Source organism: Chiroxiphia lanceolata, chromosome 6, assembly GCF_009829145.1.
Source record: "Chiroxiphia lanceolata isolate bChiLan1 chromosome 6, bChiLan1.pri, whole genome shotgun sequence".
NCBI lineage: Eukaryota > Metazoa > Chordata > Aves > Passeriformes > Pipridae > Chiroxiphia > Chiroxiphia lanceolata.
This window is the reverse complement of record NC_045642.1, coordinates 60,435,470-60,507,558: the sequence shown is the minus strand read 5'-3', so window position 1 is coordinate 60,507,558 and position 72,089 is coordinate 60,435,470.

Here is a 72,089-nt window from a genome sequence, read left to right as displayed (position 1 = left end):
AGGGGTGCCACATTCTGTGTGTGAAGGGTTGGCTGTAGGAACAGGTATCTTCATGTTCATCATTGCAATGAGCTGGTCAGTGCTGCTGGACTGTGTTCTGCTTGGCAGACACCAGTCCAGGTTAATGCCACCTGGATGAGCGTTGTCTGCTTGGTGTTTTCATGTCCTGGATCACACAGCCTGGCTGCTCAAGCTGTGCTGTTCTGCACACCTTGGACTCTGCACTGTGGATCTTCTGAGACACCTCCAGCTTGGGTTTGTATGAACCTCTTGGGATTCAGGGTGGCTTGGAGTGGAAATGGCTGTGGAGTGTCTTGTTCTGCTACCTGGTTTTGGGGTGCTCCTTCTCCTGAGTGCATTGAGGCTGAGTGACTTTCAGGTGTGAGCTGCCTTGGCATGGTGGTCTGGTTGTCAACAGGAACTGTGGATACTGGGGAGGAAGGCAGTGCAGAGACATCATTGCTGCAAGAACTATTTTGAGGTCTGGGAGAAATTTTACTACTTTTATCCATGCTTTTCATATCTGAACAATCCAGCGTGATCATGAGGCGGTTCCTGGAGTCCAGACTTCGCTGATCAGGGGATGCTGCAGGTCCAGGCCCTGAGTTAGCAAAGATCTCACCTTTGCTCTTGGAGTCAGCCCTGAAGTCTGCTTCCAGCTGGAGAAGAGGCTGCTTTGCTTTGGGTGAGTGGTTGCATCCTTTTCCTCAGCCTCCTCCTCTGTCAAACACTGGCCTGCTGGGGAGCACCACTGCTCAGGAAGGGAGGAAGGCTTGGACCACTGCTTGGGAGTTTCCCCATCCCGCCCACCCACTGGGACTCTTCAGTTTAATCTTGTCAGGGAGTGATTGCCTCCCTCTGGGACCGATCATATCACACAATCATTCACCCAGGCATTAGGATTTATTAGCTCCTGGTCTCTCCAAGATGCTGTATTTTATAAGCCTGAGTCAGGGGAAGGGGAGGAGGCATTTCTCTTCTCCCTAGTTGCGAGCCCACCCACAGCAGCCCACAGCAGCACAGGTAGGGGACCTGGATCCCATGCTGAAGTCACCTCATCAGCTGGATGCCCAGCCCCAGGGCTGGCCTGGGAATCTGGGAAAAGGGAATTTGTACCTGAGGTGCCTGCACTGTCCTGAACTTCTACGTCACATCTGCACCCTCACCCATTGTCCACCCCTGCTCCTGAAGGGAACAAGTGTGCAGTCCTTGTGATCTGGGATTGAAGAATGTGAGATTTTGGCTTGGTTGTCAACTCTGGATAATGGCATAAAAAACAGGGAGCTCCCATTACCATTTGCCTCATGCTATGTCCCTCCTGCTCTGGGATGCAGCAGAAGAAGTAATGTGTGTCTGGATAACTCCGGGTATAAAATAGACCAATATGAGTGAATAACATGTGAAGAGATCAGTAAATAATCCCTATAAAAGATGTGTTTGGGTTTTTTCTCTCTTTACACTCCGATGTTTTTCCTTAGAAGCTAAATAATCACATCCATGCTTGGGATTTGCCATCCTGCTGGGAGACATCAGGTTTGATTAGCACATCAAGTGCCTGTTGAAATTAAAATTATCAGCAGTTAAAAGATGACCTGAATGGTGAGATAAGATACAAGCCCTCTAAGCAAAGGCATTCCTGTGAAAGAAATGCAATGGAGAAAGGTCCTATTTTTCTTCCAGGAGCACATTCAGGACCCTGCTCATATTTCTTGCTTCTTCTCTTTGCTGCTGCTTGTCTTCCCGTGGTGACCCTCATATCACTTGACTGTCACTGGACTCCTAATGGACATTTTCGCATCCATTAATTGCATTATTGACATGTGACAAATGCTTCACTGCGAAGCCAACCTGCCTTGACCCTCTACCTGCCTTAAAGGAGAGAAGAAGGTAAGTGAAGTGAGTGAAGGTAATCCTTCACTTGTGGGCTATCTGCTGGGCTCTGATGTCAGGGCCAGGTCCTCTGCCACTGACAGAGACGTGGGAGGTCCTTTTGTGGCTTCTCTGGAGGTAAGAAGTCAAGAAGGGGCAATTACATCCAATTGCTCCAGCCCGCGTTGGTTGGGTTGGGCCCGTGGGCCATGTTGCTGAGCTGGCAGTGAGTGATGGGTCACGTCACTGCTTGATCTTCGCTGGCCTCAGTTTTAACTTGTTCAATCCCTGTGGCCATGAGTAAGATGAGAGGTTTTTGCGGGCACAGCACGTGCCAGAGCTGCAGCACCTCTGCTCAGCCTCTGGCTGAGCCAAGCGTTTGAGCTTCCCGCGGATGTGCCACAACGCCGGTGAGACCATTCCACTTCTTCATGATTGCCCCAGTTCAGTTTCTGTAGCTCTGGATTTATGCTTTGAATTTCTTCAGCCCAAACTTGCATCATTCTGTTTCTGCTGGTTGGGAGAGGCTCTGATGGTGGAAACTGGCTCTTCTTGCAGTATTTATGGGCCTCAACATTGGCGTCTTTGAACTCTCTGTTGCATTAGCCAAGCAGATTGACTTTCTAACCTCTCACTCAAAACCAGCTTTCCCCCTTTATTAGAGCTTTTCTCTGAACCTTTTAGAGCTTTTCAACTTTCTTTTTGAAGTGAGAACCCCAGACATGGATATGTTTTTTCAGCAGCAAATGGTGGATATGCTGTTCTCACTCCTGGCAACCCCCACATATCCACATCCCAGGACCCTGTTCGCTCTCAGGACTTCAGCAAGAGCAGCTCAGGGGACACCATCAGTCACCACTCAGGCCCGCCTCTGGTAGTTCAGTGAAAATTAATCACTATTTTATTAGTTCTGGAGAAGATGGAGTTTAGTCCACCCACCGAAGCTATTTAATTTTTACGGGTCTGAGGCTTTGCTTCTTTGTGGTGATGATGTTCAAAGAAACAGTTGTCCAATCTGTAGATATTACCTTTATTCCTGACTCTGAATTGGGCCACACTGAAATAAAAACCCACTGACTCTCGTGGAAGAAGAGCCCAGCTGAGACATTTTTGTTCAACAATGCCGTGGTAGGTTCGGCGCTGCTGCGTTACATCACTGACCCCAAAGCGTCTCTCTTGGCTTATGGACAATGATATAGACTGAGACCAGCCTGAAAGTTGATTAATGGGAACATACACTACAGGAAAATGGCTTCGGCATTTGCAAGAAGACAGACAGCCTCAGGCATTTTGTGGCTTTTGACAGCTAGGAGCCATGAATGTCTGTTGTCTTTTTTTTTTTTTTTTTAGGAAGAAAAAGCCCTCTGTAGAATGAACACATTCAGCAAATGGAAAAAAAAAAAAAAAAAAAAGGAAAGAAAACATTACTCCCAGCTGGGGTGAGAAAAATCTAGTCTATCAGCGAGATTGTCTCATGGCTAAAAGGCAGCTTCCTGGGTTTTGATGTTGGTGGGTTCATTCTCTGCATTCCTCCTTTCTCTTCTTAGATAGCTGGTTAAATTCTTTTAAATTCTTTTTTCCTTTGGGTCTTCATTCAGGAAAGACATTTGAGCTATGCGGGGAACTTGCAGCCAAGTTCCCCTGGGGGCACAGTGCAAGGACTTGGGTGCTCACAGCAAGCAGGACACACTCTGTTGAGCCTGCAGAGGTTGGTAGGAGTGAGAATCCACTTTGAGATCCAGAGGAACCATGGGAGGACAAAGCAAGAATTGGGAGTTCTGACCCAGTTTCACTGTGTGAGATGGGAAGAACGACTTTTGACTTCCACCTGAAAGGAGGGGGTGCATGATATTTGCCCCTCAGAATCATTGCTGGTTGCTCACAGAGCCAGACAGGTCCTGCTGCCTCTGATTGCACCAGGTTGCTGGTCCTTGAAGCCAGGAACTCAAGACAAATAATTTATGGAATAAAAATACAGTTTTGGAGAATATGACATATGCCTCATGGTGAATGTGTTGTGCAGGTTGAATCTGGCCCACGGATTGTGTGCTTGGCATGTCTGCTTTAAAATTAATCATTTGTTTGAGTGATATCCCTATTTGGGATGCTTTCCTGAGTTTGGGACATAAAATGAAACTTTAGGGAAAACTTCCTTAATCCAACAAATACATCTGTTGCAGGCATATGAGTGTTTTCTGTTGTTTTTCATGGAGTTCTTTATAGCTTTCAGATGGGACACTCCCAGCTTCCTCCAGAAATTTCACTTGCAACAAGTTCAACTTTTGGTCAGCACTGAAAATCCTCGAAGAATATCAAGATGTTCGGAGTCCCAGATACAAAAGCCAAGAAGGACTAGCAACACTTATTAGTGATTACATTTGTTTCCTTTCCATAGGAAAGGATTGATTTCTGCGTTAAAAGGAGCACATTTCTTACAGAGCAGGCAGCATGATGGATGGCCATACTAATAATATAGGATTTCTTCTCCAAGATGTGGGAATAGTTTAGAGGGTCTCCTCCTCCTCCTCTTCCCTTACAGAAGGGGAAGTAGAGACTAATTTACAAAGATAGGCTGTGGTGTGTGACGCCTGGCAGAGCACATGACGGATTGCTCTATGCTTGAATATTATATTAAAGGTCTCAATAATGGGTCCCCAAGGCCCCCTTATGTCCCGGGGACAGGTCCCTCCGCTGCTGTGATTTGCTGTGCCTCCTGCAGCCTCTGGTTCTGCTGTCAGCAGGACACCCCTCCTGAAGGCCTTTTTAGTGCCTGTCATTGCCTTTCAAGTCTGGATACCAGTTTTCTCCAAGGCCTGTGGGATGTGCGTGTGGGTTTGAGGGGAGTGATCCCCTGACCAAGAGAGCACTTGGCAAAGCCTTTGCTCAGGTGTAGTCCAAGAAAAGTGGGGGCAGAACTTTACACAGTGAGAGAGAGAGGTAGAGCTGGCAGGGATGGGAGTGGGAGGCTGAAACTGTAATTTTCTCCCTCTGATCTGCCTTGCTGGAAATAGGCATTTCCAGCACTTGGAGAGTGGTCTGCACATGGGATATATCAGCTGTGTGCCGGTTCCCCCAGGAGTGGGTTCAAAGTAAAGGCAATGCTTCATCAGAGACCTAATTGAGGAACTGAGCCTGAAGTCTGGAAACCTGTTTCCTCTATCCTGTTTGATTTCAGTTCTGCTTGCCTGGAAAACTCAGATCTGTGCATTCATGTGCCAGCTCTGTTCGCTTCCCTATGGCACCACACATCTTTTCACAAATTATCGAGATGATGCTCATGGCTGCATTTCCTTGTTACCCTTTGGCTACCTGTATTTAATATTTATAATAACCTGTGTTGTGTTTCCTGCAGTTGTAGCTGTGCGTTTCCCTGGCAAAGGCCAATGTTGTTTAAAGGCCTTTTTTTTTTTTTTTTTTTTTTTTTGCATTCTGGGAGGGAGATTTTGCTGCTTATATATCAATATGATGGCTTGCAGTGTTCTGGCAAGCTGGAGAAAGGAGATAAGAATGAAAAAAATGCTGCATTTCGTGACCCAGGGGCTTATGCTCTGTGTGCTTCACTGTGGACATTTAACAATCACGAGAGAAGGTCTTCTATGCCCCTTAAAATATCCACATCTTTAATGTAAATGAATCAGAACCATTTTTTCATGGTTGGGTCATGCGACTCCAGAGTCAGAGGGGATAACACTGGGTATATTGTATATATGGATGAAAAGAGAGAGCCCTGACAGTGGAGCAGACACTTAGTCCAGAGAGATGGAATAAGGAGAGGGCGAACCAGCCTTATGTGTTTAATTTCTGTGTTACATTTGGTTTCTCTTCTGAATGCCCCTGAAGTGAGAGGTGACATGCAGATCAGTAAGGTGTTGAGCCGAGGGTTGGGAGCTGTTATCTGCTCTTGGCACTGCTGCTACCTTGCTGGGTGATTTTGAGTACATCTTCTCCCTCTTTGTTTCCATCATAGCTTTTCTGTCTCACCCAGCCATACCACAAGTGCTTTGGGGCAGAGATCATCTGTCCCTCTGTGGTTACTCAGTGTCTGAGACCATGAGGTTTTGCTCCTCTGTCTGTTATTTCTTTAGTAAAATTTTTATGAGAGTCCTGACTCATTTGAGCACGTGAATCAAGGGGGTGGAGGGGTTAAGACTGGTGCATCTGCTTGAGAGGAAGTAGGATGGGACTTGCAGTTGTCCTTCCTTACAGACCCAAGGCTGCCTCTCCACCCCAGGCCAGGTTCATTGCTTACTGGTTAAGACTGGGCAGGTTTTGATAGTTTCTCCACGTGGTCATGACCTACCCCTCTGACAGGATCTGGCAGACCTTATCTTGCTGTCTGCATCAGGGATGCTCTGTCAGTATGCAGTGCTATAGAGCAAATGCAGAAATGCTGTGGAGGGCAGGACCCCCAGAGCCCCACTGCTCCTGGGTGGAGGTGACACTTCCAGGTATTCTGCCCCATCCACAGTTCAGCCCTTTTGTCTGGCCAGGGAAATGCCATAAGGAATGGAAACACAGTAATAAATATACGAAATTCAGACAAATACCATTCTTGGAGGTGCAAGCGTTGGACCCCAGTGCCTCAGACCAGGTGGTTGCTGCCTTGATTTGTATCCCAGCCCACCTCCCAAAGGGTTGCTGATCCTGCAGTTCCCTGAGGGGCTCTCTGTGCTCTCAGGAGCTTGCTGGGTCCCTTAAGAGGAGCAAAGCATTTTTGCTCAAGGTCATGCTTTCAGTGTGACAGCAGGAGAAGCTGTGTAAAGGAAAGGTTTGCATAAAAAAAGGAAAAGGTAGAGCCAGACTGGAAAAGACTTTTTTTTTTTTTCCTGGGCATCTCACTTGCATTTCAGAAAGGAGACTTGTCTATGGGGCTATGAATGTGGCAGGGCCAAGTCCGTGGGACAGCTTTTAATGCCAGGGATGGGTAAGAGGCTCTGAAGTGTGCTGATGGTATTAAGGAGCTGCGTATGAATTTTCATTGTGCCCTCTATGGATTTCATGCTATCAGTGTGCATGGCTGAGATGCACATGCAGCCCTCCAGCATACTGATGAGCCCCTGGCATTAGTATTCAGCACCAAAAGCCAGAGCTGTTAGACGAGGAACGATGGTGTGAAGGGGAGAACTGATAATTGATTAGGCTGTATTATAATATTGACAGCCCTGACCCAGCTCCCTTGCAAAGGAAACTTAGCAAGTACCGGTTTAGAGCCTCAGCAACATAAATAAGTGACTATGGGGGGATATGTGTATTTTGGGTGCTGGGTTTTTCTCTGGGGAATTTGCAAAGAGGGAAACACATGATTGACAAGGGGCTGGAAAAGTCAAGTCACAGGATCCTCTGCACACACATGGTTTCTATTAGCAGGGCTCACAAGCACCTACCCCTAACTTGGCACAGTACTTGGCACAAAGTTAACTTAAAATTAGGCTCAGGCTAGAGGTGCTTTTGTTGAACTGGGCCCTAAGTACATGATCACATGCAGCACTTTGGGCTAAGAGTGCAAGGGGACTGCTGGCAGCTTGATGCATTCCAGATGTTTCAACCGAAGGTGAAATTACCCCTTTGCCCTCTGGGTTTGGGTTAAATCGCTGGGGTTGGGGTTGCCCAAGGTGTTTGATATAGGGGCAGGTGCAGTGTGCAGACTGAAGGTTACTGTGCAGGGGTGCCCTGCAGCTGTGGGAGCCACAGACAGATTTCATGGGTAAATTAATTTAAACAGGTGAATGACTTTGCTCTGGTTTGTTGTGTTTAACCTCCGCTGCAGTAGATGGTTTATCTAGACCTGTGGATAAACAACAGAAAAACCCAGAGGCTAAACCAATGTGATGGTTTTTTGTCAAGTTTTCAAACAGGGTTGATTTATAGTGGGCACAGAAATATGAGTGAGTGGTTATGCTTTTTAAAAATAAATTAAAGACAACATTTGCAATGAATGGAACACATGACCCAGCCAACCTTTTTTCTGAGCACTTTTTTTTACGAGAACAATGGTGAGGAACAGCCTCTGTTTTTATGATTAGCTGAGAATCGTTGCGAACATTTCCTTGACACCAAAGGCAAATGTGAGGCATTATGAATTAATATTTGCAAGGCAGCATTTTGAGGTCTCTGAGCTCAGCAGACCTGTAATAAAACAGGGAGCAGTGATCATTACTTCTGTTTGCAAAGCTCAGGGTAGGCAGTGGCTGGGGACCAATCTCTAAAATTATCTAGTTGCGCTAGATGTAATTGGGGAGCAGGCGGGGGGTTTCCAATAGAGTGGATTCACACCCTGTTGGTGAAGCAGGAGATGGAGAGAGACACACTGGTGATATCTATCATGAGCAGCAGACATCTTTGACAGTGATCTGCACTGCAGCAATTTTCTCCTGGCCGGGCAATTATTACCTGTCAGTCCCAGCTGTTACCTACAGGACCCCAGTTATCAATTACTCGAGGGTGTTATCCCCAGCATCGATTATTTTATTAGCTCCCTGATGAATCACTTGTGTCAACCATCTGAGCCTTGGAGACCAACCTCTGCTGCAAGTCACTGAGCCCTGGCCAACACCAAGTCATCCACTGCGGCTTCCCAAGAGGCAGGTGGTTCCCATGGGTCACCTTCCCGCCTGAAAGGGTTTTGAAAGGAGCCCTCATCCCCTTGCTTACCACAAGATGCTTGTGGCTGCCTCATCTGGCTCCATTTTCGGAGCCACTGTGTGAGTGCCAGGCGGGAGGAGGAGAGCGTGACTGTCCCACTGCCCCAAACAGATGGTAGAGCAGAGCTGCACCCCTGACAGCAAACACCAGGGCCCATTGTTTCCAGTACTCCGAGAAAATAGATGGGTGACACACAGGCAGCTGCAGAAAATGTTCCCCAGACTGTGCTTGTGCAATGGATTAAAAAAGAAAGAAAGGAAAAAAAAAGCCAAACAACCAAACCCAAGAAATAAAAGGGACTAGTTGTTCATTTCTGTTTAATGATGAGCAGTTCCTGTGGGGAGCGATGAGCCAGCAGAGGAGATGAGCTGGAAGCAGTAGGTGCACGTTGCAGCAAGAGCTCTTGATTTGCCCTATTTTTAACCCAGGATCTGCAGGAATGTTGTGCCTCCCTGTTCAGTTCTGCCCGCTCCTAATCAGTGTCCTCAGGCATTAAGGAAAAAAAAAAAAGGACAAATCCCACCAGATGAAACCATTCCTACCTGTTCCTAAAAGAACAAAGCTTGTTGATCTGCAAGTGGGGGGGCCTACAAGAGGTCTGAAGAGGGACTTTTGACAAGGGTGTGGAGTGATAGGGCAAGGGGGAATGGCTTCAAACTGACAGAAGGCAGGGTTAGACTGGATGTTAGGAAGAAATTCTTCCCTGTGAGGGTGTTGAGGCACTGGCACATGTTGCCCAGAGAAGCTGTGGCTGCCCTACCTCTGGGTGTGTAGAAGGCCAGGTTGGAAGGGGCTCTGACTAACCTGGTTTAGTGGAAAGTGTCCCTGCCTGTGGTGATGGGGGGGTTGGAAGGAGATGATCTTTGAAGTCTCCATGATTCTATGACAAGTGTGAAACAAGATGCCTTTTTGAGTAGTGTCACCACCCACAGCCCTTGTGCAGCATCAGCTGAAGCAGTTGGAGAAGACACGAGGCTCTTTCTGAGCACAGTCACTTGGTACCTGCCTCCTTTAGGGCCCACTGGGATGTCAAACACAAGATCTTTGTATGATTTAAACCACCTTGCCTTGTGGCTGCAGTGGGTTTGAGAATGATGGTATAAACTGCTCTGGCCCTCAATGGATGCAGAATAAGCCAGTGCCTAGCACAAAGTCTGAGGAGCAGACACCTGAAGGCAGCATCTAGATGGGAGAATTTCCAGTTTGATTCAGATCTTGCAGTCAGTTTGTTCATGTTTGGCTCCTTCTCAGTATAATACAGCTCTTCAGAGCCGAGAGAAAAGATCCAACTGAGTGAAAATCTTTGAAACAGGGTAAAAAGAGCAAAAACATAGCCTAGGGATCCTGTCTAAAGAAAACAAACAAAAGGCAGAGAGGAAATGGGAAGCAGTGGATGGTATGTTACACAGTGTACAAGCCAACAAGCAATATCTGCAGGTCATCCATTCCTCCGAACCTCGGAGAGGACATAGGTCCCTGGGTTAAATTACAGCCATCCCTCTCCCCCCAGCCTCTATTATTTTGTCTCCAAGTGCCCAGCAACAGCAGTGACAAAAATAGTTTGCAAAGCCTGACAAAAATCTTTTATTTCCCGAAGTTTTGCCAAGCCTTGTTTCATGTCTGAAGAGCTCTGGCTGTTTCTCCTCAACTCAAGGCTGACCTTCCGGCTGCTCCGTCCCTCCCCGATCCAATGGAGAGGTAGAAATGTTTGGCATTAACCAGCCCTTCAAAGCCCTCTCCCTCGCTGTGCCCCTCGGTTTTTATTTTTGTTTCTTTTTCTGTATGCGTTGCCTTTAAAGCGAGATTTTCTTTGGTTTGTAATACTTCACACTTCATATTTCCTTCGTGGCTGGAGGGCTGTGGAGAGGGAGCAGCGGGGGAGTGCTGAAAGCAGCCTCTGAAGGGACGTCGTCAGCCTCTTTCTGGGCAGCCCCACAGCAGGGAGGGCTCGCTCTTGGCATTCAGTGAGCGCCTCGGGCTCCCACCCTGGCACAGGGATGTGGCACAGAGCAGATCCAGCTCCTCTGGTCATTCTTCATATTGCAGACAACAGACTAAATTGTCTGCAGAGAAGAAATTATCTTAATAAAGATAATTTCAGCTTTGCTGGGGTAACTGAGGAGAGCCCACAGACAACAAGAATGTTTGGCAGTGACTAATTTTTGCAAGCTCGCTTCTGGGAGTATTTATTTACTTGCCCAGCACTGGGATGGGAGTTGCAAAGCAGAAAGCTCTGAGATGCAGTGGGTAAATCAGGGGAATAAGCAGATATCCTCCCTGCTTTCAATTGCAGATGATTATCCAGCTTGTTGCTCCGCTTGCTCCCCCTGCAGCTTTCTTTCTTATTTTCTTTTTCCTCTTTTTTTTTTAATTCCTCCTCGGGATTTTGCTGACAGAGGAAACTACTGTCAGGCCACCTTGGGTTTCATGTGGCTGCTCTGGCTCGCACAGCAGCAGCACAGATGGAGGGGACACTTCTGCTGCTGCACGGAGCAGGGTTTGTTAGAGATCTTGTTAGATCTCTGCCAGCACCGAGATCTAACAAGACACACTCAGCATAATCCCAGAGCTAAGGAAAGGCAGATGATCTGCCTCAGAGCCTGTGGTCTTTGATGCTAATGAGGCCAGGTATTAGGAGCTGTTGCACCACAATGGTGATTGCCTGGTTTGCTGCCTCCACTGCACTTCTGGCTCATTTGTGCCAAGGACCACTGCTCATCCCATGGTGGGCAAGGAACTTCATGAAAGCTTGTTGTCAAATTTCCCCATTATTTGCTTGGATTTGGCCCAGTTTCTTCTTCTTAGAACAACACTGAGTATCTCCTGCACTTCTGCTGGAGCAGATGTGAAGAAGAGGAGACAGATCTACAGACAGGGTCCATCCAAGCCTGAGGTTCCTCAGATGCATTCAGAGAAAAGATGTGATCTAAAAGAGAATCGGAGAATCATTAAGGTTGAAAAAGATGTCTAAGATTATTGAGTCCAACCACTAACCTAACACTGTCAGGTCCATTACTAAACCATGTCCCCTAAGAACCACATCTACGTATTTTTTAATACTTCCAGGGACAGTGATTCCACCAGTCCCTGGGCAGCCTGTTTCAGCACTTTATCACCCTTCCAGTGAAGAAATTTTTTCTAATATTCATTTGAGGTCTTCTTTGGCATCTGCTGGGTTTTTTCCTTCACTCCTACTCTTGGCATCATGGTAGTGTTCAAAATCCAGAACTGGGGGATGATGTGTCCTGAGTTGCCTAGAGAAGTTAGACCGACAGGTCTCCCTTGGAAAGAGGGGCTGTGTGCAGGCTGTGTGCAAGGACCTTTGGACATGGGGGAAGAAACTTCTTTGAAAGTAAGCAGGCAGCAATACGACTAATGAACCTGAAGTCTGCTGAACAGCCTGGCATCCCTTACTGTAGCAGTCTGGCATCCCTTACTGTAACAGCCTGCAAGTCATTATCAGTATTTTTAGGTGCCTGATGGCTCCAACAACCTGGCTAGGGCTGCCTAAGTCACTACTGAAAATGGGAATCAGGTTCTTTAGTCACATCAGCACGATTCATTCTACCTAATCTGCCCAACTAACAGCCAAACATTGAGCTGAAGCAACTGCACAGAGCTAACTGTGTGGCTGAGGGAGAAGGACACAAGGCTAGAAGGTGATTTTTCTCTTTCCAGGATGTGTGTCCAGGTTAGGACAGGCACATGACCTGCTGGAGAAGTTTGTCTTTGCACTTTGATTGCAAGGGAGCCCTGAAGACTCCAGTCATCTCTGAGCTGGGTGTCTAGTTTAAGGCATGCAGCTTGTAGGTGGATAAAATTAGATAAAGTGAAACTTCCACGTAGACACTGCCACAAGTTTTACCCTGTGTTTTTAAATAGTTTTGTATAAATAACACTGGGGAATGACACAACCCAGGTCTGCAAGGCATTAGCACTCTCTGGTACGCTGTACATTTCACATGGAATGCTGTTAGCAGCAGGGAAAAGGCCAAGCCAGACCTTCAGATCTAAGCATGCTCAAGTTTCAGAAAAATCTGGATCTGGAGGAGGATCCAAAATTTTCTTCTTACCTCTATCTTTACAAGGAGACAAACAACCTTGCCCAGCATTTCTGGGTCCATAGTTCCCTAACTATTTCAATCCAGCTGCTGCAGCCCTGGGTTCACCTCGGCTCCAGAGGAGTCAATCTGTTCTTTTGCTACTCTGTGAATATGCAACCCACAGAGGTTGTGCAGGGCTTTCCTAGACATTGGCTTATGTAGGCTCTGTAGAGCCACCTCAAATTAAACAGAGAACTATGTGGAAAGTGTGAAACAAATGTGGTGCAAAATGTCCATACAAAGGTATAAGATGGCAGAATGGCTCCAGTGACATCAGGATCTGCTGGGGAGATACTGCATAGAGGGAATAGCCACCTGATCAGATGCTGCTGCATTGCTGTGCCTTCCCCAGCCACCACCCTTCAGCTGAGAGATGGTAACTGCATCTTTCACCTGTCCTCTGCACAAGTAAAACATGTATATTTAAGCTGCTGTCATGAATTCATTTCAGTTTTCAGGCAGGGGACACTAAGAGTGTGTGATCACTACAAGTGCTTGGACATAGAGCAGTATCTCCTGAGGCTGCTGAGCCAGCAGCACTCACCCTAACTAAGCCTTTGGAGGATCCAAGTGCTGCCCACTTTTTTCCCAGCTGTTCTTATGCACCATGGATCCTGGAAACAGAGCATGAAAGTTCTTACCTGTAAACCCATACACTAGATGTGGTAAGCAGGGCCTCTCATACAGGTTGTTCTGAGGTGCCCCCACTCATTCCACAGGCTCAGTTTTGCATCACCCTGGAAATCTTTCTCTCCCCATTATACCTAGTGTTTCAAGGACTTTCAGCTTCTTGGCTTGCTTTGTGACAAGTCTGGCCTCACAAACCAGGAGAGGCTGCACGAGCCCTGAGCATTGCCTGTGGCTGAGCCATCCCAGGTGGCAAGGCACTGATGCAGAAGTGCACATGGTTTTGCATTTTGTGTGGGTATTAGTAAATCCTCACTGAGGAATCGCATATTTTTCCCAACTACTCTAGGCTGACAGGAGGTGGGAAAGGCCTGGAGGAGAGGAAAAAATATGTGTGCCTCCCTGTGAAAGGTCTTTAAGGATTGAGGGGGAATACCTGGGGGAGGTGAGTGGTTGTGATGCAGCTGGAGTCTGCCCAGGTGAGGAGGCAGGACAGGTTTGCTGATTTATTGGGGTCTGAGCACAAGGTTTGCAACACTGGTGCTGTGCCATAGGCAAGAAACCTCACAGCCCTGGGCTGCTGTGCTGGCAGGTGTGTCAGGTAACACCTACACACACCAATGCACACTCACACACACAAACATACACTACTTCAGCAAGGATGTGCTGCTCATTTGAGCTCTAATGTGGGACCACAGAAGTTTTTCCTTTTCAGAGTCATGGGGTAAAGGACTTTATGGCATAATACGACTGTCCTGAGATGCAGAGGAGATAACAGAAGAGTGAATTTGCCATTTGCCCCTGGAGTTATGAAACACAGCCATAACTGTGTCTGTAACTTTAGGGAGCACAAACAGACCAAGGAAATTACAGTGTGCTTCCACATCCTTTAAATCTAGGGCTGGTCCTGTGTTCCTCTGCGTATAACCAGGGTCGAATCCTTCTCCTTGCTGCTTTCCTTTAATTTAATATTCCTTGCAATACACTGTTCCCCTTAATATGACTAATGTAAAACATGCTCCTCTTCTGACTGTGGCAGGAGTCTCTGGCTCAGGCTGCCCTGCACGTCGCCGCCGTGGCGTCTGATGCTGGGGAGGGTAATGACTCTGGGAAGTTTGACACCAAAATGACATATTGGGAGTATTTACTGGGCAGAGCAAGGGAGATGAATTATTTTGTTGTGAATGATTAGATCTGGGCTGACTCAAAATGCAAAATAACTCTTGCTATTAGACTGGATGCTGGAGGATACTAATTTTCAGGAAACAAAAGTGGATCCTTTCCTAGATGGCTACATTTGCAGACATATTTGTGTTCCCTTTAAGTCAAAGCAAGTATGTCTGCCCTGTGCCCTGAAAGTCCAGGCCTGTTTCCCAAACACAGGCTAGCAACCCCAAGCAGGGTTTATAAAGTGTACAAGGGAACACAACAGGATCCCACTGGCAGGAGGGGGGCTCCCCCTTGGAATCGAATTGCAAACTGGAGGCCTGGTCCCCAGGGCAGAGGTTGGCCCTGGGAAGGGCAGGCAGCATTTCCAGACCCAGTAGAATGAACTCATCCGTCATTGTCATTTTTTAATTGTTTTCTGAGTTGTAGTGCTGATCTTCTAATAGGGTGTGATCCAAAACATGCTGCTGTGCTGTGGGTGGCATGTGTCCCTGGTCCCCCACTGCCTCTGCACAGGCTGATGGGGGGACAGGCTGGGGACAGGCTGCCTTCTAAGGACATGTCAGAAATATCCACCCTTGACTGGTGCTGAGCGGGATAAATGTCCCTGTTCCTGATGGGCAATGAATTGCAATGAAGGGACACGTCACCCTCAGGCTGTGGTTTCACAAATATCTCAACACTCTCTTAAAGACCGTCTCTCGTCTTTCCAGCTGCTCACTTCGGCCTTTTTTTGCTAGTGGATTGCGGAGATCTTGCAGGTGATAAAACTTCTCCTTTTTCTTTTTTTTTTCTGCTAAATGAGGCTTTCCTTCTAAACCACATCCATTCCCTGAGCAGGGCTGCGTGGCCAGGCACCCTGCAGCGGGCAGGTGATGGGAGACTCAGCTGAAGCAGCCGGGTCACCGCATGTGAGGCAGTTTCAACGCCTTTCTTTCTGAACCATAGCAGAGCTGGGTGACCCTCAGCCATCCCTGAGAAGAGTTCATGCCTCCAAGATGCGGATTTTTAATCAGTGGAGCTGGATGCAGCCACGGTCGGAATAACTAGAGGCTGCACGACCGTGTGGACACATGCAGTATCAGTCCTGAGGTGGGATTGCAGCCCTGCAGCATCCCAGAAAAGCAAAGGTGAGCTTAAGAATCACACAAGACTTTTGGTTAATATGGAACCCTTCCACTCCCCTTTGGTTTCAGACTTCTGAGTTAGATTCTGCTCAGGATTTTTTATTTTCTTTCCAACAATGTGCTTCTCTTACCGATTCCTGTAACTCCAGGATTCAAAGATATAAGATATGCACTGAATCCCTCTCCCTGCCAAGACCAGGTCTGGTGAGGGAAGATAGCGACTAGCAAGGACACAAGCAGAAATTCCCAGCCTCCGGAGCGCTGCCGAGGCTGATTCCCTTTGCAGCCAGGGCAGGAGATGGTAAGAGCTCACTTGCCCAGAGGGTCACTCCTTTACACTGTGTCAGAGCGGCTGCTGTCAGCCAAAACACAGGCAGGGATTTCAAGGGACTAATCACAGTATAATCCCCCCAGCTCTGCACACATCACGGTGTGCCCCCGCCGGGGTGGGACGTGCGGCGGGTGCCCGTGTGTGTGTCCCAAACCCGGCAGGCAGCCGGCTTCAAAGAGCCCACGAAGCTTATGCAGGTCAGCAAGGAGCCAGCGTGCTGCTATCCCAGCACGCTCTTATTAGGGGAACTGATACCCTGTTAATTATATCCTCGTCTTGCCAGCCTGTCCCTGCTCCAACACCCTTCCCCTCCTGCCTGCCAGGCATTTCCGATCAGCACGCAGGCTCAGGCTTTTGCTTCTTGTTCATCAAGTCTTCACCTCCTTTTTAACTGCCTGACAGCTTGTCTCTTTGCTCTGCAGCTCCTTGTCCTTTTGCTGTCTATATGCCTGCCTCTGGTGGCCTTGTTTATCTCTTCTCCTATCAGGGAGGCACCTCATGGGTGTCAGGGCACTGCTGCCTCCCAAAACCCAGCGACCAGTGTCACAGTGTGCAGACACGACGGGCAGCATGTGGTCCCTTCTCTTCTGCTTAATCCCTCTTGGCTCCTTCTCCTGAAGGCTGTGACAGAAGAAAGATTTGCCAGAGAAGCCTTTATTTTGCTCAGATCATATAACTGCGTAGTGGGGGAGCGGGAGAGAAGTTTCTGAGAGTGTGAGCCTTGGGTCTGAAGCAGCAACACAAACCTTTGAGCTGTGTAGCAGGTTAGGGAGGCTGCTGGATTTCACTTTACACGGTGGGAAAAAACTGGGGCTGTGTGGGGAGCAATTCCTTTCTTCACTGAAAGAGTGACCAGGCTATCCAGGGAAGTGGTGGAATCACTGTGCTTGTAAGCGTTCAAAAAACGTGTGGATGTGGCACCTGGGGACATGGTTTAGTGGTGAACATGATGATGCTATGGTGGTGGTTGGGCTTGATGATCTTAGGGATCTTTCCCGACCAACTCCATGATTCTATGATTCCTGGATCAATCACACACCAACATGGTCTCCACCTACAGCTGGGGATGGCAGAAAAGGTGTTCCCATGGCCCTTTTTTCCAGCAGTATCTGCAAGCCTGAAAACACCCAGCACGTCCTGAGTGATCAGAAGAATTACCAGCACAGATCTGCAGGGACCAGTGTGCTCTGGTGGAAAGATCTTGCTGACTTAAAACACTTTAGACTTTTGATAGAGCCCTGGAAGCAGTGCTGTTGGCTGTGGTGGGTTGATGGATGATGCTTCAGCCTCAGGGGTCTCAATGTTCCCAAAATGTGCCCTTATCTGGTGCAGCAGGAGTTCAGAGAAAGCAAGCTGCTATCTCACTGATGCCTGCTGGGAGAGCTCCCCTCATTTTTAGCTTTGATATTCTTGTGCTGGAACAACCCTGGCTTCTCTGGGCCCATTTTTTGCAAAGCCTGGCTGGGATTTTAACCAGAAAGGGTTGGGGAATCTTATCAATCTGCTATTATTATTTTCTTTTTCCTTCCCCTTTGAATTCCAGTCAGCTGCTGACTGTGAAAACACAACAAGAGGCTCAAATCAGTCAGCCCTCGGCGTATTCAAATTGGCACCAGTTTGTTTGTTTTGGGGCTAAACCCAGAGTGAGAAAGCCGGGTCTTTGAGATGCTATTGGAATCACCTGGGAAAATACACAAGGCTTTCATCTCCCTCCATCCCCTGTGGTCAGTAGGGCTCTCTGCCCCCAGCTGGCTCCCAGCCCCCTTCTCCTTTTTATCAACGACAGGACCCTGGCTGTGCCTGGGGACAGGCACTTAGCGGTGGCCACATGACATGGAGTGAAAGTCCCGAGGGAACAGATGTTTCTCTTTCAAGGAGCGTGGGGGCTAAAGGGGGGAGAGCGTTGGACAAGGTATCAAATACCTGCCAGGCTTTCAAAAATCAATGCCGGGAGCTGTTTCTCTTGATCATGGAGAGGAGCTGCTGGTAAATCCTAACCCTTGGCACTGCACCAAAAGAGGGAGCTAAGTGCAGTAATGCGGGGTCTTTTTTCATTCTTTTTTTTTTTATCTTCTTTGCAGAAATAAGTCCAGAGACACGGACAGAGCTCCTCGGACTATTCTTTAGGATTGCGAAAATTTTTATGCATCTTTCTGAGCACATAAAAACAATGATTCTCTCCCCCTTATAAGAACTGAGGGCTAAACTCCCTGCAGTAGAAATAGCTCTGCTGCCCCTGCACATCAGCCCAGGTGTCACCACTGTGATTTCCTTCCACATCTCCAGGTCCTTCGCTAAAAGCTGATGGAAAGAGTTGTTTTCATGAAGCTTAGAGGATGGCATCAGCCATTTCTTTGCTCAGTGCTGTCTAGTACAAAGAAATTATTGGCTGTGAGGTTGGGGAGGCCCTGGCACAGGTTGCCCAGAGAAGTTGGAGCAACCTGGTTTAGTGGAAGATGTCCCTGCCTATGGCAAGGGAGTTAGAACAAGATGTCTTTAAGGTCCCTTCCAATCCAAACCATTCCATAACTCTATGATTTTCTGCATAGAGCAACAAACATTTCTTTCCTGCTCCCCCAAAGCCCTCAGCTTTTTCAGATTCCTTCATTTTTCACCAAACCCTTTTTCTGCTTTTCCTTTGTTTCATTCAGGACTGTATCAGTTCTCAGGACACAGATCTGCTGCAGACCAGGGATTTGCCCTTACTGGATTTGTGTAGCCTGCTTACACCACTGCCACAGGGTGATTGATAAGAGTTCAGCCCAGCAGCCCTGGATATGAAAAAGGAGGTTTAATCTGATGAGTAACGTCCCAGGTTCTCCCTCTTCACATTTATCAAACAGAAGGATGAATTGGCCCTTCTAAAGGGGGCACAGAATGTTTATACAAACCTTGCTGTCCAGCTGCAATCTCGGCTCTTTCATCCTCAGCCTGGAAGGTGTGATCCCACAGGGTCACACCTTCAAACCCTCCGTCACCTGAGCTGTTAAACAAGGAACTGCATCTCCCTGTGGGTTTTGAACACGTCAGAAATGAGAAAGTTTATCAGCAGGTTCTGGTCTTTTTTTCCCAGTGAAGGAATTGTGACCCCTGGTTCTATTTCTCCCACTTAACCAAAACCTAGTTACAGGAAATTTGGTTTTTTTCCCACTTTTTTCATCATTGCTGATACTGTTCCCTACAGTCATTAAATAAGAATTTGACATTGCCCAGTCGAGATGCCTGATACAAGTGTCTTACAAGTTTCATGTATGACTGAGACCAAAACATGATTGACCTCTGACAGCAACTGAATTTGGGATTTCTTTGCTTTGTTATTGTCTTCCTTCTACATTAGCTCCAGCAGATGTGCTTGCAAAAAGCACTGCACAGACTCCAGGTTTTGCTGTGTGAGTGAGTCACTCCCAGTTTAAGGGCTGATATTTATCCTGCAGTGAACAGCTGTATTGGCAGCACTTCCACCCAGATGGGTGCTGGTGGGCTGGGCTGGCTCCAGAAACACAGAGATCTGGGTTGACCCAGCAAGTCTGGATGGGAAGGTGGCAGGATTGGGTGATTAGCAGGTGCCCATAAAGCAGGACAACTTTTGGCTGGAGACCTGTTTGGTTTCAAACTATTGGGGAAGGCTAAGAGGACAAATGTACTGAAAGAATCAGCCTCAGAGATGCATTTGGATTTGTCTTCATCTCATTGGAAACTGTATTCTAGACTAATTTAGCCCACATGGTTCACACAGGAGGTGTTCAGACCTCTTGCAGGAACATGTAGAGCCGTGGTGGCACTGGAAGCAGTCCCTGTGCCATGCTGTAGGATAGGGGCTGACCCAGTGCTGTGACACTGCAGGGCTGCAGACAGAAGCCAAACTTCATTGATTAGAAAATGAAGAACCAGTGGAGCTGTTTTCCAGACCAAGGTGGTTGTGAGAGCACCTAAGAGGGGCTGGGATGCCCTTGGGCTCCCCCTCCCAGCAGCTCCCTCCCTTTCCCACTGGGACACTGCATCTCCCATCCCAGCCACTCTGACTGGGAGCATTGGATAGGCTCCTCCTTGGAGCACATTGCCTTTTTGTCCAGGTGCAGTGGCAGAGAAAATCCAGCAATCTTGAATTTCCTCACCATGCTCAGTGATGCTTTTCCTTTCCCCGCTGCCTTTAGCCCATACTGCTGCTTGAAGGGCTTGTTTTGGGAAAGCACAAGGCATGAAGGTTTAGACTGGATATTAGGAAAAATTTCTTCACCAGAAGAGTTGCCAAGCGCTGGAATAGGCTGTTCATGGAAATGGTGGAGACTCCATCCGTGGAAGGATTTAAAAGATGTGTAGATGTGGCACCTGAGGGCACGATTTAGTGGTGGGCTTGGCAGTGCTGGGTTAATGGTTGCACCCAGTGATTTTAGTGGGCTTTTCTATGATTATATACAGCACAGAAACAACTGTCTGCAGCTGTAGGGAAGGTCATGAATCCTGGTCTGATTGTGCTCTGGGTGTAAAAGGTCATGAATGGAGCCCCATCTAGCTCATAAAATTTCTATAAGAGCTCAGCATTTTAGAAACAATGACCTATGCATTTTAGTTTCCATTTATTTTGCCTTCTTTGGATTTTCAGGCTTTGGTTCCCAAATTCATTGGTACAGAGCTCAACAGTTTGACTGCTCCTGGTGGGGCAATAGAGCATGTGGCTGGTGCAAGAAGTGCTACATTTGGCCAATACTACGGTGTAGAGCTGTAGGAAAGATTTTACATCAAACTCCCTATTTTGCAGTCAGCTGGCTGCATGTTTTCTGTTTCCCTGGTAATTCCCAGCTCCCTGTGTCATCATATCTGTTTCAGGGGCCTTTGAAGCCACCACACTGCCTTCTTCAGTTAATGGCAGAAAAGTGCTCTCCAAGACATGGACACTTCTGGAGGAAAAGCTCATTTTTTTTCCCAGGGAGCTGTGCTTCCATGTACACATCTCAAAGGCACTCAGTGGCTCCGCAGCCCAGACAACATTACACAGGCATTATCATCCTTTGTGCCTCTGCAGGGCTTTGCAGGAGGCTTATCCCAGCCACTCTGCCTGGTGTGCAATCGACCCTGCTAATGCAAGGCAAGCTTAGGGGTTTCAAGACCTGCCTCAAGTCCTTGGAGAGCTCTCCATATTTCCATCCTGTCCGCAGGATGCTGCTGGCTCTCTATGCAATGCCCAGTCCCAAGCAGCCTTTTATTGTCCCCAAGCCCCGCTGGCAACACCCTGACCATGCTCTGTGCAAGTGAGTTTGCTGCTGGTGAGCTTGCTTGGAGGGCAAAAGCCCTTCAGGATAAGAGTCATGCTTCCCCCCAGACTGTTCCGGAAATCAGTAGGAAGCAAAAAAGACAGCAGGATGATCCAGCCAGTCTTTCATCCCTAACAAGAGGCTCCTAATGAGAGCCTCCTCCTCCTGCCATGGAGCTGTGCCATTGTCCCAGTCTACATTGTTGTAGTGGAGCAAAGGAGGAGCAGGGAAAGGATCATTTAGCACGTGAAAGGCACCTCTTGTGTGAGGCTACATGCATGGCACAGTTCAGCCGGGGTGAGCGACCAGCTCCTGCCAAGCTGTGATGTATGAGGCAGAAAGGTCAAAAGTTCTCCTTTACAATCGGCAAGAAAAGAGAAGGCAGGCGATGGTCACTTAATTTGTGGGTTTTTCCCTCTACTTGTCAGGAGGAGTTTGGGCAGCGGTGATGGATGAGTCATCAATTATAGTCGGACACTTTGTCTTTTGTCTTGGTTCCCAAAGGGCCCAATTCAAGCCCTGACCAAGCCGATGGGAGTCCATCCATTGATGCCAGCGAGCCCTGGACTGGGACTATGAAGGCTGTGGAGCAATTGGGTTGAACAGCCTGCCTTTCTCCATGCTCAGCACTGTGACTCTTGGCTCTCGAGTTATCAAGCAGGACTTTTCCAGAGCTAAGTCTTCTAACATTTGCCACCAATTGCTTAGATTTCTCTCCCTGGTCCCTCTCTGTGTAGGTTCTTTGATGTGCAGCTGGAGCCAGTAGTGAGCTGTGCAGTGCAGCAGCTCCTCCCTCATGCCTTCCCACTTATCTGACCACACATACTGTTAATATTTCCTCTAAGGCACTCGGCTCCCACGATAACACTGCTTTATCAACAAAAAGCCTTTAAACATTTTGCTGGCAAAAGGAACATTTCCACAGTTTTATTGCAGAATATATGACCCTTAATGGTTTGATCCTGTAGGACCTGACCTGCAAACATCTCACACAGTCCTGCACCAGCACAGGACGTCTGGGACCCCCTTCTTTGGGAAATATTGTTCCGTGTTATTGCATGCACAGTTTACATCCATGAAGACTCAGTTTGAAGGTGAAGTCAGTACCAACCACGAGTCTCGGCCTCTTTCTTCATTTCTGGAATTGAGTCTTTGATCTTAGGGGCTTATAAGAGTTTCTATCCATGTGGGAAAGAGACCATAGTGTGTGCACCAGACAGTTCTTCCTACCGTGTCCTGGTGCCCAGGTTTGCAAGCCAGAGGGATGTTCCAGTGTGCTCTACCCGCTGATCAGGTCTGTGCAACATGGGATCTGGAACCACCAACGTGTGGAGGTCACCACCTCTGTGGACTTGTGTTCACTGGAGGCCTGGGCCTGGCAAAGACTTCCTGAGTTTAATATAGAGGAAAGAAGAAGTAACATGAACATTCTCCTTTGTATCCCTGTGTCAGTTCTAGCTGAGGTGAATGAACTTCCAGGAAGATAACATGGGCATGGCCAAGTGGTTGCCTCCATGAAAGGGTATAATTAGGAAACTGGACACATTTTTCACCATCACTGGTCTTGGCTGGCCTGAGTAAAAACCTCTCCCTTTCAAACAGATGCACAGGCTGTTTTATTTATGTCACACAGACCGTGTGAGGATTGCTTCTCCTCAGTCGGGATGGAGAGGTTGGGGACTGTGGGACTTTGTCACAGCACTGGCTGGAAAACCTTCATTGTCTGGTCAGAGCCTGCAGATGCTGTCACATGCCTGAGTGCTCACAATCTGGATGGTTTGTATTGGCCTGGGATGAACAGACGATAATCTTGTCTCTGCTACATGTCTCCTTGGAGAGTTACACCACTCTCTCTATCTGCTGGCCCTCATCACAGGACCTGGCATAAAACACCACGAAAAACTGTTTCTTATGGGAGTGGAACAGAAGCTGGTTTAGTGTTTTCCAATCAGCCCTTTTTCTTACAGTGACACTCATGGGGAGGACACAGCTGTGATTTCCATTGAAAGGATAGCTTGGCATTCTGGAGTGATTGAAAGCATTTTGGAACTCACCAATTAAAATAGTTTAGATAATAAGTAAATACATACAACGAATATTCCTAAGAATTTGGAAGTCCATTAAGACATGTTGCTCCTGAGGCCAAGCTGGCATTTGTAGTCCTCATGTCTATGCCATGGTTATTTCTGGAATACTGCAGCTCCATGAGAATGTTCTAATACCAGCAAATGTATTTTCATGTGTATTTTATGTAAAGGACTGGATGGAATCCCAGAGCCATATTGTCCAGGGTCCTGTTTCTTAACGCCTAGGACCATGTTCAAGCAGTCAGAGGAACCCAGATCTCCTGATCTGAACATGGCCAGAAGAATCCTGGAAGGCTCTCTAGCCTTGGGGACTGTTCAAGCTATGAGTGTTGTTTTTGGATGATGGCAAAGGTTTAATAAAATGCTGCAGCTGTAGGAAGCACCCTCACTGGAGAGTTTAACTCCCCGTGTCAATATGTGATTTACATTTCCAGCCTCCATGTATCCAGCCTGCACGACTCCTCCGTCAGTGGGGTGGGCAGACCCAGCGCTTACTTTGGCAGAAGAGTTCCTCAAGTCTTGTTTAATTAGAACTCAGACCAGCTTCCTGGAGACTGTGGGAACCTCATTAGCAGCCCAAATAGAAACTTGAAGAGGCCAACTCAGTGGGAAAAGATTGCTTGCTAAGAACTTTACTTACCAAGAACTTAACCTCTTCAAAAGTCGTGTCTCTTAGGTACAGCAGAAGAATTTATGGCTGGAATACAAGGTCTCATAATCTTCCAAATGTTGGAGGTTTTGTTATTCAGTGTGAATTAAAACCTCTCAAAGGAGTAGACAAAATCTTTTTGGCTCAACTGTCTCCAGTTATTCTTAGGTGTCCTGTCTTCAATTGGTTTTAATTAAAGAATCATAGAATTATAGAATGCTTTGGGCTGGAAGGCACCTTAAAGACCATCCAATTCCAACTCTCCTGCTGTGGACAGGGACACAATTCTTAGTGTCTGTCTCAGTGCTCTTCCACCATTTGGAGATACTGATTGCTGATTTGCTGTCCTCATCCTTGCCCCACTTGGCAATGTACATTTATAGTTTAATATGTGTCAGTTCATAAAAAAATCCTCTTATTTTAATATTTAAGATGTAACAATATTTTCAGACACCTACCTCACCCATAAACAGCTAAATTTAGTTCACTTAATTTCAGATGACATCCCATCTATTGTGTCTTCAGAAGGTTTTAGAGAGTTCTTCCTAGACTAAGCTGACAAGCAATCTCTGCTTCAGGACTGGCATGGAAAAGACCTATAAAATACAACTGGAGCACTTGAATTGTAGCTCAGTAAATGCACACACTTGCCTATCTCTGTGAGAACTGGATGGAGTCTCAGGGATTTGCAGTTGTTCTGTTCTCTTTAATTTTGGAACTATGCCGAAGAGGCTAAAGGGACCCAGTACTGCTGATCAGAAGAAACACAGAAGACTCCTGGAAGAGCAGCTGATTGTTCATTTCCTGTCCCCATCCTTGCCTCATGCTGGCAACATTGCCATATATTTCAGAGGAGAAATATGTGTTGGTCTATAAAAAAAATCCATATATTTTTCCTACCCTAAAGACATGATTATCCTCCTTCTTCTTTGGCCTCAGCAGACATGGAGAGGGAAAAAACAGGATGCCTGTATCTACCTACCACTGCAGCATTGTTTACAAAATCCTAAGGATGAATGAGGTTGGTGAGGTTGTTTTCCTTCTTTCCTTTTTTTTGTTTTTAATTAAATGCATCCCACCCAATCAGGAAAGAAATCAAATCTCCAGTTAAAACAAAGGAAAATCAAATAAACATATGTATGTTTTGAAAAACAATATTGTCCATGGGAGGGGGGTAGATCAGGGAAGAAAAATCAAGCAGTCTTTCCATAGGAAAGACCTTTTCATAGGCAATTCCTGCAAGACATAAAAAAAGATTTCTGCTGCAATTTTCTCTTCTGGAATTATCCCAGGCTGAAAGACCTTTGGCCTCATGTTCATGAAAGACAAAGAACAGGGGCAAGATTTCTCAAATCCCTGTTATTATTGTGCTGGAGAAATAATCCTGCTTTACTCGGTTGTTTTGAATCTTTCCTACTGCTGCTAATAAAAGTAACTTATTGCAATGGTTACAAAAAAGTTTCCCCAGACCAGATACCCACTACAAAGAAAGTGGTTTGCAAAAAAATAAAAGAAAATAGAAGAGAGAGTGTCCTGCTGCCTTGATTACAGCAAACCACGAAATGCTTAGAGGAAAGATGGAGCTCACTGTACTTCTTGGTGGTTCCCACAGCCTCTGCTGACTTCAGGTAGGGACAGATCCTTCCTTCTCTGCAGAAAGGCCAAACAAGCCACCTCTGTTTCCTGGTGCTTCTCTTGTGGTGTTCTCCCCCAAAATCTGGAGGATGCCTTTTGGGGTCTGCAGCAATGGCAATGGATCATTTGTAGTCCAGAGCAGTTATGGATGCCCCATCCCTGGAAGTGTTCCAGGCCAGGCTGGATGGGAACCTGAGCAACCTGGTCTAGCAGAGGGTGTCCCTGCCCATGGCAGGAGGTGGGAACCAAATGCTCTTTAAGGTCCCTTCTAACCCAAACCATTCTGTGATTCTATGAACAATGCATGTTCCAGTCTGCCCATGCAACTGGTGTCACTGGGCCTTTTATGCTGCGTTGTAACTGCTGTGGCCTTGCTCTGGCTCCTGCCATCATGAATTTTGCTGAAGCTTGACCTGCACAATGAAATTGGTGGTGCAGCTTCACCCCCTGGAGAAGTTCCTATGTCTCGGTGGTGTCAAGGCCGTGCGGGGGATGTGGTTATAAACCCTGAGGGTTCTGTTGGGGTCTCATTCCTGTAAGGGTCCATTTGCAGGTGTGACACACTGGTTCTCTACTTTGCCTTTCTCTTCATGGTAAGACAGCATTGCCTCCTTCCAGCTCCTCCAAAGCCCTTGTTTCATATCTTCTGTGGACCCAAACTAGACCAAGGCTTTAGCATTCTACCTAGAAGGCACTTTTCAGGAATGTCACACCAAAACGGATGTTATCCCCAGGAATAGGCACCCTCTCAGCGTGCAGCCTGTGCCTGGGGACCAAAACACAAGGGAAAACCTTGAAAGATTTGAGAGAAGTTGCTCTGCTGTTGTGCCCAGGGGATGTTGTGCAGATGCGAGCTGTGTGAGGTCACAGGTTAACAGGGAGAAGTGCTGGCTTTGGAGATGTCAGACTGGCTGAAGGCTTACCCCGGGAGCTTGATTTGGGGAGGTAAGGAGGAACCAGGAGGCTGTATCTGGCTTCTCTGGTGTTCTGAGTGGGGGCCCTGGTGCTCACCCAAGAAGACTAGGACCTTTATTTATATTAATGAACATTAGAAAATAAAACCAGCATGTATTTGTGTGTTTGTGTACACACACCTCCGTGTTTAACTAGCCAGGCGTGTGCTCCAGAGCGGAGTTTTCACACTTCTTTCATTTGATTTTTATCACTGTCTTGAGCATAGAAATTTCCGCACAGTTAACTGACGTGACATATGCTTGCCAGCAGCCAGCTCTTAATCCCATCCTTCCCTTTCACCATGTTTCTGATTATGCTGATGGCAAATCCTCCTCAGGATTGCACTCGCAGTGGATGCAACTGGAGCCAAATCTTCTCTTAGAAGCACAGAGATATTTGACGATTGTCCCACGAGGTCTCAAGATTTTTGCAGTAATAAACAAGTGCTTCGTTGGCTTCTGAGGCTGGTGGGAGCAGTTATCAGAAACTGTAAGCAGCTGGTGCTCCTAAATAACATGCCTGGTAATCCAGAGCCATTTTTAGTGATAACAATTCCTGAATGTAGCCCTTGCTTTGCTGCACATTTCAAACATATGACAAAAGATGACATGGCTCGTGGGGGTATATGGGCAGGGGCAATCCCCTCACAGCACTCACACCCATTCTGAACTACAAATTTTGCAGGAAACCCAAACCTCAAGCAATAATATGATTAATAGAGGAAATCCAGATCCAGACCCTGCCCTGCATTGCTGCAGAGTGCACAGGAAAGTGAATTCCAAATCCCTGAGATGGGACCAAATGTAAATGCTGTCAATGCCCATATGTCAAGACACCCAGGCAGGTGCTGTGAGCATCCTTTGTGAATTATGGCAGAAAGTGATTTATGCTAAGCACAAAACACTTTGCTGATCTCCCCAGCCAAAGTCCCCAGAGCTCTGATCATTGCACTGGTGGCGGAGGTGAAAAGAGAAGCAATTTTTACTGTGTGAGAAGCTTTGATTTCCTGTTAATCACTTCCTACTATAAATCAGCTATAGGCAGCTGCATCCACTTGCTCCTCAGGATAGAAAAATATACCCTGCTGCTAGACAGCAACACAGGCGCCAAAAACATCGCGGGATCAAAGGGCACTGCGATTTATCCCAAGCAGAATCTAAACAAGCCTGTCAGCTTGCCTGGGCCATTTGTTTATTTTAGCTGTGGACACCCATGTCTGTCCAGCACTGGGGGATGGATTTATCATTAGCATCATTTGTTTCACGTCTGAGCTCACTCTAAATACCCCTTTCATTCAGCATCCTGATCTTTGGTACCAAATCCGCAGAGGGAGCGTTTTCCAAGGGCTCCGCACTGCAAGAGGAAACGCAGCTCTTCTCTGTGCTTGGAACTGTCTGTTCAGCTTCTCAGAGAGGGAAGCTGCTTTTCCTTCTTTTCCTGACAAAACTCAATGAAGAGCATTGTCAACAAAAGTTACCGTCCAGAAACACCAACAGCTAGGGTTGGTCTTAGTGTGGAAAAATTTATTTGTTTCTTTTCTCCCCATCCAGGCTTCTCTAGAGTGAACTGGTTTGCAGTCTGTCCTCCTGCTTCCTGGTCAAGAGAGCTTAGTGCCTGCTCTGAATCCCTCCCTGAATTTCCCAGAACTGTGAAGACTTTCTGTGGAAGTGCAGTGCTACTGCTGTACTTGTCTGGAGAAGGTCAAACATTCTTCTGGGTTCCCAGGAACAGACCTGCCAAGTCAAGTATGTTTGGGGGTTTCTTCCCCCCTCACCCCTATGTAAACTGTACAGAGGGCACGGGAGGTTTGGCCTTTCCTTCGTGAGATTCAAGTGACAGCTGTTTTTATTGATGCTATCTCTTTGGCACTCAGAGCAAGGACAGAGGAATGGGGTTGGGCTGTGATGAAAAAAACAGGTTTAACATCACAGTGTCTCCTTGTTTCCCGCAGCCACCACTTCTCTCTTACACAGTGTTGCTCTTTCTTCACCATGACTGTGAGAAGAGAACAGCCTGGAGCTTCTGGGCATGGATAATACAGCAACCACCAAATTAGGTGACCCTAATTACACCAACCCTTCTTTCTTTAGGGGTGGTGGTATGCAGAGGAGAGGTAAATGAGTGTTTGTCCAAACCTGGGGCTGGTTGGCTTTCAGTGCTGCTGTGTGGGTCCAGGTAATCACAGAGCCCAGCTCTGTGATTGCAGGCAGCGTTTCAAAGCCCTCTGGTATCTGGGGGTTTCTGAAATACCACCAAAGGTGCCTAAGTTAATTTGACCTCTGTATGAATGGGAAGCCTGTTTAAAAATCCCCTTGGCAGCCTTGCAGAAAAACATCCCTCCACTTTGAAGCTGAAGGGCTGAAAGGACACTCTCTCTCACACCCCCAACAGATTGTGCCTGTGTGCACGGAGGAGCTGAGGGGGTGAGGGCAGAGGCGGCTGCTTGGCCGTGGTCACATCAGCCCACCAGCTCCTGGTAGCTGGGATGAGTGTGACTACATGGTGTCACAGGTCTTTCTGTGCTTCTGTTTTGTACTTGTCATCTGCATCCATCATGGACACCTGTTGTGGGTGGTTGGATGGAGGAATGGACATCCATCGTGGAGGGATGGACACCCACAAGAGCTGATTCCAAAGGCTTCATTGACCAGCCATCACTGGCCAACGACCTCCTACGTTGCTACACAGACTCGACGGATGTCAGGAGATCTGCCACACAGGTGGATGATGTGTATCCCAATGATTTCTCACCGAGATCTCCTTCACTTCTTTTTAATTCCCTTCTTGCAGGAAGCATCTGAGTCTGTGAGAGAAAGAGAACTGATTAATGGTAGTGGCAAGTGGGGATAGAGGGAAGAAACAAATGGCATGGGAATCTCTTCTCTGCGTGATTTAAAGCTGTAACCCTGATGCCTTAATGACGCCTGTAACCCCAACGCCTTGTGGCATTCAGAGCATCTTTTTGGTTTGAGAAAGGAGTGTGGGACTACAGGAGAGATAGTTAAGACAATAACAGTGCCCCGGCTTCCTTAGCAAGTCAGGCCTGTTCACACAGTGAGCATAAGAACACCTCAATCCAGATCCAGAGGGAAGCAGAGGTCACTCATTCTAAACAGGTTGTCACATCCTGGAGAGGCTGTGGTCATGCCCCAGGACATGGAGATGGTGACAGGGATTTCCCTGCAGCACAGAATGACTAGACCAGGCTGTGGAGTAGAAACCACAGTTCCTTTTTCACTGCCCTGCAGAGCCAGTTTGGGCCATTTGTCTCTGCAGAAAGGAGGCACAAAAGTTGCTTGAAGACAGAGATGTTTTGCACCATGAGGCTCAGAGAGTTCTGTTTTCCTCACAGAAAGGAGACGGTGAGGTGACCTTATTATCCTTGCAGAATCTCCCTGGAGAGAAATCTCTGAGAAATCTCACAGGAAGGACAGAGCAAGGACCTGTGGCTGACAACTGACAGACACAAGCCAGAATTAAGATGCACATTTATCACAGTTAGTGTGATTAGCCACTGGAACAACTAATGAAGGAAATGGTCAATTCTTTTTGCCTTGAGCCTGTTTTCTTGGCAAACACAAGGGACTGGGCTCACAGTGAGAGCAGGAGGAAATGCAAGAGTCAGATGCTGCCAGGTGATCCAATGGCATCCCAGCCTTATGCTCTTGGAATGGGTGATGTGAATAGGATTTCATCACCTTGATATGCTTGGATGAACAGTGCTTTAAAACTGATGTGCCCAAAATCTTAAATAACGGTGCAGTAATTGTGTCACATTGGCCTTTCTCCATGTAATACTCACTTCATTAAGCCTCCTCTTTGAAAATTCAGCAAATACACACATTCCTAATAGGCGTGCAATGTATAGCATTTGCAAATGTTCTCACAGCTGGGCTACTAAAAAAAGCTCTCTGTAGAGCATAAAGAATATTTTATCAATAGTTTCTGTCTGAGCTTCTGCTGTGGGTGTGAAATAACCATTATGGTCAATGGTAAATAATTTCCTGTTCCCAGAGCACAGACTTGGAAAAGCTCTGATTGCAACCACTGAAGGCTGCAAGGGTGCATAATGCATATGGGAAAAGGCTCTCTGGAGATACAGAGGTGTAGAAATTCAGTCTCACGCTCTTGAGGCAGAACAATAACATTCAAAATTCCTCCTGTGTGCTAGGCTCAGACTCAGTCACCTCATACAGATAAAACCCTGTGTGCTGATTCAGTGTGCCAGTGTTTTTCAGGGAGGTGGTATTGAAGAGTGGTTATATTGAACAGCACTTTGTTGATCCCGACCTGGAATCCCAGGAGCTCTAGTCTTTGCACTGAGTACAAAAGAGGAAAAAAAGAGCAATGTTGGGATTCTTCTGGGAGCTGGGATCACTGCTTCCTGCTCTCCATGAGACAGGAACACACACTGGGGCTCAGAGAAGATCCTCTCTCACCTCAAGGACCCCTTCTGCTCTGCAGGTTGCATGGTGGGCTCTTTGGGGGTGGTGATGAAGAGGCAATGACTGTGTTGAACTCACTGGTCTGCAGAAGGGATCCTCCCTGGAGCACCACCTTGCTTGGGGCTGGTCCCAGTGTGAGGAACCATGATCTATGATTGTCATCCACAAATGGCATCTAAGAAGGGGACCAGCCTTAATTTGCTCTCAGGAAGGACAGTTTATTTTTAACTGAGGCTGTGTTTTGTCTTCCATCCTGCAATCCCCAATACTGCCTCTGCTTGCCCTTCAGGGCAGTAGGATCTGCCCCGTTTGACAGTCAGGCCCCTTGTGGGGTCACAGTCACTGAGCTGTCCCACAGGAATGGGGGTACTTGCACATCTGGGCACTGTTATTTTCTTTCACTTGCAATGCAGACCCATGTGGTTCCCTACACGCTGTAACTTGCTATTTAGGTATTTGTATGGCAGAGTGGTGGAAACTCCATAGAGGAGAGTGTGTGAACTGAGATATGTGTGCTCGTGTCATGGCACAACGCCAGGAGAGAGCACTTGAGGGGCCCTGAGAGGTCTTTGGGGCTGGAAAGGACAGCAATTATCATTCTGTAGAAACTTGCCACATTTTTGTCAAGGTGAGGACCTCTGAACTAACCCCACCCACATCATTTGCTGCTTTCCTAAGCAATATGTTTCAGATCCCTCAGAAGGGGTTCACAGATTCCTCCCCAAGTCTCAAAACTTTTTTATCCAAAACCTACTTCTTCCTCTTGCTCATGTCTCCAGCACCTGATAAGTAGCATGCTCCTGAGGCAACACTTAAACCCATGTAACTGAGGCTCCCCTCTCCTTCATTTTGTCCTAGAGAACATGATTTCAAAATTGGGAGAAAATCCATTAAAAACAAAACTGGAAAGAGGCTAACAAAGCGGTAGAACAAACATTTACTGAAATTTTAGTGGAGTTTATGCACACTGACTATTTTCCAATTTATTTTTTTCCGATGAACTCCCAGGTCTTAGCTCTTCCTTTGTGTATATGTAGAACATAAAAACAAACCAAGCCCAATTCCTACACAGGGAGACTGGTATGAGCAGGGACCTCTCCCCCATTTCTGGGAAAAGGAATGAGGTCTCATGGGGTAGGCGTGGGGCTGTAATTAGTTCTACAGCTCCTGGCAGGATGTACTTGATGGTTCATCAAGCAATGGGAGGTTGACCCCTCTCCCTACAATAAAATGTTAAATATTTTTCAATGTGCAATTATTTGGGCTTGTGCTGATCCTGACTCTGATAAGTCTCATGCATGGTGGTTCAGCTGTTTTAGGCAAGAAGGTCTATTCTGCCTCCTCTTGTAGAAGGACACAGGGTAGGGAAAACAGATGGGCTATCACTGGAGAGAGGAACAGTTAATGCATCTAGATCTTTTTTTCTGTATCTGATTCTTTGAATCAACTTTCATTGCTCCACAACCCTAAAAATTACTGCTGACTCCATTGCTGAATACTAATTTTTCTATGTAATAACAACCAAGGCCTTCATAACAGGCTGAGGGAGGTTTGGAAGGCCACGGACAGCGCCGCCGGAAAGAGCCTGAGAAAGCAAATCTCACCAGTCTTGTCTGTGGTGCTGAGATAACACAGAATAACATATTTTTTGAAATGCTCGTGATATTCACAGTCTGAATGCACCTTTATGTACGATGGGCTTGTTCATTAATTGTGTCCCTGCAGTGATCACAGGGTGAGGTGCATTGTGTGCTATTTATACACAATTCTTCTCATGCTGAAGAGGCCCCGTCACGGGCTGCTCCAAATGAAAGGATATTTGTGTACCAGAAAGCTGCCCCATCACAGCTCAAGACAAGAGCCCTCAGATGATGACAGGCAGAGTGAGGAGTGCAATGAAATAATGAGCAAGTATTGAACAGCCAGAGGTCTTAGCACATGACTAGCCTTATTCATGCCTTTTTGTAGGCATCTTGGTAAGGGGCAGTCTCAGAAGGGAGCTGGCACTGCTCACAGCACAACTCTGGGGAGCACAGGGAGAGACTGAGAAGCTGGGGGTAAAACAAGGAGAGATACAAGTCATAAGGCCAAGGGAGGAAAAGCTTGAAAATGAAGGGCACAGCTGGCTGTTTCAAAGTGATGGGTAGGATGCAGCTGGAAAACTGGTTTGGGAACTGGACTGAAGCAAATCTAGGGTGGGAGTTGGAGGATGGGGACTCTGGAAGTATTTGTGACTGAAGAACAGGTGAGAGATGAGAGAGAGATGGTAGCTGAAGAGGCAAGAAGAGATGCAGGATGAAGCACAAACCAGAGGAGATGAAGAGCTTAGCACCAAGAGAGACTGGTCCATCCCTGAGGCAGAAGTGGGTATAGAGGCAGTGTCGGAGCTCTGGGATCCAGGAGTGGGAGAGAGCAAGATAGGGAAAAATTTTAACTGATTGCACAGGGCTTGATGCACCTGACCTTCTCTGACCTTGAAATCACAGTCCCTAGCACAGGAGGATGCTTGGAAAAATGGGTACTGCAGGTATGCATCAGGGCTCTCACAGGTCATCACTAACCCACAGAAACGTGCTGAGCTGGAAGGACTCATCTGTCCATTTTGCTGCTGAGAGGCTGGAGGACAAAGAGGATTTTTCAGATTCACAGAATATTCTGAGTTAGAAGGGACACACAAGGATCATCGAGTCCAGCTCTTAAGTGAATTCTATAGAGGGATCAAACCCAAAACCTTGGTGTTATTAGCACCATGCTCTAACCAACTGAGCTAATTTCAGATGCCAGTAGAGAGGTGACTGGCTCTATCTGTTTCTGTAAACTTGCCACACAGAAACCAGCTACAGCTCTGTTCCTGCTTTTACACCTGTACCAGCATGAGAAGTGACAGAACACTGTCCCAACCAGTCCCTCCACTGCATGAGGCACTGCAGAGCTGCTAGTGCTTGGCCACATCAGCAGGACCTACCACAAGGAGTCCCTTGGACAAAAGCACTTGGGTTAAAGCAGCACAGACCCTACCTTTGTGTGTCTGTGTGTCCCCCCGTGTCAGTGTGCAAATATTTTTGGTACAGGTAATCCTTCCCCTCTGTCTCTCTCCTGCTTACTCTGGTCTCCCACTCAGCGCAGAAGTGAGGAAGAGGAGCAGACACTGAGTCAGATCTGGGAAGGGAAGAAGAAACCTGAGGGTCGAGCCATTGGCCTCATATCTGTGGGGATGTATTCAGACAGTTCAGCTGATCTCTGCATCCATCCTCTCCCTTCCCTTTCCCAAGTCCCGAACGCTGCAGCTGGCAGGGGCTGGCGTGCAGACTCAGAGCCACGTGTCACCCATGTCCCCGTGCCCTCCTGGCCATCTGTGGTCTGTGTGTCGTGCCAGCAGTTGGACCACACCATGGAGGGGGTGGGCCAGGGCTCCAGAGGGCACGTGTAAGGCAGAGCTGTGCTGTGCCTTCTCCCAGCTCGCAGCCTCCATCCCGCCGGCTGCAGCAGTGCTGTTGAATTCTGATGAGGCAATGACTGGCCTCTCTCCAAGATGTCACATTTTGAGGGGAGGGTTTGCTGAGGAGGGACTCGGCAGTGGGGAGAGGAGGATTGTTTCTTTCTGGTCTAGAGGACCAATGGACATTTTTTTTCCTGAGAAGTCCAGACCTGACCTACCCCTGTCTCCCCTGTCACGAGATGAGTTCTTTTTCCCCCCATGTCTGTTGTCCTTTGCTCCTGCTCCATCTGTCCGGGGCTGAGAGTGAGATTTATCTCACCAAAACCAAAGAAAAATAAATTCTAGAGGGAAAAAAGAGCCCTAAAAAAACCAAACCACAAAACTTCCTTTCTCTTTTTGAATCCTCCACGAATTCTCATCTTCCCTGCCAATAAAAAGAAAACACCCTCTAAGCTTTCTCTTGGCGAGCAGGGAAATACATCCCAATTAAACAAATACTCGATGGCTGCACAGCCCAGTGGATCCTTGGGGTTATTTCTCCAGGGCCACCTTCTGAGATGCTTGGACAGTCTCACATTGGCCCCTGCTCTGAGAATTTCTGTCACACGCACGAACTCAGCTGCGGTCGATGCTCCTGCCTCTCTCGATCCATCATGCTGACAGGCCCCCACTGCTGCTGCTGTGAGCACTGTGCCCCTGCATGTGGTCCTGGGCCACCAGCCACGTGCTGACCTGGTGGGACTTGTAATGGGGAGCAAAGGGTGTGAGGTCGTGAAGGGGCTCTGGGGCAAACTGTGCTGATATGAGCATGAGGCAATACCCAGAAATGTACCTTCTTGGCTCTTCCTGTTGCTTGCATCTGTCCTTCCAGCATGGCCCTGTCCTTTCTCCCTGTTCTCATCACCCTGGAGTCAGGCTTCCAATGCAGAAATGCATCCAGGCTTTTGTCCAGTATCTTACAGCCCGATCCAGCTGGCAGTGAGATTTATTGAACAAACAGTGGTATGGTAACAGTGAAACATGAGATCCTCTCAAAAATCTATCACAGCTTAACCAGAAAACCCAGTTCTTGAACCCCCTTCAACTTCGTAGCAGGAGGGGCAACAGCTATTCCCTTCCTCAGTTATCCAGACAGTACACCAAAATGTGACTCCTAAAAATGCAGGTTCAGTAACCTTGCAGGTGGGTCTGCCTGAGTGACTGTCACTTAACTCTGTCCCCCAGGGTGTGTGCAAAGCCAAGAGTCCCAGCTGCCACTCAGACCCAGACTGGGGTGCCTGGGCACCACCTTCCCAAGGCCACTGTATCTTTCTCTGTTTTCCATTGCAGTTTTGTGTCTGTCTGATCCACTCTCGCTCCTTTCCAAAGCTCTGACTCAGATAGCAGTGGTCAACAGGTAGAACCACGATCTTAACAATCTTTCCTGGCATTTCTTCAAGCAACAGCAACATCTTTCCCCCTCCTTTTTGTCAGCCATGTCCTGTCTCTTAAGCTGCATATCCTGGTAATACTCTGTCTCTTTTGACCAGCCTCCCTTGCTCAGCAATGATGGGAATTTCCTTGAGTCTTTTATGGACTTTTTCCTGTTACTCAGCTCTTCAGTTTGAGAGGAGATCTTGCAGTGATGCACCAAGTAGTTAGGAGGGGGATGGCTGGTTTCATCACTTTTTCCACTATAAATTACCTTTCCCTCTTCACCCTGCCCTTCCCTTCTTCCCAAAGGGTCACTGCAAATTGACATGTAGTTGCAATGGGCTATTCAGAGACTTGATCTCATCCCTGTTTGAGAGAAACCTGGCGGGTTATTTTTAACATTTATACACATCTGAAAAACATGAATGTGGTCTGTTGTGCTGTGAGCCATGAGGACCCCAGAGACCCTGGGCTGGAAAGAGAAACAGCTTTTAAATATTAAGAGGGAGGCACTTGACTGACCTCTTCTAGATAGATATGTGCTCACTACATCGTCTTCAGCTGGGACTGGGGCCAAGCTGGGGCCTCAGCCTCCTCCAGCATTGCTGGCTTTGGTCCTTGCTGACCACAGAGGAAGGAGAGATGAGGACGTGCTCTGCCTCCAGGACACCCTCAGTACCTCCCCTGGCTTGTCTAAGTCCCAGTTTGAAATGCCAGTGGTGGTGCAGGAGAGGCTGCACATCCTGGGAACTGGTGAGCTGCTGGCTGGGACACGGCCCTGGTGTGAAGAGGTGCTGGGAGATTTTCAAGGTTGAGGGGATCAGTGGCTAGAGCAGAAGATGTTGGTGATGGGGGTAACTAATTATGTGCATGTTTCCAGAGGGGGCTGTAGGATTTGCAGAAGCAAACAGGCAATTATTTGTTTGGTTTTTTTTTTTTATTAGACTCGCTTGTGATTGCAAGCCAAAATTAATAACTTGCTGGAGTCAAATGCAAATGCTTCGGACCAAGTGAGGCTGTGTGGATTACCCTGTTCCTCCCTCCCTCTTCTCCCCTTGATATAAACCCTAACCTGCAGCTTTGGGACACAGCATCTGGTCCATCCCTGTGACCTATTATTGGTGCTTCCCTGTTCATTGTCCATAGTAGTGCGGGCTCCTTTCTTCTCCTGCAAATAGCACAAGGTTCCTCAAGAAAAGGACATGGGGTCTGTTGATGTGGATGTCAAAAGCTCTCTTCTTTCCACATTGCTTTCTGCAGAGTCCCACTGGGTTGGTGTGAAAATCCCAGGTGAGCCCAAAGCCACTGTGGCAGTGTCAGGGCTGCACTGAGAGTGAGCCACAGCCAAAAACTTTCATCAAGCCAGAGAGTTGATGAATTGCTTATACCACTTGCTCTCTAGACTCTTCTGGTGTTTAGTTATGAGGACTAGAAAGACACTTAAAACACAAGGCTCTGCTCTTGTCCCATGAGAGTCCTTTGCATGAGCCTTTAGAATCTGAGGCAGTGGTTTATATAGCCAAAAAGTGATTGACTATTCCAACATCCTTTCTATTATCTTGTATGACATCCAATCTGGGTTTAAATAATGACACTGATGGAAAATCCCCTGCAGCCCTGGGGATGCAGTCCCACCATTTAAAACAAAACCATGCCTCATGTCTAACTGTAAGTCATTGTCAGCTGAAAACAGCCTTGGCTGAAATCCAGCCCTGATTGTCTTTACAGCTATTCAGTTGGAAGACTGTGGCATGGGTTTACCTTATCTCACTCAAGGATGCTCATTACAGCCTGGGTCCCTCATTGCTGGGACTGCAATCAGTGTGGCCCTGTTTGCTCGGGCAGGCACGTGGAGGACTCCTGCTCACTTAAATTCTCCTCTATTGCCAGAGAAAACACTTCACCATTTCCCATTTTTGTGTGCCATCTCCTGTTTGGTGAGAACGACCCTTCTCAGGAAAGGTACTACACCCTCGAATGAGGAGAAGCTCTTCCCCCAGGATGATGGTTGCTGCTACCCTAATAGGCAGATGGCTCAGAGGAGTGAGGGCACTTCCTGGCCTTGTGGGGTGGGTTTGGAATGTGATCAGCAGACTTTATGCTGGTCTCAGTCCTTGGCAGGCTTGGGGCTGCCTGCATGGGACTGCAGTTGAAGACTAGTCTGCAGCACAGAGCTCAGGTGTGTCTGTCATACTTGGAAAGAGGGGTTTGGTGGTGGGAGCATTACGGCTGTGGGACTGTGAGTGGTCAGAAATGCTGATGGAGAAGGTCACAGTTGGCAATGCCAGGAAAATGCCTGCTGTCTTGCTGGGGGCTGAGGTTTTCTTGCTGCTAGAAAGCAGTAGAGTGCTGTGGTGGGGTCAGGAGAATGGTGGGAGAGAGGAGCTGGTGAAGAAGGACTGTAGGTCATTCGCAGTGATGTGTGTCTGCTGTGTGGTGTGCACCTCTCCTGGCCTCACACAGCAATCCTATCCTTGCCTCAATGAGCTTGGCATCACTGCAGACATAGAGGGAATATCTGTTCCATCGTGCCAGGCACTATCCCATGATGGTCAATGCCAAGAAGGGTTAAAATAGAAACAGTAAAATGTGAGAGAAAGGGCTTATTTGACTTAGTGATACACAAGCTATAAATCACCAAGCTTTCTGGGGGTAAGATAACAGCTGTTAAGTGAGGAATAATCTTCTTATTAGGTGAGCTGTTTATTAATCACTTTGTATCCAGCTAATCTTTAATTTCTAAGCTTTTCTCTGCAGCAGCTGTCTGAGTAGGAGGAAGGACACTGGTGACAGCACCTGCTGGATCATGTCTGTGTCCTCTGGCTTTGCTCAGCCCTCCTGAATTGTGAGTGCATTTAAAAACTGTGTGCCTGTGAGTGAGGCCCATGGAGAAAACATGTAGTTTCCTAAGCCACAGCCCAGCTCTGGCAGGTGCCCATTCATGTTCCTCTGGTGTGCAGTGAGAAGGAGCTGAGATTTAGGTCAATGTAAAGGGATGCATCATTCCCTTTATTGCTGCCAGCTCAAGGGATGCTTCTGGGCTCTGCTCCACTGCAGTGATTTGCGAAGCTGAGGCTTAAGACTGGGGATGAATAGATCTGGGAAATGAAAATGTCCATCTTTCTCTTGTTGCCTGCCTGCAGGAAGTCTTCTGCACATAAAATGGGTCTGCTGCTATTGATTTTGGATGTCTGTGTTTCTGGGGACTTCACCTTTACTTGACGTGTCACTGTTTCATTTTCCTGCTATATCGCTTTACAGTTCAGTCAGTGCTGTGAGCTACAGATACAAGGGCAGAGCTGGCTTTTGAAAGGCTGGAATGCCTTAATGGGCTTTCTGATATGAAAGCAAATTCCTGCAGAGGTCAGGTCTCCCGTGTGGGTAACTTAGGGGAAACTGGAATGGAGAAACACCCCTCTAAAACCTTCAAACTAAAGAGATATCACTGTGCCTGTATAGGGGCAATGGAACACTGTGGTGAGACATTTTCCTTTGGAAACCAAGTGTCTGGTCTCCAGCGCTATCAGAGAATCATAGAATGGCTTGGGTTGGAAGGGAACTCAAAGGTAATCTGGTTCCAACCTCCCTTCTATGGGCAGGGACACCTTCCACTAGATCAGGTTGCTCCAAGCCCTATCCTGGCCTTGAACACTTCCATCCACAGCTTGTCTGGGCAACTATATACATCTGTGATGTGAAGGATGTGCAGGCAGAGCGATAGCAACTGCAGCCTGCACACAGGACAAAATAACACCTTTTATATTGTGGGTTGGAATTGCACTTTCCTGGAGCCTCCCCCTCTTTGGAAATTCTGTGATAATTCTCAGAGATTGCACCTTTACACAGCAAATGTTCCAGTTTCCAAGAGGTTGCATTAAGGTGTGAACACTTGCAGGTGTTTTCTCACTGTCAGTCTCACACTCACATCAGGCTCTGAGTGAGGTCCCCTGTGCAGATGAAGGCTCCCTTAAGTGGTGAGATGAAAGAGGGTTGACTGACAGACTTGAAATATTCATAATGATTGCCTATGTCAGCGTGTAAGATTTTTTTCCCCCTCTACTGCAGGGTGCATCACACCAAAATAGAACATATGGTAAATGGACTGGAAGAATTAACTTTTGTCTTCTGACTGCTAAAGATCTGTGCTATTTCGGGGCTTGACTTGCACTCAACCTGCCACAGACATGGGGGACATCTGTTATGGTCTGGCAAAAGCCAGTGGAGTTATGCTAATATAAACCCCGAACTTCTGCATGTGTGGCCTGATTTAGCTGAAGCTGCAAGCAAAGCAAATTACTTCTCTCCTCCTACAGTAATCAAAAGCCCTTGTTCCCGTCACAGGAAGCCCATAGGATTGAGCTCTGCTTGACACATCTGGAAGTCTGGGCTGGGTGCATCTGTAGGAAAGAGGAGCTTCTTCCAGGTGGGAGGGATGTCTGTGCACTCATACTGGGCTTGCAGGGAAGGGGTCTGGGCTCCAGCTGACTTTGATTTCAGCAAAGGGATCCTGCTGGTGGACTGGCCTGCTGGCAGGAGCAGGGTTAGCAGAGCTGAGATAGATACAACGTGAGCTTGGCCTTTTTAGGATGGGATCAGTCTTGTGGAAGTTAGTCCTGTTACCTTCACTTATCTCTTTGTTGTATTCAAGCTGGCTTGTCTTCAGTATTCAACAGCAGCTCTCGAAATCTGCCTTCTTGGAAGGTTGGTACCGAGCTATTGAAGCAGCTGTATGCACATCTGTCTAGTTTGGGGAGGGAGTGTGGGAAGGTCTCCCATGGCACCCATTCTGAAAAAACATTTACTCACTTCTGAAGATGGCATCCTTTGTCAATCCGGCTTTGGGACACAACATGCACAGCTTCAGAATAAAGATCCCTTGTGTGCAAGCTGATTTCCAAAGAAATGAAGGAGCAGGATTGCTATAGCTGGGTTGGGAGCCCATGTGGAACCAAGTGCAGTTAAAAATAAATAAAATCTTTTTCATCCCAGTTTAAGAAGGAGTATGTCAATGGGACTGAACTCAGCTTGCACGCCCTTACAACAAATACAAAATCACAAAGGCAGATGAAATTCAAAATAGTTTTCCCTTCCCTCCCACTCCTCCACACATCTGCCAGTGGTTTTTGACGTGCTCTGATGTGAGGACAGACTTTGGAAAATCCACTCCAGCTCCCCAAAGAACAGGGTGTTAGCATGTGTCTGTGTATGTTAGTGATGAAAATGGAAAGTACAAGTGGGGAGGGCAGGAGGAGCCAGGGTGATGCCTTAACTCCTTGCTTGGTGGTGGAGTGGGTGGCTTGGTGAAGGCTCTCCCACGGGGGATTGTGTATAAATTTGTAAGTCCTAAAAAAGAACGTCTAAAAGAAGTCTGCCTGGGACGCCTTTTCCCTGCCCCAGTGCTTTGCAAACCCTCTCACTGTCACTGTCACCTCATTAATGCCCACAGCTTCTGTGGCCAACCACGGCACGCGGCTGCTGCCCGCCAGCAAGCTGCAGCCCCACAGCTTTGAAACGTTTCAGTGCAATTCCATGAAATGTTCTTTTCAGGCACTTCTTCTTTTTCTCAGGGTGAAACTGGGAGTTGTACCAAGGAAAAAAAAAAGAGAAGCAGCAAATGTTCTCCAGGAGGTCTGGCCACAGGACAATGGCCAGCGTGGTGCAGCGGCTCCGCGCTGTCCTGCGGCAGCGGGCGGTGGATAAGCTGCACAGGGAGTATTTTAATTCATGCAGAAGCTCAAGTTCCTTTTCACACTGGCCAGTCAATTTGAATCTGGCACATATTTGGATCAATGTTTAACCCTTCAGTCTCTGACCCTGGCTGAACAGCACTGGAGATATGTGGGTACCTTATAAAAAGTAATAGCTGATGTGCAGGAATGCGCTTCCCATCCCTCTGTTGCAGTGGTCCAAAGGATGGAGCACCTCAGCTGCAGGGAAATATTGCGCAGAGAGGGAATGAGTGCCCTCATTTCTTTAAGAGTGGCCAGATTATTGGCTTGGCATATAAGTAAACAGCTGAACTTGGGCTTCCTCAGTGCAGCAGAGATCAAATCCACAGCTCTGAAAGCTCAGTCTCTGCCCTGTCTCTTCATTTGCACCAAGTGGTTTGGCTAAGATCTTCTGAACAGTTTTGCATGCTCAGCAGGAGAAGTGAAAGGGTGAACAGGGAGAATTTCAGCTCAAATTAGAATTGTTGCTGCCTCTTGGCTTCTCTTGACTTCAGCTCCCACCATTTCCCTGTCTCCTCCTCAATTATAACTTGTCATGGCACTGCATGCCACTAACTCAATTACTCATGATGATTTTTCCATGATGTTAAAGCCAGGATCATGGTAACAGAGTCTCACTTTTTCTGTAAAAACCATGAACTGGAGGGCTGTAAAATGGAATACAGGATTCATACATGTGGGACAGGTAACCTGTCTCCTGAAAGGGCCACTCAACTTGTGCACAACTTGCACTAAATTCTGCATCCAGGAAGCACAATTGGAAAAGTAACTTGAACTCGATGCAGGTCTTGCTGCTCACACATGTTGTCTACCAGCTGTTTGCAATGTTATCTCAGTCTTAATGGTCTCTATCCTTTGATTTCAAAGTTCAAAAGGTGCTTCTCAGACTTTACCATATCTGCAACAGAGCTACAGAGGAAAGAGATTTATTTATTTTTGGTAACAAAATACTCCTTTAACAGAGAGCATTGTCTTTCTGAACACCAGCTCAAACTGTGTATGAATGGTGTCCCAATTTAGACACAATTCTGCATCTCCAAAACCTTCTGGGATGATGTTGCTGGAAAAATATTCCTGTGGCCACTGTTGTGCCAATGTTTTAATACATCTTTTAATAAACTGTAACTGAAGAACAGAGTGTGGAATTCATCAAATGGTGTGTTGTACCTCACTGGGGAGCAGGGTGTTGGAGCCAAAACTGAAGGCAGCTGTTACAACTGCTGCCTGTAATTCAGCCTCACCAAAATATTGACTATTGTTACTTGTGCCCCAACATGGAAAGCATTTAGCTCAGTATCAGTATTGGCAGCACTGTCATTGTTGAGTTGGGACTCCAGAGTCAGCCCAGGGAGCTCAGCCCCCGCAGATCTGGGGAGGAGGTGGGGGAAGGTGGTTGGAAAGCTCTCCCTGGACATGCACAGCAGCTTTTGAAACGCCATGCAATCCGTGCTGATCATCTGTTCTTTATAGAAAAAAGGGAAGAGTTATTACGAGAGAATAATTAAACCAGCTGAAAAGAGCAACGTGTTGGCAGACTGCAACCTCCCTGCACAGACCACACAACAGCTTGCTATGATCAGCAGAAAGGGGCGGGGAGCATTGGGGGAGTCACGGGAGGGATCCTGGAGTGGTCTTGGAAGACCCTTCTCTCACCCCACACCGGATCACAAACCTGACTGGGGCTGTGCTGATGCACCTCAGAGCCGGGCTGATCCCCAGCAATGAATTTCAGGCTTCCAAGTTGCTTCCTCTGGACACAAGTTTCAATGAAGAAAATTCAGATTTGGCAATAGAGACATTTTTTTCACCCATGAGGGTGATCAAACATCGACACCGCCATAAATTTCAGTCCTTGGGAATATTAAAAATTCAACTAGAAAAATGCCCTGGGCAACCTACTCTAAGCTGGTTTTGCCCTGAGCAGGACTTGGAACAGATACCTCCAGCAGTCCACTCCAGCCTCAGTTGTTCTGTCATTCTGTGCTTCCCCCAGCTGGTTGGGGCACAAAGTGGCCTTCCCGGACAAGTGTCATCTCTTTATTCTGTGTAAGAGACAAAGAGATTCTTTGTTTAAATACTGGCTTGGTGGGGACTGTGAAAGTTACCCACTGGTCGCTGGGCTCACATTGGGAACCAGTATTTGGCCATTGTCCATCACCAGAAAAAAAATCTTCACTTGAAGACTCTCAGGAGATTCACATCTTTCCTTGGTGGCTGGGTCAAATGGTTAATTGCCTTCCTTATTCGAAACACATCTCTTTTAATCAGAATTGTGCTTGAATTCTAGCTGCCTTTTCAGGTTTATTGCTTTACCTGACAATTTATTCTTGGAGAGGCTACTAAAAACCCTCTTCTTCTCAGAAAGGTGAACTCCAGTATGGCTCAGTGTGATATCTTTAGCTTGTGACAGAAGAGCAATTCGCCTCGTTTCACTTCTATCAGTGGGGGACCAAGAGCATGTGAACTGCTGTTACGTGGTAACGTCTCGTCCAGTAGCCCCTTGATTTGCTCTTAGCTCTTAATCTCCACAATGAAATTGTTTCTGAAATCCATTTCTTTGTTTAAATGGTGTTTGTTTCCTTCTCTGTGCTGAGGCATCACAAGATCATGGTGCTCCAGGCACCAGCATATGAAGGGCTGAGATGGAAAAGAAAGAGGAGCTCCAAGATCATTGCTCCAGGGAGTGAAACAAGCCTTGTGCTATCTCCCATTGTGGTCCAAGGATCAAGTTCTACCGTGTGGGGTCTGGGCAGGGCTTGTCTCACCTGGCTCTTCCCTAGCCAGTTCAGGGCCCAGGAGTCTGGCCATGGCAGGGTTGACTGCTCATCTCACTTCAGGGTCAGGGCTCAGCATGCCTTGGGCTGTGGTGGTGCTGTAAATGCACTCTGGATAAATCCCGGCTTACAGCAGGGAGCCCAGCAGGAAATGAGCTGTCTTCCTGTCCCACAAACGAGGATCCCAGAAGCACTGTTGGGAGTTGGTACTCCAAGAACAGCTTGACAGTAGGGTTGCAAGCCAGTCTGTGAGCCAGTTGCAAGGCAAGACTAGGGAATGGCTGGTTTCTCTGTTCTGGCTAAAATGCACTCAGAGGCATCACCATCTCCACTTTGCAGCTAGAGAAACACGGGCTCAGCTTTCAGCCAGTCATCTTACCTACAACTGACAGGACAAAAGGGTGACCAAGGTGGATTTTTGCACTTCTTTCCACACCTTGTGATCTGTGTGGTGTGGGGTGGAAGCCTAGGTTGTTAAGGTGAAAAACCATAGCTGCTAGTTCACAGTTGTCCCAGCATCCCTTACCCTGGTTGCAGTCTCTGTTGTCAGGGCAGGTCTCCTTGCTCTGTGATCTCAGAGGACAGATTTGACTTGAAATGTGTCCCAGTAGATAACTGAAGATGCAAGTGCTGGCTGAAGGAGGTGAGGCTTGCAGGGACTGCCATCCTCCCCCTTTCTGAGATAAAAGAAATACTCAGCCTCTGACTTTCACTTACATATTGAGTGTTTTGTAAGTGTCATGGCACAGCTGGAATTTGTTCCCACGGTGGTATTTCCTGTCCTGTATCACTGTTGGTAAAAGAAATGTTCATTCCAGCATTCTTGGTGCTGGTGTAACTGGGAGAAGGACCACGCTGCAGCCCCTGAGCCCAGTGCTGCCTTTTCCTCCCCTCTGAGAAGTCCTCGGACTGGTGCAACAGAGCTCAGAGACCAAATTCTACTCCCATCACAGGAAAATAGGACACCGAGATGGAGTCAGGCTCTTTAAGAAGATTATTCAGTTTTTGAAGTGTTTGTATCTACTAAAAGATCTGTCTTCCATTCCTCTTGTACCACAAAATATTTTTATAATAGCATAGGAACCTCTTATCCTCATTTTACAGTGAACTGTACACTGACAACAGATTGAGCTTAAAACTGTGAAATCAAAAGTAAATGTTTCCTGGAAAGCTGGTAAAAAAAAAGAGAAGGACTCTAAGGTTTATTTCTTGCTGGCTTCCAGGTATGTTTCCAGGCTCTAGACAGACAATATCAGGCAAAACCCCCAACATATTGTTGTCACACCCTAAATATTTGAACAGGGCTCTTGTGTCTACATTGGCCTGAGCTTCAGGTCTTGAATTCACCTTTCAAAATTCAGCTTGTTTGGAAGCAACAGGGATATCCTGCTTTGGTGGGCTTGCATGATGCACTAATTCCAGCCCAGAAAGGCTGTTATCAAAAAAAGGATCAGAGCAGTCTCCACAGGAAAACAAATAATATATCATTTTATCCTGACCATCTCACACTTAGCTATTTCCAGCCATTAGTTTAGGGACTATAATTAAATTCTTCATTAGACTAATTATTATATACCCTGTGTGCAAATAGCTGTTTGTGCTGTTTTGACAGAGTATCACTCATGTAGGGACCTGGCGATGCCTTTAGCAAACTTCATCTCTGGGAATTCTGGGAGCATCAACTCCAGTTTCCTTTCTCATTTTTGCCAATAAATAGCAAATTACCTGTTTCAGCTTCTTAGACCTCCATGAAATTGAGAGCTTTGGAAGAAAACAACTTCAGTACTTAAAGTTCACACCAAAGAGTGAGGAGGGTGGCCAAGAGCTTCTCTCTCAGGATCTTCAGGTAAAGGAGGGAGTTGAGGGAGCTGCCCAGAAAGCAGAAGGTGGGACCAGGATATTACAAAGATTTTACTTCAGGACTGACTTTCATGTAAATATGGATTACAAGGATGCTTGTGTCCTAAACACTTCTGTCCATGGATCATGACGGTGAGTGCCAGGACACTGTTTGTAAGTACTTGGCAAGCAGTTCCAAAATGGGACTGACATTTGCAGAGCTTGTGACTTGAAGAAAGACTGTCTGTGGTAGTAGAAAGTGGACTGAGCACTACTTGGTATTAGAAAGAAGGCATAGTATTAGAAAGTGGTTTTGTAGGAGACCAGTGGCAGAGCTGTGCAGTTGGAGAAGCTGCTGTGCACTCAAAAAGTCTATAAAATGAAGAGCTCTTTCACCTGCTGGATTGTCTTTTGCATACCCCAGATTTTCCAGCTTTATAAAAGTTTGGTCTTCAATGCCCTCTGGCTGTCAAACAAGAGAGAAGACATTTGAGTCAACTAGTATTTCCAATGTCCCTAAATCTCCTGGACTCAATCTTCTCTTGTGTGCCACATGATGTCGGCCCGAAGCACTTTCCGGTCTCCTAGAAAATGCCATCTCACCTGCTGGTTATACTGTTAAACCAACAGTTTTTACTCAGCAACTTAAATCATCTTACTTTTTCTCATTTGAATGAGCTTCCAGTAAACATATCTTGCCCTCCTGCTCCTAAAATGTCACTTCCAAATCCTCTCTGCTGTCACGCTTAAGCAGCTTGGTGATAATTTCGTGACTTCCCATGGAGAAAGGGAAGGGTGTCTGAACGCTGTGCAATGAAAGCTCTAATTTTATCTGGCAGGTAAGAAACATGCTGCGGTTTTCATTTAACCTTGCAAGAGAATGACCTGTATGAATAATAGATTCAAGGGAAAGTTTAGAAAATGGAAAGAACAGAGGTTGCCGCGCTCTGGCTTCACGTTGGGGCCATCTGGTTCCTGTGATTACTAAGAGATGCTGTGTCTGGTAACAAAAGCACAGGGTGGGGGTGGGACTGCAAAGCCCCATGAGTGCCTTGTGTCCGTGATTTGTTTGGCAACCGGTGTCGGGCAGGTGGCAAAAATGAAGGTTGTGTCTCACGTAGGCAGGTAACCCAAACAAACCCCTTTCGCTCCGTGCTGGCATCAGCCCAGCCAGCTGGGGACAGTGCACTTGCACACCCACCTTCTGCTCCGGCAGGATGAACGAACCGTAAAACCCATGGATGTGACCACGAGACATACCTGTGCTGTGGGCTGGTTTTTCCCTGAGGTGTGAAACTCTTGCAGAGCAGACACCAGAAACAGCCTTCCCTTTTGAGGCTGAAATGGATGTACTGGGCTACCAGTGCAGACTTTGGACAGATCAGCAAATTTTGATGGTTCTTGAGCCATGGCTGAGCTTGGTTGCCCACATTCGTGTCAAAACATGCCTCTTTTGCATCTGCTTTCCTCCTACTGTTTAATGCTGATATGGTTTGAAGCTGGCTCCCTGCCAAATCTCCAAACCTTACCACCAGAAGTCCCCCCCCCAAAACCTCAGGGAGAAGAGGGAGAAAAACAACCAACTAAGAAAACCCGAAACAAGAGAGAGACAGCTAAAGTGATATATATAAATATATTTACACTTATGTTACAATTGAAATATATACAATTTAAAATATATACAATTTCACAAGGGAAATGGAAGGGGGAACAAAACCAAAATAAAATATATACATATCCCAATCAGTAGCCCGAGATCTAGGAACTAAAGAGTTAGCAAAGAAATATCCCACCACTCTCCTTGGGACAACTGAGAGTCACTCCGGGACAATCGCCGGCAACCTCCGCCTCCCAAGGTCGACAAGGCCCTACCAGGCCTCGCTCCCCAACACCACAGACTCAACAGTAGGGAACCTGCACCTCCAAGCCGCCGGAAGGAAAGAGAGCGAAGGCCTCTCCTCCTTTCTTCTTATAGTCTGGCTTACGTAAAAATCATAGGGAATACTGGGTATATCTGGACCCTTCCTTGGTTACAAACTGGTCACCAAGGAAGGCCTAGCCCAAACCACCACAAATGCAGTGACAGTTGCTGCTCCTTGGGTCAAGTCCAGCAGCTGTGGTCACTGCCTCCTTCCCTGTGTTCAGGTAGTAGCTGCCCTGGGCATTTGTGGCTGCCCATTCCCCATTGCAGAATTTTCTTGATGCTGAAATGACAGGAAGAATTTGGTCTCTTCTCATTGTTGCCTAGAGAAAACTCACCATAAAAAACAGAACAGAACAAAACAAAACAAAAAGAAAATATTAAAGAGAGAGTGAAAAAAACAATGCCACTTATGGGTGCCTTTTTCCTTATTTTCCTTTTTTTTTTAAGATTTAGCTGGGAACAGGGGGGTCTTTTAATACACTAAGCACCTTATTGGTGCCTCCCAGTTACATCTCTTCTAAGCTGCTAGTCATTTTCCAAAACAAAACCTCTTACCTTTTCCCTTGTGGCTCTTCCCTGTTATGGTCAATAAAAAATGCAATTGTACAAAAGCTTTCTGATCTCTCACACTGTGTTTGTTTTTCATTTACATATAGGCTTATGCAAACACATGCACTCTGAACCCCCTAATGAAGCTCTTACCTGCATCTCTGGACTTTTAATCTTACAGCTAGCATGCAATTTGTAGATGAGGATTATTTTATAAGACCCAAATCCCAGTGTATTGACTCTAATGTCATAAACATACCTATATTTTAGGTCATCAACTAAAAAGCTACCAGCTTGTTATCCAACGACAACATTTCTAGTCTGCAGTGCTTCCCATCTGTTAATCTCTGCTGTGAACTGTCTGCTATGATAAACAAACTGTGCTTTTTCTTAGGCCTGGCTTTATCTGCCCCTTCCCAGGGGATTTGAAGGAAGGATCATGTACTGTGGGCATTCTTGGGCGATGGTGAGAAGAGATGCTCCCTGGGCTGCGACCCTTGAGGTGGATAACAACTGTAAAACTCCTAAAGTTTCCAATAATTTTCAAAGGGGTGGCTGTTGCCCAGAGCTGACGTACCACAGCTCAAAAATACTTCACCAAAAAGCCTTGCCAGCATCTGCTTAGTTTTGGGCACTGTTGGATGCAAGCACGTCTCTGATTTATGACTGGTGAAAAATAATTCCAGTGTGATGGGAAGGGACAAGCCATGTCTGACTCCACTTCCAGTGGGACAGGGGCACCCATTACCTGGCCCAGCCCTCATCCAGTGCAGTTCTTACTGCCTAAGTGGTGCTCATTGCATAGGGCCAGGCAGACAGCACGGCTCCAGACTGCAAATCCCTTCCAGGAGCCAAGCTCCCAGCCTCGTAAACATGGAATCCGTCAAGCCGGAGGACACAAGACCTCCAGGCCATTATTAGCCAATATGAAGCTTATAAAAGACTCTATAAATCAAGCCGTGATAAATAATTTCACGAGTAAGGCTGTGGTGGCGATGTGGAACTTGTTTGGAGTTCGAAAGCCACTGTAATGTGCTGCCAGGGGGATTAAATGCTATCACTGTGCTTCAGGTGTTTTACAGTATGCTGGGAGGGGTACATGTGGTTCTTGTTTGTTTGTTTGTTTGGTGAGGAGGTACTGGGAGGTGGGGAGAGCCAAGAAGGTCCCACACATGCACAGTGTGGGAGGAGCAGATTCTGGGACACAGGGGCTGACTGATGCTGTGGGGCAAACCTGCAGAAAGTGACCTGGGCATGTTCTAGTATCTATTTTGCATATTTTCTTTTGTCCAAAGCTCACAGGCTTTGATCTTTGACACACGGATGACCCATATCTGAAAGTGTTCTAGGGCAGGTTGGATGGGGCCCTGAGCAACCTGGTCTAGTAGAAGGTGTCCCTGCCCATGGCAGGGGGTTGGAACAAGATGATCTTTAATGTCCCTTCCAACCTAAACCATTCTGTGATTCTGTGACTCTGAGTTGCACTCCTGCTCTGACACATCTCTTCTGACTTTCTGATTGTGGTGTTTTGCTGTGCTGCCTCCAAGGGAGTAAGTCACTGCTTTCCAGAACAGTCTTCAAAACAGTGTGAATCATTTTCATACGACACGTGTTTTGTTTCCATGGTTACTAGAGCCAGGTTCGCTTACAACCATCCTTCCTTGGCACAAAATATTTCTGTTGTCTTTTCAACTTGGGTATTTTTCTGGGCTCCTGCTATTGCTCCAAGATAAGAAATGTTTTTAAAGGAAAACATAAGCAAGAGGTATGAAGTTCCCAATTTAGACACTAAGACTGGTATAAAATCAACACGTTGTTCTTCAGAAAATGAGTTGGAAGGTTTGAGTCAGGCACAGTCCGGCTCATCATCTGAAGCTGTTGCCACTGGCAATGGATAAATCTCTTCCCCCATTGAAAATGCCACTTCGATTGGTTGGTTTGAAATAAACACCTCGGGAGAAGACTCAGTCTCCAAAGCAGAAGTGGCAGATTCTGACCTACAGCTGGTGCAGAGGAGTAGGAGGGAATCAGGGAGAAGGCTATTTCTCTTGTTGCATAAAACCACTGCTTATTATACAGCTCTGCTTGGGCCTGTTCCAGATCCATTAAAGTAAATGGAAAATCTTCACTTGACACAAATAGGAGCTGGCTCCAGCTCCAGGGATTAAACAGTGCACAGGTGGATCTTCACAGAGGAACAAATCTTGATCCCATTGAGCCAGTCCCTGAGGAGTTTATTTTACATTCTTGTCATTTGTTGACCTTACGTATCTCATCTGTTGCCTTGTGCTGTTTTGCTTGTGATCAGCTATGCTGGTCACAGTGGACCGACCTTGCCCACCCTAAGTTGTTGCTGAGCTCTTGGGGCACCAGTTGCAACCCCCCCAGGGACATGTGTGAGCTCCCCTCCAGATATGGAGTGGGTAAACTCATAGTTAAGACTTAGCATAAGATGCCAACATCTGGATGGGTTGACGCCTTTCTGTGTTTTGCAGAAGGTCCTGGTTGGTAACAGCCACTTCTCTGTGAGCAGCTCTCTGTGAGACACCAAGAGTTGGCACCAGAGAGGGATCAGGGCTTCTGCCTTTGCTTTTCTGTTTTCTGGGCCTGGCAGCTCATCTGAAGTAACTCCTGTGAGGTCCTACACAAATAATAAATTTTAAAGGGAGATGACACAGATACAGGAGAATATACCTGGGAAATGGCTTCTGTGAATGGAGCTGTAAAAGCAGCAGACCAGATCAGAGAAAATGGTTTTAAGTGCTTCTTGCTTTTCCCAAGTGAAGACCTTCTTGTAAGTTCTTCTTCCTTCCTGCTTCCCCATGTTTTCTTGCCCTTTGGAATCTTTATCTTAACTCCTTCAGTTGGGAAGGCTTTCTTTGCCTTGATCCACTACAACTAGTAGAACCAAGGTGAATTCTTCATTGTTCATCTTTCACCACTGCAGGGCTGAGGTTGGGGGACAAACATGCTTCTGATATCAGGAGAGCCATCCTGAAGGCTCTGCCTGGGGGCATATGGTGACTTCAGCAACACAGAAGGCATTTCCCCAAGTTTCCAGCCTTGAGGGTGTAGCCCAGAAGAGCCCCAGTCCATCTGTCTGTTTGTGGCAACCTGTATGACCTGCTAAGCCACACAATGAGCAATCAACAGCTCTGCACACGTGGTTGGTACACAGGAGGAAGCTCCTTGGGGAGAGGTAAATGCTGGTGACACGGTTTAGGAAACATCCATGTGGCAAGCGAGGGTGGTTAAGGAGGCAACATGAAACAAACCTCAGAGCACTAACAGAAGAACATCATCAGAAGATGCGAAGAAGCTACTTCAAGTCAGGGAAATCTCTGGTGGCTGGTGCTCCAGGGAGAATTCCTGGAGCATCTTGGTAGCATGAGGAAAGGCAACCGCCCTTGCCTGGACAGCGAGGGGTCATGAGAAGAGAAGAAAAACATCAGGATGTTACATTAAAAGCACATCTGTGCACAGTCTGGAGCGGTAAATACATTTTCAGACTCCCCTCATAAAGCTGCAGTGTTTAAAAGTGCTGATAAAGTGCATTCCAATGTCCTTGAAGTATTGCAGTGCGGCACACACACTACGCAGTGTTTACACGAGAGACGGCCAGCGCCGCGCGGAACGGCGAGATGAATGGGCTTGTATGTGTGAAGGGGAAGGATCCGTGGATTGTCACCAGAGAACAGGGTCCAGCTGGCTTGTGCTCTCCTGGCCTGGAAGCCCTTGGGCTGTTGATCACACTGTGCCCAGGACAGGCTGTGAAACTGCTGGCACGGTAGAGAGGTACCACGCAGCGCTCAGCGTCCTTCACTGCCCCCTCGTTTGTGTGGGACATAACGGTCCATATGAGGTCTGTATGTGGTCCATAACAGCTGTTTCACATTTTAAGAGAGGAATTCACAGATCTTAGGGCTGGTGCTGCTCTCCCTCCTGTGCTGGGTTTATCTTGTACGTTTATTAACCTACTCTTTGTGCCACTGAAGTCCTATCAGGCCCCCCTTCCTATTCCTTCCTCTCCTTGTGCGCTCATGAGCCTTGGATAGGGGATTGTTTCTGTCAGAGGAGCTGTTTTCCCTCTCCATTCTTCTGTTCTCCATTCAGCTGTTTTCCATCCATTCTTCCCACCATATAAGAAAAGTTCCCTCTTTAGACTCCCTATTTAGTTCCTCAGAATAAGAGGATCCTTTGAGAGAGGTTTGAAATAGAGGTTTAGAGCCCTATTTGCAGCACAAAGCGAGAGGTGAAGATGGATGCTTTGGAAAACAGCTGTGGAGCTTGGCCAACACCTTTCTGAGGCAGTGCTGTGCTCTGGCTTTAGTGAAAGCTGTGGTCTATTACAAAACTCAGCAATTTGCAATACAAGGGTTGGGCAAGGGCTGCTGAGAAGTTTATCATGTAAGACAATATTTCAGGATTGAAATGCCTTGGACCACACAGTGTCACGAAGCATTTCGTGCTGCTATTTGGGCTGTGAATGCTTAATCAAGGGCCTTTACATTAAATTGGTTAAAAATGACTGGAGCTGCAGGGAGAGAAAGCAACAGAGCTGGGGAAGGAGCTGCATTCAAGAAGGTGATCCTGTTGGTGAGAGGGAGAGGAGAAAGTTCCAGTCGAGAGGGGCAGTGGGAGGGATGGCTGAGTCTGGAGAGGGACAAGGCTGCAGGGGAAATGGTGTAACGTCTTGGTCCTGCCTGAGCTGTGGTGTGGGAAGGAGTGAGAGAAGTGGTGAAGGCAGAGTTGGGAGGCAGACAGAAGCCAAGAAGGGAGACGTTTCAGACGGAGAAGACAGCGGGGACACAGCAGTTTCTTGTGACATAAGCTGCAAAAATGGCAGGCAAAACATTGAATGTCAGCGTGCTTATGATGCCCAGTTTCCCAAGTCTGATGTAAGTGGATATAACTCCCCAAGGACTTGTAACTCTTCATGTCTTGCACCTCTGGAGCATACTTTCCTGGCTGCTGACATCTGTCATGCCACCTCACGCTCATGGTGCCACCCCGCCACCTGCCCAAATTCACTAACACTTCTGCTCCTATGAAATGTATGAATCATAACTTCCATGCCAAGGCTTTCTGCAAGATGGTGTTTCCAGAAATAGCATCCTGTGAGCCAAGAGACGTGATACTGCCCGTATGGTGGTGGAGGCCCAAAGAGAGGGAGTGCAGAGTGAGTGTAAGGAAAACAAACCACCCAACAGCACGGTGGGAAGAAAGGAAGATCTGTGCAGCATCCAGTCCTTCGCTGGGATTTTTCTTGGTTTGTAACTTCAGACTATCGGAATTTCAGTGGATGATGAGATTTGGAAATGGGTCCTCTGTTGGTGAAAGAATCTTTGCACTACAAAAATATATTCACTGACACTTCAAACTAGGCTAATGAAGGATAAACCTTCTACCTAAAATACTGTGTGCTATTTTAATGTAACCTCATAGAATCATAGACTGGTTTGGATTGGGAGTGACCTTAAAATCATCAAGTTCCAATCCTCCTGCAATGGACAAGGACACTTTCCACCAGATCAGGTTGCTCCAATCCCCATCCAATCCGGCCTGAACACTTCCAGGGATGAGGCATCCACAGTTTCTCTGGACTCACCACCCTCACAGTAAAACCCACAGTATTTCCTTGAAGAGTACTTTTCTCCTGGTGTAGGTTTCACCTTAGACTTCTCAGGACATACAGTGTTCCTTTAACAAACTCTAACAAAATCAGACACTTTATGGATGCATTTGCTATTTGAAATTATGTGAGGAGCATCTTCTGAGGTGTGGAATAGCCATTACAACTGTGCAGCTTGTGGCATATTCGTAATTTATTCCTAATGCTTTGACTTCTTCTTCATCCACATGCTGTTGTTTATACTGCCTGGCCAGACCCTCTAACACATGGTAAACTATTTCCATATGAATCAATCTTAGCTGAGTCCTAATGTACACTCTTAATTTTGGCAAATCTGTCTCATAGGTACCCATTAGAAGCAGTGCTATGTTTATATGAATATTGTCACATATTAAAAATGTCAGGGCCTTCGAGTAAATTTTGAGCCAAGGTTAAAACACAGTAGTGTACCTGTCTAATCAACTGCAATGGGTGTTTTGCTTAAAGCTGGTTCCAAAGATACAGTTTCAATACTGTTTTATCATGAAGACAAAAGATGCTTTCTCACTGCATGCAAGAAATGTTGTTTAGAGAAGTCATTCTGCTTTTCATAGGGTAAACGCTTTTTAGGCTCTCTCATTTCAGTGATTATATCCACTTTTCTAAGCAGGTCTTCACCTGATACATTGCACCAACACAAATGAATATGTAACACCATTGTGGCTGGTGATTAGGGTTTTACTGCTAAAACTTACTCTTCTCCTGACATATAAATGCTGGTTTGGTGTAGTACCACCAGGAATGGATTTAGCACATCAAATTCACCTGCCAAAGCTACTAGGGGAAAAAAAAAAGAGGTAGGAAAAGTGGAAAAAAGGTATGAAAGGCAATATTATTTTTTCTTATAATAGCTGCTGTTTAATTCTGCTCACTCCCTTCTAGTTTCTGTTCTGCAGGCTTAAAAGTTGTATTATATGAAGTAAGCCGGTAAAAGTTCCACATTTGCCAGATGTTCAGCTGAGTAAAACTCTCAAGTAAAGATTTTTAGAGGGTCACTCATTTACCCTCTCAGCATCTCCTTCCTGGAGAACCAGCCTTTCCCCTGCCATCCAAATGGAGGTCTCAGCTTGGTGGATCTTTTCATCAAACAATAACTGCGATTTCTGTAAGTCAGTATTGACTGTATTCCTGTGCAGGGCCAGGAGTTGGACTTCGATGAACTTTACGGATCCCTTCCAACTCAGGATATTCCATGACTGATGCACCGAGGAATGAAAGAACTGACCAGCGAGGGAGGCAGCGGCATTAGAAGTCGCTCTCATTTAATTCCTGCCAGATACTAATTAGCAGACTACCATCACATTCATTTCATAAAATGGACTCATGATAAACTGTGTGAGAGTCTCTTTAGAGAAGGTTTGTGGTCAGATTGAAATGCGGGGAATTTCCACAGCATTTCCAAGTCTTTAGGAACGATGGGGAAAGAGGTCGATAAAAACACTCTTGGCTGTCGCAATCCCTATATCGGGGATGTTTCGGCTGGCAGGGAAGCCGGGTGGTCTGAAGAATCTTGGTAGGAGGCTCTTGCTGGGAGTTTCTCTCCTGCATGAAGCCTGGAGATTTGGCTCTTGTGGTTTTTGGTGTGAAATCAATGCTTTTTTCCCCCAGTGTCATTTCAAATGAGGATTTCCAATGAGGTTGACCAGAGTTAGAATCACGGAATCACAGTATTTTAGAGTGGTTTGATTCGTAAAGAACCTTAAAGATGACCTAGTTCCAACCCTCCTGCCATGAGAGCTGGCATTTTGTGGGGGAGTGAGTGTTAGCTCCTTCAGAAGCTCCATCCCAGCACGCTGTCAGACAGGGCTCTGACCATCTGACTTAAAAGGACCTGGAAGACAGAAGAAAATGCCCAGGAGGGAATAGCTGTTCTGCAGTACCACAGATGCCAAAGCAAAGTGTTAGCTCTACATGTGACAAAGCCTGCTGCTTCCATGCCCTAAATGAAAGTGGGGACAATATGCAAATTGTGTCCTCATTGAACATTTAGAAATAAAAATATAACAACTCCGAAACCAGCGGAGACTTTCCAGATTATTCATCCAGTAGTGTTTTGTTCCTAAAAACTGTGAATGCCCGTGCTTTCTCGAGCACTAGGCAGTGGGCCATGTTCCTAACTGGTATCAATCAGTAACAGCTCCATTCATTCAGACGGACCAGATTTAGCCCATCTGGACATTAATTTGTCTTTCTGACAAGATTTGAACGCTCATTTTGACATGCTCGGGAGCTGAGGCTGCCAGAAGTTGTTTCTTTCCTTGGCAAACCTCTCCAGTGCTAGCACAAGCACTTTTTTCCCCTCTACAGCATGCACAGGCACTGCAGAAGGGCTTAGTTGCTGGTTGTAATGATCTCATGTATTTTTGGAGCTCAGCCTTTTACGAGGGTGGTGCCTGCGGTGCAGACAGATGGGCTCTGCCCACCTTTCCTTAGGATGCTTGAGGGATCTCCCAGGTCTTTCCCTACAGCGTAATTTTGAGCTCTATCTCTTTTATTTGTCTTTTTCACTCATTACCTGCTGTTCACTGTGGGGCTCCTCAGGGCTTTCTTGTTATAAATTTGATTTGAAAGTAGAAATTGGAAATAGAAATCAGTGGTTCTGCGATTACAACAAAGGAGGGAATGTGTCCCAAAGGCTAGGTGGATGTGGTCTGACTCAAGCTCTTGATACAGAGCTGGAAATTAAAACCATTCTCCATTGGTATCCCTTTGGATGTCTACAAGGAAAAGACTATATGACCCTTTTCCTGGAGGTAAGGCTCATCAGGGAAGCAGCACATGTGCTGATGGTCTGGAAAAAATAAGCAGGCATTGCTAGCAAGGTGTGAGAGTACTTTTATTGAGAAAATTTAAAGAAATATAGTTCTTTTCAGTAGCCGTATTTGATACGGAAGGGAGCAAAGTTTTCTGTATAATGACATTGAGGCTGATATTAAAGATAACCCTAAATGTGGCCTGAAAGCAAAATCAAATCCCTTGTCCCACTTGTAACACAGTGAATATTTAAGGCAAAACCAGGTAGGAGCGTGATAATGAGGCTGTGAGTGCTGAAATTACCACATTCATGAGAGGAGCCAATTTCAGACTTGAGTGCACTCGGGTTGGTGGTGAGGGGATAGAAACAAGGTAGGAAATCTCCAGCCCAGAGCACAGGAAATGCAGCTTTGCACATCCAGCAGCAGTGGTGGCTCTTGAGTGCATCAAACTGGGGGAAGTGGATGATGACTGAAGGTAACAGGAAAGACAGGTCTGTATGCAAGAAGGAGGGAGGGAAGGGTTGGGAGCCCTTCACTGTGACCTCAATTATATGGATATAAATGAACTTTCCATGAGAAAAATAAAACATGAAGTTAAATAGGAAATTGGAGAGAATGCAGCCCAAGCTTAGCAAAGGCAGATCGTGTTGTACAAACCTGATAACTTTGATAAAATAATGGATTTTTCTAGACATAGATTAGATCTATGGCATTTCCTAGCTGCATTCAGTGAAGTGAATATAGTGCCTTGTGAAAAATGACTAGTTGAGTTGACAGGAGAAGAATAATACAAGAATTGGAGGTGATGGGGTATAAAAATGTCTAAAAGAGAGAACCAGTGGATTTTGCTAAGAGGTGAATTTTGGAGGGTGGGAAGAAATTGCTGGAGAAGTCACTTAAAGGTTGGCCGTGAAATGAACTTTAATTTGTTGTCAGTGAGCTTGTGACAGCTTGGACAGCACAAGCTGTCCCTGACACAGAGTGCCTTCTGGTGAGAAGTGTGTGTCTTTGGAAAGGGAAGGGAGAGTGCTGGGATGGGACAGCATGAATGCAGAGTACTGGGAGTTCCCACAGCGAGGGACCAGCTCATTAGTTAGGATAGACAAGGGTAAAAGAGATGCCTGAGGGTATTAGTAGTTAATACAGTCCTGAAATGTTAGGAGTCTGGTGTGAAAAACAGGCAGCTGGAGTTCTACGAATCATAAAGGTGGAGAACAATGAGATGAGCTGGTTTGCTTGGCATGGAGCTGAGTTCAGCCTGAGTGTATGGTGGGAAACAAAGCCAGGGAAAGAAAGGTATAACAGTGTTAATAAAGGATAAGGGTGTTCACCTGGTCCACAGTAACTTGCCTTTCACTAGTTCAGATGGGAGAATCACAACTCAGGCAACACGGTAAGCAAAACAGCAAACCAGCTGGGGATCCTTTGGTCCAGAGAAGACTGAGATGTTCAGATGGCCTTCAAGTACCAAAAGTAGCTGCAAAAAAGAAGGAAACAAACTAAATAGGTTTGCAAAGATATCTAGACTAAACGTTAGTCACAACTTTTAATTTAAGGATCACAAACGGGTGTGGTAGAACTGTGAGGAGGCTGTGGAATGTCCATCACTTGGGGTTCTTGGGTCTTGTTTACACCATGCCAGGTATTCACCTTCAGAGGACTGAAACTGTTGTCTGACAGAACAAAACACCTGGGCTGGTTTTAGGTGGACCATTTCCATGGGATCTATCATGAGACTTGCCTCAGCAATGGACCATGAACAGTGGCTTGGAAGGAACTGGTGCATCCTGTTTGAACCATGGCCTTCAGCAGTCATAGTATCAGAGATGGATGTAGATGCTAATAAGACTATCTGAATAGTTTTGATTTTTGTGCCACCTCTTGGAACTCTTTGGCCATAAGAATTCATCCCTGTCCTATAGTATCAGCCCCCTGAGGGTTATTCCCATGATCCAGGCATAGAAGGCAATGGATTTATCTGCCAGCTCCAGTTCTGTCACAGAGGCTTCCTTACATCAAAGGTGTTTCTTCCAGTACTTCTTCTGCCTTTCTTGAGATGAAGAGAATAAATAAAAGGACAATTTTTAAGAACTTTTAAAAAAATCTTTTCTGGTGTTTTTCTTTTTTTAAATTTTTTAAAATAACAGTCCTCAAAGGAGCAGAAAAATAACATACAATCTGGACACACTGGGGAAAACTACTGCCATTGCTCTCATTGCCTGTCAGGAAGTCTTGATTGCAGAGAATGCTTTCAGGCTATGAGTGCATATTTTCCTCTCAGATTTAGCAGTATTATTTTACCTCTGCATGGTACTTTTCATCCTGAAGGATGCTGGGGCACTTCAACAACTACATACTGCACTGCTGAAGAGGCAGAAAATAGTAGGCACTCTTGAGAGAACATCTTCTGGTCCAAGAGATCCTGACCAGGATTCCTCTAGTGCAATTCACTCTCTGGATGGAGTGTCACCTAATAAGGACTGAAGGCTGATGCAGCAAATGCTTTGTTATAATAAAAGGAAAACTTTAAAACATTGCAGGTGATCACCATTGAGCATTATCATGATCAAATAAGGTTTTCAAAATTATGATGATCAATATAATTATCAAAGAAGATGTGGGGTGATGATCTTCCCTCTAGCCTGAGAGGTGGGTGTCTCAGCTTAAGACTTGTGGGCTCCAAGCTCCTTGAAGTATCCTTTCTTACTGCTCCTAATTAAACCCACATCTAAGTATGTTCTGTAATTTATTCAAGTAGTCTCTTTTCTCCCTCTTGGATATTTCCGTGCTCACTTATACCTTTGCCACCAAAGACAGAACTTCCTTCATCTTCCTTCTTCATTAAATTTGCAGCTTTGGTAATTTGCAGATATTGTGGAATCTGGCCCTGTTTTCCACCCTGCAGACTTTCAAGTCAACAACATCATTTAAGCACCATATGGTTCTCGACAAAGTCAGGTTTCACATCCAACCTAAACAGTTTAATATTATCAAAAGCCCAAGCTCACTGCAGCAATAACAACCCCTGCTTCCTCTCCCCGCATTGTATAACCAGAGGAAGAAAGCTCTCAAACCGAGCAATCTGCTGTGATCTTGAACAGGGGCTGCAGGGCTGGGGGAAAGCCTTTGTAGCACCCTCGTTATGATCATAGGATGAGTGCCCACCTGGACCACAAAGGAAGTGCAAACCCATGTCTGGTTTCAATTAGGATGCCTTAAAAACACAGACCAGGTTTAGTTCCTATTGTTGCCATATATAATTAATTTATTTGATGTTTAAGTTTTAATGAGGGAATGGTACATGCCTCCAAGCTGCAGAGCACGCAGTTGTCTCCATTACAATTTAATGTATATTTGTCTTTTTCTCTTTTGGTGGCTTGGATTCCAGTTCCCACCAAATTTGATGCAGGCAAATATTTTCCTGCAGAGTTAATGTATTCAGCATGAGGAGGGGAGGACAGGCTGGGTGGGGACAGAGGACCTGGGCTGGATATTCATTCCTCAAGCTGCACTTGTGGTACAGTGATTAGAAAAGACTAAGTCTTCCACTTCCTCACTTAATAGACTAAGAGGTCTCTGTAGATGATGAGTAATGCTTCGTGGAGCAAATGCCAAAATGGAACAGGAGCCCTGAGACGGCTTTTGTTGCACTACCTTGTAGCAATCAGAAATGATTATCCTCCTTGTGCTATGATGTTATCAATTGGCTGAAGACCTTGCATTGAGTCACAGCAATCAGCATCCCAAAAGGTTACAGACATCTGCATTGCATCAGAATGACAGAGCAGTTACATCTCTGTGCTCAAGTCCCTCCTGAACCCCATCAAAATAGGTACCCATGAGGTTCTCTCTATTCACCTCAGCTTTGAGTGAAGCCAGAGATGGTGTTGGCCCGGCCATGGGGCTTCTCAGCCCAGGAGCAGAGTGTCCAGCTCATGTGCCAGCATCTGGGTACAAGATACAGTCTGGAGAAGGGATGGGAAAGAGATGTGTATGCCTGTCAGCTGTCAAGCCTAGGAGGTCTTTTCCATTTACCTGTTGGGAGCATAGCTTTCTACTATTTATAGGAGAATAAGAGGAAAGTGTAAATGGTGGTTTTATGTAAAAAGAAAAAGCCATTTACAGATTAATTAGCATTGTAAAGAGCCTCAGAGGCTTTTTAGGAGGAAGGTATATGGAGCTACCAAATGAGGCAATTTAGATAAAAGCAATGATCTACAAGTGTTTTCTTGGTAACTTACTGGAGAGTGAACATGTTTTTAGACATATAAGCAATGGGATGTCTGTTTGTTATCTGGGACTAAATAAATCATCTCTGTAAGCTGATGCTTCTTGTGAAGTGAGAAAAGCACCCAGATGTAGCCTTTCCTACCAAGCTGCAAGGTAGGATTTCTTGGAGACAGGTCAGATACAGCTCCCTAGCAAGAAAAGGATTATCCCAGCAGATTATAAACAGGTCAATTAACAAAATAATCCTTCCCTACAAGGGAAGGACCCTGAAGTGTCAGGACAGGTATTGTAGAGGTAGAATGCAGGGGATGCTTGTCTTCCATATTCTCTTTATGGAGTACGTGGATTGAATACAGGGTTTGTGATCTCAGCATTTGCATATTGATATTGGAAAGAGCTCCCTCAGGAAATGGTAGAGAGCTTTTGCCTGGAGAGCTTTTGGGGAAGATGTGAAATCAAAAAGGATTGTGAGTTGACAGTCTGCGAAAAGTCAACTCATTCATAACAAAAGGCAAAATTCAGCCTCTGGGATACAGAAGGCAATCAGGGGAAAAAAATCTTAATTCTGCTTGCTTGGCATGCCTGTTTGTTTAGTTTCTGCCGTGGAAAAAGAACTAATGAATGTTTCTTTACATGCAGTTAATTAGGTGTGGTCTTTTGAAAAAATCGTAATTGTGCCTTGCTGAAATCTTCGTTCTGCCAACAATAAATCTGTTTGGATTATATCAGGAATAAGTTGCTAACACATGATTTACCCACAATGTTTTTGTTAGATGTAGCCATTTGGCTGGAGAGCAGAAGGGCCCTTGTACCCTGAAAACAACCACCTTCCTGTAACCTCAGCTGAACAGATCTGTCACTGATGTGTAACAGCACCGCTGAAGCCTTCAGAAACGCAGTACCTGATGATTAAAAGGAGCTGTTTGCCATACCAGGTCTTGCCTTCCCCTGTGACTTTGGCAGCTAGAAAGAGGCAGGCATGGGGAGTGATGTTTATGCACTTGGGTGTGTTTGTGTTTGTGGTGAAACTGGAAACCTGCGGAGTCCAGTTGAGCTGGAGGATAGTCCTGCTAAGTGCTTTGATTCAAGAACAGCAGAGGTGAGTTCATGGCAGGCCAAATACCACAGCTTCTCTTCTCAGCTGGGCAAAAAATCCATTAAAGTGAACAGGAGCAGAACCATAAAGTGGTTGAAAACTGAAAGAAGTGCTCTACCCAGTGTACTTCATGCTCGTGGGAGCAGCAGCCAAAGGGGCAAAAGGGAGGGTGTCTGTGGCCTGCGTGGGGCCTCAGTGGGAAAGGAATGAACTTTTTGTGCTTCCCAGCTCTTGCAAGGAGACTTGTGGCCATGGAGGAGGCTGTGAGCAGAAGTATGTTGAGGAACAGCTGTGAAGGTCCCACTACCATGGATCTATGGGACCAAGACACCCTTCCCATGTTCCTTCTAATTTCATCAATGTTTGCGCTTTTACATCGCCAATATGTCTTTGTGGGTTCGCCCTCCTCTAAAACAAAGGGATTCTTCTGGATTTTTAAATTTCTTCACTGAAAGGGTGGTCAAGCATTGGGACTGGCTGCCCAAGGAAGTGGGGGAATCATTGTCTCTAGGTATTTTCATAAATATGTAGATGTGATGCTTGGGTTTAGTGACAGACCTGGTAATGTTAACTTAATGTTTGGACTCAATGAACTGAGAGGTCCTTTCCAACCTTAATGATTCTATGATTCTATGATTCGAAAATATTTTTTGGTTTTCAGCAGTTACCCGAATTTGGCGTGGGAATCTAGTTGGGAATTTGGTCTCCATATAAAGAACCATCAATAAAAGCTGCTGCTCTTTTATGAATTGTCTTGGATCTTTTGCCTTTGGAGGGGTTTGTTCTTCTTGGGGTGGGACAGGGTTGGTTGGCTACTAGATGTCTGAGCTGCTCTTGCAGTCCCACCTCATCTGTCTGAGTCCTGCACTTGCCATATTTGTAACACTGAGCAAGACAGAGATTCCAGTTTCTCCAAATGTTTGGAAGTTAGGAAGTGAAAGATGAGGTTGCCATTTTAACCTTCCCATTCCTCTGCGAAAGTGTACAATTTTACTAATTTCTGTCATGGACTAAATAAGCTGTTTTGGCCCCCAGCTCATTCGCAAGCTTGACCAAACCAGCCTCATTCAGATATTCTCCCTAAAACCGCTATTGCTTAGAGCCAATGACCTTCACCAGGAATCGAGGGTCTAAAAGTTAAAATACAGAAATCTGCCTTCTCTGGAAAGACTCATTTGTGAAGAATTGCAGCTCTCCCGCCCCAGTAAAAGCTTTTCAACCACCTGTCACGGAGGTAACAAGATTAGATCTCGCGGACACGGTGCCGTCCTGCCGACCCCCCTGACATTTCGCCAGCTCCGTCAGCGTCTGCAGTGTGGGGAGCATTTTCTGGTCTGACGGTGGTGGTGGCAGATGGTGTTTGTTTAATTCTGCTTGTTCCCAGCACGATGTGGGCGGCTCTTTGCTGTCCAGGTGGAGTGAGGCACAGCAGGATCTAGGACATCCTGCAAGGCTGCGACCATTGGACACATCCGGCACCATCGGGACATTGGTGGGGAGGGAGGGCTGCAGCCCCCTGTTCTTTAACCTCTCTTCTGCCTAGTCTTCTCTGCTTTAAAAGTGTAGCTCAAGCTTTGCTCTGATAAAGCAAGTAGGCTTAGGCATGCAAAGCTTTTCAGAGAGGTTTTTTGGAAGGCAAAGGCTGATCCAACAGAGGAACGGGGCGAAGGGGGTGCAGCAGGGGCTTGCAGAGGGCAGTGGGGATGCTCAGGCGATCAGCGCTTTTAGAACTGGCTGACAATGTGAAGGAACTGTTCTCACCTGGATTTAGACTTTTAAATCTGCTATAAAATGCTCAGCCCTGTGTTATTTTTAAACTCCCTGGCACTCCCGAGGCAACCGAACCATTTTGCGTCACTGGCCCTGGCACTGCCCAGTGCAGTAGGTCACCACTCTGGGAGCATATCCCACCTATGAATGCACAGGGGAGCATGCCAGGAGAAGAAAGATTGTGTGTTTGTGGATACGTGAGTGTGTGTTGTGCATGAGGTGGCGTGAGAGGGACATGTGGTGAGAGAGGGACAGTGCCAGAGGGGGAAACGTGACCCCGTGCTTCATCCTTCCTGATTGCAGCTATGATTTCCGTTAATGGGAATACAGGACATTTCATTACATGGTTTGTTTAATCTAAACTTCACATTTAACCCCCCTGGAGACAGGTCGAGTGAGTGGTTTGTTTTCCCTGTTTCACCCCACCATGACACCGGAGACCCTCTCAGAGATAACAGAGGGGCTGCTCGCCTGCTGGAGCAGCTCTCTGACCCTTTCCAGTGGAGAGGGGGCCAGGAGATGTGGCTGGGGATAGCAGCTCTCTTCCATCTTCTAATATCCTGCAGCACATGCTTCATGTCCTGCATTATCCCTCAGCTGCTACCAGGGATGCCACACGTGCCCAGCTTGGCTGTCCCTTCCCTGGGTGTAGGGGAAAGCCAGGAGGGTGGGGGGTCAGATTCCGAAATGATAAATAGAGAGCTGAAGGAATGATATGCAAAGGCATAATATTCAGCCTAAGCACACTCAACTGCATCCTATAGGAGCCAAAGCTGAACTGGGACTGTGTCTTTGTACTGGTGACAGAAAAACCAGTGCAGGGTGTGACTTTCCACGTAGCCCAAAAACTATGCAGAAAGCGATTCTGTCCCAGCAGAAAATCTACTGGGGCTTGTAAAATGAAGAGAAGTCCTTTGGGTAAGCACAGCTTGATCAAAATCTCTGCTTCAGGCATGCCAGCGTCTCTCTAAACATGGAGTGAAATGGCTTTTGTACTTGTAGATTTCTCTTCCCCAGTTTGGATTGGGATCACATGTTGCAGTACCCAAAATTAGAGCTAGAATGAGGAGTCTTGCATATTCATTTCTTGCTGAAATTAGGCTCCATTGAGGCTCCTTAGCATTTTACTGATAATGCTCCTTTGCCAGCAGAACAAGGCACAGGGCCTAATCATGCCCTTATTAAACTCACTGGAAGTTTTGATGTGGATTTCAATGGTACCAGCACTTTTTCCCAAAGGGACACTGATTTCTTTTTTTTTCTTTCTGTTTTCTTTTGTTGGTTTTTTTTTTCCCCTCTAAAGCTCAGTCTTACAACTGTTTTCTGCTGGGATTTGCTGATTTCCCTTGCAGGGCCAGTAGTCCTAGCAATGGGCAAATAAACAGAAATGGTTCCCAAACCTTGCTGCCAGAAGGGACAGGTAATGGATCCCTTTAGTTAGAAGATAAAAATTTAGTTAAAAATGTAGTTAGAAATTCCCACATCTGGAATTTCTTTTGCAGGAAAATGACTAGGATCAGGAAGCATTAGATCCCAGCAAATTCCAGTTTGATTACTAGCAGGTGCAAATGCAAATGAGGAAAGCACCATACCTGGGCTTTGGCTGTGGATTTTACGTTCCCAAATGTTCCAACAAAAACTCCTTATTAGAGCTTTTTCATCCCATAGAAGAAAATTAGAAAATTACTGACTTTCAAGTTGGTTTTCTTGCTTCCTTTCAAAATGAAAGCATCACTTGGAAACATGTGTGCCTGCAAGTCTGCTTGGAAACAGGGCTGCCCCCCTCTAACCCAGTTCTTTTTTTTAATTCCTTGAAGGTGCCGAAAGACCCCCCAAGAGCTTTTGATCTTTGAAGCTGCTTTATTACTACCCAAAAATTATAAGCACAAGAAAAAAAATATTTATTTAAAGAAGGGGAAACACTGAACTCCTGGGTGAGATGGATAAATTAAAAGCTGGAAAATTAATCTCCAGCCTGCCCTGTGAATTCTGGCAAGTTGAATGTTCTCATCCTGCTGGTCTCTGTGTGCATCCAGACAAAACCACTTTGGCCCAAAGTGTCTGTTTTACCCAGCCTTCCTTATGTTGGGAGCTGGATAAGCAAGGAGGCTCTGAGTGCTCTTGGTGGATTTGCCTCTCACTGATTAAAAAGATAAAGTCTGTTAGAAACTAGCACACAGTGAAAGCTTGGGAAAGGGGTGTGATGGAGATCCATGAAGTCATGCAGGATGTGGACCTATCCACCACCCCTCCTAAAGGATACCCCAGCAATGTCCAGGAGGATGTCAGGGAGGTGCAAAAACCTCAAGGAAATGTTTCTTTGCATGATACATCAGGAGGGGCACCTGTTGCAGTCTAAAAGAGGTCAAAGATTATAAATGTGTTTGAAGTGCGCAAACACATTTATGGGTCACAGAACCAACTGTGGCCATCATGGGGTCCAGGTACAAACAGGGGTTTGGGAGATGGTCACCTGCTCAGCAGCAGAGAGGTCCATGAGATGCAGTGAGAGACCCTGGGAAACAGCCTTTTGTCCATCCCTCATTTCTTATACGCTTCCCCAACACGTCCTCACTTCCCATGGGATCCCTTATTCTCTCTCTACAGGGACAAATAAGCATCTCTACGAGTTTGTCCTCCTGCCCTAATTTGATGTCACTCTTTGAAGTATCGCCAGTGACAGAACTGGCTCCTCCTGAACCCTCTCTATGTCTTTGCACAAAAAAAATCCCTCTTTGCCAAGGGAGGCCCATGGTATTTCATCTTGCTCGAGGCAACAGATGAGAGAGTTTCCTCTTTCATGGGTTAGCTCAGATGTAGAGCCCACAGTGTTCCCTGGCAGATTATTAAAGCATTAACCATGCTCATTAAACGGTATTGAGATGCAGATAAGATGTAATGTATCATGTATTGTATTCCCCTCTCAGTGTGGCTGAGCATGTTTTTTAATGTCAAGGGCAGGTGTTTTTGTGTGATACCTACTTAGTGGTATTTATGGTGATATTTATTCCAAGGCTTGCAGTTAATATCGTGTCCTCTGTTTCGTTACACTCTGAGGTTAAACTGCATGTCTGGCACATCGTTTATTCAATTATTAAAACATCTTAATGAAGGTTAACAGCGCAGTGCAACACGGCAGTGCAGAACCGACACACATAAATCTGTCAGGCATGATGTTGGGAAAGGCGGCTGAACAGCATCTCCCCAAGTGCAGATGGGGCAGATTAAAAGCACATGAAAACAGTGCCAGAAACGTAGCTCTGAACACAGCCCTTCTGGGAGCCAGGGCTGCAGAAATGAAAAAAGGGCTATAACGGGTCTTCCTGGCTTCAGCTGCCAGGAAGCGCTGAGAGGTAAATGTGGCGCTTTGGGTTTCTTGCTGATTTTGAGTGAACCCTTCTGGGCTTTGAAAGACCAGCTCCAGAGCAGATATTTCTCTCAACACGTCTGGTGAGGCTCTCTGGGGCTCTAGGGATCACTGGGGTTCTGCTATGGGGACCACTCTTTGTGGTCATACAGACAGAGGAGCGCTGCCTCTGTGGGGCCGCAGAGCTGGTGAGGGCGGCATGGACTGATCCCAGCATGGGCGGCACTATGTGATGGCACTGGACTAGTGCTAACCACCAGTAGAGATATCCTGTGGTGCCCATGTTGTAGCTCAGTGCTGCAGAAATGGTGTCCAAACCTCTTACTCACCCTGGGAAAAGGCTCCCAGCACCACAGGAAAGCTCTGGGCAGCGGCCTTGCTCCAGCAGCTACTGGGATAGTGTTCCAATTTTTTTTGTTCCATTGGCAAATATGAGTTGAAGCTTGGGAAAATGCTAGAGGACTTCGTTGTCATTTTACAAGATATTGTTAAGGAGTAAGTTAAACTTTCAAATGCATCTGGAGTCAGTGAATTTCTGTAGCTGCCTCCAAGCTATCTACAGCTGCCACCTAACACCCTGATCTCAGACCAAAGGGCTTGCTGGCTCAGTTCTACTTCATCAAAACAAGAACAATATTTGTGTTTCACAGCAAATATCCACAGCCATCACAAAATGCTTAAATGACACTTTATTCCCCCTGATCTTGAATGAGAGCCATTGGATTCATGTGTTGTGCAGAAAGTAGAGAGATGTGCATCTTGCTCAGCAGTTTGTTGATGTGTTTGCCAATTGCAGCTATGTTTGTTGCCCAGTGGTACAAGACTTAATTGAATTGTTGCCTTGTGATTTTTTTAATCAATTCATTATGATCTATTAATGACTTTGGAGCAGTAAGGGTTCTCCAGCCCAAGTTATGCCGATAACCTGGGGAATTACTGCTTTGGAAGCCAGCCTGAATGATCCTCAGTAAATCAAGTAATTCTACTGTACACTGCAGTTTGCACAGAGAGGGTTGTTTAAGATTATACAGATGTCTTAGTCATGCAAGCCAAAATCAGCAGCAAAGGTATTTCCTGTCTTCTTCCAGAGGTGTTCCTGTGCCCTTTGCTCATCCTATTAGACTTAATTATTTCATTAATTTCTCTTGAGATTAAATGATTTGTCCCATAGTACAAGTGCTCATAATGTCCTCACGCAGTTCAATAGCCGTTCACTGATGCACTTCATGGCCCTGCAAGCATTACCTCCTAGTTCCATGGTGGCCCTGCTGACATCACCACTCCCCTCCCCAGAGGCAATTAATCACTCACTGCCTCATTCTCCCCGGTTCATTCACACCCTGCAGTGGCAGAGCCCGAAAAATGGCCATGTGAAGAGAAAACACTCCAGAGCATGATGTTGGTATGGCTGCGAGGACACTGTTGCATTTACTTCTTCACTGCACTTCTGCAGGTCACTGGCTTTCCAATGAATCTGTCCCAGCTCAGATGGATGGAGGGGAAGACAGAGTCCTTCCCCAGAACTCCCTCATCTTTCACTGTGCTCAGTCAGGTTTGGGAAACCATAAAATAGACCTTTGAAGCATATAAAGATCACCAGTGTAGAACGTTTGCCCGGATTTAATGGGGAAGTAACATGAGTGTCGTTGATGCAAAGGAAAGCTCTCCATCACCCCAGTTTTAAGTCCCAAAGGCAATGCTCCGTGACACTTCAAACATATAAACAGTGCAGTGAGAATAAATACAATATATGGGCTTTGCCAATGCAAATGAAAAGCAATTATCCCAAATCGCAGTCTTAATTTATAAGCAGTCAGTATAATTTGAGAAACTGAAATCTGATGTTGCTAAATCAAATTCCTGTAATTCCACTGGGCATTAAGCACATAATAAGATTACACTGTGCACTGAGCATGTCCTTGTTAAATCTGCTGGCTACTGCATTTTTATTGCTCTCCTGGGGATTTATTGAGTTTACACTTCCAGTAAAAGGTAATGTTTTCACAGTGTCTTTGGTGCATTGGCCACACAAGTCTGTCTGCAGCAGGCAGAATTGTTAAGCCATATAATTTGCTTACATCCCTTGGTGGCTCAATTGGGAAAAAAAAAAAGGCAATTAAAAGACACCACGCAGCTGTATATAACCAAATCAAAAATAATAATAATGAATCTCCTGTACAGTAATCAGTAAGGAAAGGAAGCCATGCATAATGGTGAGGTCTAGCTGTGAGACAGCTAAATTGATGAGCTCTCCCGTTTAGATTTGGTTCTGAATGCCTGAATAGTGGTGCTAAAATGATGATATCTATGATTTATACATACAAAAGTCACCTTGAGACTAGCTGCTCTCCAAACAACCAGGAAGAATAAGATTTTCTTGCAACAGGCTGTCTGTAGTCTTGGAAAATGGAGGAGAAGATGAGGCGTAAAGGGAGGACACCAGGTAACTTGGACATTGGCCAGTGAAAGTCCCTGGGAGCAGAAAGGGTATTTCCTAAGGAAGACACAGAAGTGAAATGTGCCAATTTAGCAGGAGGCAGAAAGCTAAGAAGAAACAAATTCCCTCCCAACAAACCAAGGCAAGACAAAATGGACGCAACAGAGACAGCAAAGAGATTTGCACAGCTGTGAGCACTGAGCAGGATCATCCCAGTGTCCATCTACAGATGTGGTCTCCTGGTGATTGATTCCCTCCTGCTCTCCTACAGGGGTTGGTCTAAAGTTTTAGGTGTAAAAGTCTCCTTGAAAATGCTTATCATTAATCAGGATAACGCTGGATAAGCTTGATAGATGCATTAATTTACATTTTAAATCTTTTCCATTGTGGCTGGGACAATTCCAGTGTGAAACTAGGCTCAGATATATCCTAAGAAGTAACATCATTTTATTCACTAGGAGCTTATAGCATTGCATAATCATCCTCTAATAGTTAAATCTCAGCTTTTATATTTATATAAAATATTATATATTTAAATCCCCACTTTTGTAGGGTCAATCTTTGTTCCCCCAGTAAGTTCACTTACCAGAAAACTTTACAGCCAAGGTTCCAAGAACACCTCCAAATCTGGACACCTTGCTTTTATAGCTGAATTTTTTCAGAAAAGAACAGATTGAGTGTGCATTCCTTTCTGAGAATAAAGATAATTCTGCTAAGCAGGATTTGTGGTAGCAGCATGAGAGCAGCAGACCCTGCAGCCACTCAGAGACCCCAAAACTTTTGCTTAGGACTAGGTCTGAATTAGAAAGGCAGCATTTCACAGAATCATAGAATGGTTTGAGTTGGAAGGGACCCTAAAGATCATCTTGTGTCAAATGCTGTGCCACAGGCAGGGACACCTCCTACCAGAACAAACTGCCCCAAGCTCCATCCAACCTGGTCTTGAAAACTTCCAGGGTTGGGACATTTCTCTGGCAATGCTCTTGCACTTTCCAGCAGCTGACACTTGGAAAAAAAAGAGCTACTTATTTATACAGCATTTCTGATATATATACAAAGCTTCCTGGGCTGACTTTTTCCTTCATCACTCCTTGTTTTCTACACCTGCAGAGACAGGGTTACAGAGTCAAGTACATGTGAGGTCAGAGTCTCTCTTCTGGGGTGTCCTGCAGCTTACGACAGCTTGTGTGGAAAAAGTAATGGAGAGTCACTTATCCCACAGTGAGTGCTGCAGCTCTCCACAGGGACTCACTTTGCTCTGGATTTAATGGTTTACAACCTGGAGGGATTTCATGTGTCCAAAACCACGTGTCCTCTAGCCAGTCACTCCTGATATTTGCATGTCAAGGCCAAGGTTTGTGTCAAACCCGACTGGGCGATTCCGGAGGTTCCCGTTTGAAATGGCTGCAAACGGTTTCTCAGGGGTAGATGCACCAAGTCTGTGACTGAATTCTTCCATTATTTGAGATTTATTGCTGGCAATGGACAAGTTCCTTTGGGTAAGTCTTAACATGAGCTGACAGTAATTCACCAGAAGTTTGGCATGGTTTTACCCCAGGGAACTCTACACCAGCAAGCCTTCCCATGACATAAATATCACAGAGGTCATGGAGCAATTAGGATTAGGGTTACAAATGTGTTTATCAGTGTCAGGACAATTATGTCTACTATCTTTGTTAGATGGGCATCTTGAGGCACTGACTTTGGAAAACTTACTGGGAGAAGGAAGAGCTTGAGCCATAAACCTCATGAGTGCTGTGTGTGCCACGCAGGCTGTTCCTTAAGTGTTGACAACATATTGGCATTGCCAGAAAGGACTGGAACTGACTTCTCACCATTTTTTTTCCACTACAAAGACTAGGAGCTATCTGAGGAAGCCAGAAGAAACTCAGTGCAAACAGTAGGAAGTGCACCTTCCCAAGTTAGGCTGATGTCTGTGGAACAACCACAGTGCCTTGATCAGCTGCAGGTACAGATGACAAAAAATTGATGAAGGCTCTCACAAATGCTAAAGAAGTTCATGCAGGAGATATACAGAGAAACCACATCTCTCTTGGGAAAACCTTGTGCTGAAAATGGCTGGAAACTGGAGAAATATCAGTAGCTGCTTCCCTGAGCTTAGACTCTTTCACAGCCACCTCCTCTTGAGTTAGGCTGATCTGTGTTCTGATGGCTATGGCCATGTTGATGGTTTGTTTTGCTACAGC